This window comes from Rhinoraja longicauda, chromosome 7 (assembly GCF_053455715.1).
Source record: "Rhinoraja longicauda isolate Sanriku21f chromosome 7, sRhiLon1.1, whole genome shotgun sequence".
NCBI classification, from domain to species: domain Eukaryota; kingdom Metazoa; phylum Chordata; class Chondrichthyes; order Rajiformes; family Arhynchobatidae; genus Rhinoraja; species Rhinoraja longicauda.
In genome coordinates this window covers 34,215,626-34,287,714 of record NC_135959.1, presented here as the reverse complement: position 1 = coordinate 34,287,714, position 72,089 = coordinate 34,215,626, and the positions used below count along the sequence as shown (strand labels likewise).

At 42.6% G+C, this 72,089-nt stretch overlaps 1 protein-coding gene across 1 annotated transcript; it reads left to right on the top strand.

Annotated features, from left to right (window-relative positions):
- The first annotated feature begins 17,219 nt into the window (after positions 1–17,219).
- Positions 17,220–55,498, top strand: slitrk6 (SLIT and NTRK-like family, member 6). Its single transcript, XM_078403029.1, has 2 exons — positions 17,220–17,701; positions 51,892–55,498. Exon 2 carries the CDS (start codon positions 51,921–51,923, stop codon positions 54,471–54,473), a length of 2,553 nt encoding a protein of 850 aa, XP_078259155.1. The 5' UTR covers positions 17,220–17,701; positions 51,892–51,920; the 3' UTR covers positions 54,474–55,498.
- Positions 55,499–72,089: the final 16,591 nt, after the last annotated feature.

Here is a 72,089-nt window from a genome sequence, read left to right as displayed (position 1 = left end):
CGTAGCTTCGGGTTGATAGCAGCCCTAATCCGGTTGAGAATCAAGCGGTTATAGACCTTGGCCAAGACACACGTCAGGCTGATGCCACGATAGTTGTCAGTCTTGTTTAGGCTTCCAGATTTGGGGACAGGGAAGATGTTGGATTGTGACCATTGTGTTGGCTTGTCATTCGTCGTTAGCACTCTGTTGCAGAACTTGAGCATGATGTCGTCGAGTTCACAGTTTTTCAACACCTCTGGAGGGATGTTATCAGGGCCTGGACTCTTCCCTTGCTTCAGCGAGGTCTTCACTTTTCGCAGCTCCTCCAAAGTAAAGGGGCCGTCGTGAATCTGTACATCCATGAGGACAGTCTCAATTTCCTCATCTTCCTCAGTGACAGTTGGAGGCGAACCAAGTAGGTTCTTGATGTTGGTGAACCACGTGTTGACTCGGTCCTCTGGAGAGTTCCTGTTGACTTGACCTGACTTGGCCTTCCTCCTCCTACTGATCTCATTCACAACCCTCTATGCCTCGCTATACTGCTTGCCATCATTGGTAGCCTCTACTCCCTCTATCATTCTTGCAACCTCCTCCTCCTTCAGTTTGTCATACCAACTCAAAGAGTTGGGATTTGGCTGCCTTCAGGTCCTCCTTGAGCTGCTAATTCCTGCTCCTAGTGTAGGCCTCTTGGCATTCAACAACTTATTTCCATACTGCAACAACTTCCGGGTGCTCAGAGTTGTGACTTCTCTTCACACGCTTCACTTTGGGTAGACACTTCATTGCTTCAGAGTTGACCTCTATCAACCATTCGTAGCGAGACATAGCATTTTCCCTTGCCTCAGCTCCTCCCCTCTCCTCTTTTGCCTCCTCTACTTCTCATTTCTCTTCCTCCAGCATCTGGAAGCGGTTCACCATCTCTACTGTGTATTGGGCCTGTAGATCGGGTCGAGAGGAAAATAACTTCCAGTCCACTTTTTCCTTGGGGCCTGTAGATTTAGGCTGTCTCAGGCTAAGCATCACTCGCATTGTTACCACTCGGTGATCCGAGCTCATGGTCTCAAAAGTGCTGTACGCTTCAGCGTCCATGACACTGTTGCGCCATTTGCGCCGTGCCGTGATGTAATCTAGCTGGTGCTTTTCTTCTGTGCACCGGTCCTGACGTGTCCACAGCTTTCCTCGTCGCTTCTTGAACAAGGTGTTGACTGCTAGGAGACTATACTCCAGGAGAAAGCTGGCTAGGTGTTGACCATTCCGGTTAGTGTCACCAGTGTGATAGGTGTAACAGACATCCTCCAGTCCAAAACGGGCATTGAAGTCCTCAAGCACAGCCAGAAAATTGTGTGCAGGTACTTGCTCCATCGCAACTTGGAGGACAGAGTAGAATTGTTCCACTTCGGCCTCAGGGCTGCTGTTGTGAGGGGTGTTGCAAACCATGACAGTGGTGACAGGGTTACCACTGAACTCAGCAATAAGGACTCGAGGACTGACAGAGCGGACACCCTGTAGCAGGTTCCTTGCCCTCCGACTCAATATCAGACCCACTCCTCCCTGAGCAGAATGGGTCTCCACGCTGACCATATGATGAGGTCCATGCCATCCGCTTTGTCAAACTTGATCTCCACATCTCAGTGGACACGACGATGCTCTTGAATGCCCAGGAAGTCAGCCCTGCATCTCCGACTACACGCTGCCATCTCGGTAGACCTTGACTCTTCACGAATAGTTAAAGCCTTGAAAGTTGAGATCATTCAAAACTTCTTGCACTTTAGGAGGGGTGCAGCCGCCTTAGTCCTAAAGTCGGACTGATCCCTCCCCGGGGAGTCCCCACAGTTTAAAGACCCGTCGACATGATGCCCAGATGGGCCAGAACCTCGACCAGCTGCTAAGTTCCTGCGGACTTCCGCCGCTGGAAGTATAGGATTTTGGTGTGTGTGCTTTATCATCGTTCCTTATAATGCTATGTACTACAGTGATCGCAACTTCTACTGACGTGTGGATGGCCGTTGACTCGATAGGAGCTAATCTACCCTTTGACAGGTCTTGTTTTTGGTCCTGCTGTGGGCCCACAGCCCCCTCCTCACCAGGCAAACCAGGTAGGGAGATGGTTCAGTCGCCGGATATCCGACCATGGAGCAGGTGGCACGTGATTACACGGTACCCGCGGCAGGGAGAATTCCTGACCTCCCTGTGTTTGTCTGCCTCGAGTAACCTTCGGCTCGGCCGAGGGTAATAGGTGTAACAGACATCCTCTGGTACAAGGTGGGCAATGAAATCCCCAAGCACAGACTTGCGTCCTGAACTCAAGTTAGACTCCAGATGTTTAAGTTTGGCAGCCAGCTCCTTGTTGCTGCCATTCTTGTGAGTGAGACAATGTAGTAATATGCATGCATACTGAGTAGTTCTGAAAATCTTGTCCCTTCCTTGGCTGAGGGAGGCAAGTTTTACATTGGAATCCATGGAGGTTTGGGAGGCAGCAGAGACTAGTGGAGCTCTTTAGGAGCAGCGCGCTGACCCCCTCTACATCCGCACTCTCCCCGGCCCGCGCACCCCGACCCCGCTCACCGTCTCTCCAGCTCCACTCTCCCCGGCTAATTGACCGCTTCTGCGGCCCCGCTCTCCCCAGCCTACACCCCGCCTCTACGGCCCTGCTCTCCCCGGCCCCGCTCTCCCCAACCCCGTTCTCTCCAACCCCACACTCACCGCCTATAGGCCCCGCTCTCCCCGTCCCACTACCTGCTTTCCGCGGCCCACTCATCGCCTCTACAGCCCCGCACTCCCCGGCCCCGCTCTCCCAGACCCTGCTCTCCCCGACCCCGCTCTCCCTGGCCCTGATATGCCATAAAGATTGGTGTTGGGTGCCATTTCAGGGGGAGAACCTCAGCCTTGGTCCATGTCGTGAACGGTGCCAGGCGATCTTGAACATAACACCATGCAGCATGCTCTGCTGTGTACTCAGGGTTTGCGAGTGCGTTCGTGGATATTCGAGGGTACGTGAGTGGATGTGCCATATTTAGTAGTGTAATAAATTACTGAGTGAATCAAAACTGTTATCTGAATCCAGTGATTTATTGAACACAACATTTGGTGTAGTCGGCAGGATTCGAACCTGCGTGGAGAAGGTAGGGACTCTGATCCATTGCCTGTTTCCCGCTGTGGTTATCATACCAGATGTCCCCATCCAAGGAAGTAAGACCATGCTCGTTTAATGTAAAACCTATCTTAATTTTTCTGTTATTTACATTCAAGAATGAGGCAATAATTTGTTCCTTGAATGGTTGCCTGTTAGTTGATCTTGGGTGGAAATTTCTTGATATATAGTGGCAGCTCCAAACATCAGAACCTTTCTCCAGATTATCAATCTCCAATTGCATGGCATCGCCCGCCATCCATAGATAAGTCACCGCAAATTTTAAGACAGCAGTTTCCATTTGAAAGTTTATCAGCCCTCCAAACCACCCAGAACAATCCAAAACAACCATCCAGAATGGCCTGACCCATTGAGTTACTCCAGCACTTAGTGCCCTTTTATGTAGAGCAATTTCTAAACTCTGTTCTGACATGTAATCAAATTAATTGTTCATTTGGTATCTTAACTTTTTCTGGATGATTATCATGCATTTTTTGTAAATTAAACCATATGAGCAGATATGATGATTGGTGAAATGTAATGGTCATATGTGGTCTGAGGGGGAAAGTAAACAGAGAGGTTTTAGGTCTGAATTGCATTGATTGTTTAGAACATAAATCTCTGAAGATGAGGTCAATAACCATAGAATGATTTAATTTAAAGGACATACTCATTAGCCCAGAATTAAGGGATTGCATAAATCTCAGATAGTTGTTGGTCTGAAGCAGATTACAAACAGATGAGATGTAGAAGCAGTGGAGTGAGTTTAAAACAGATCAAGGCCAGACCAGAAGCCATTGTTACTCTCCAAACATAGGGCAATGGGTGAAGAGAACGATGTAAGTGAAGGCAAGGGCAACAGAATTTTATTGGAGTTAAAATTGATAGAGGGTAATAGATGATGTTTTGGAATAATAGAGTTGAGGTATGTTTGAGGATTTCAGCAGTCTAATATTGGGATGGAGCTCAACAATAATATAGTCATAGAAATAAATTGTCCAGATGGACACTAAGATTTAATTTAAAAAACATGTCAAGGTTGCAGTTGAAAGGAATATACATTTTGACATGGTAATCACAACGAGAAAAAAACCCAGAGGTGCGGGCTTTGTTTTAATGGTGTGATTTTCCTTTTTTAATAATTTGACATAATGTATTTTGCCAGTTGAACACAATGATACAAAAAAAAACAAATGTCCTGCTTTTCTTTCTTTCTGAAGTTTACACTTGAGCTACTTGGAAGATCAGGTAATGCTCAATGATTTGTATCATCCAAACACATGGAAATAAGTAAAATGCACTCCTGCAAAACTAACTTGGTTATGTGTGGTCACGTAACTCTGACCAGATTTGAGCAATTTTGTCGCACACACAATCCAAATGCTTTACAATGTGGAAATAAATTGAAAAGAAAATCTTTATTTATTTCACAGATTATAAACATTTGGAATGAATGGATGGATGGACACAATGTAAACAGTAAAAAACTGCGCCATTAGATGTGCTCAAAATGAAGCTGGTTAATGTCACAGGAAAATTAGAATAAAATAAGAAAGAAACTAAATATTTTTTTGTACAAGTAAATTTCAGTTCATTGGAATTTACTATGGACATCAAGACCAAACTAAATAAGTCTTTCCTCATGTCTCACTAATTATTTATTAGAGGCTTCCTTCACTTTCCCTGTGCCCTCTTGTCATTGCAGGAGCATGCAGTCCCCACAGATGCCACATGATGGAGGCAGACTCTTTATTTTGTTCTACATTATCAAGATTTGATCTTTCATAATGTATTTATTTGGGCTATTTTGAATACCTTCGTGTGGTTATCAGATAAAACATTTATTTATCATTTTCAATCAATGGAATCTAGTTTTACGAAAGGAACTCCAAGGTTCCAAGGCACAATCCAATAGTTGAAACTAAACATTATAAACATCAAATATTAACATTGTTACACTCACAATACACTACAATGTCAATGTACACATAACATCCCTCTGCTACTATTTGAACGCAGCATTAAAACAAACTGGGAAATCGCTGGTGGAGCTCACTTAGTAAATTGGGAACATCCGCACTTTTTCCAAGAGTTTTCCAGTTGCCAGCACTTACACTGATAAATGATGGTAGTTGCTTTGAAAACTATTGGCAGAACCCAATAGTAGCTGGGCTGATATAGAGTCAGTGGATCCATCAGGGAATCAAAAGATAAGGAGGATTTTATGGGGAGGAGATTATAACACATTTATGAACAATAAAAAGTAGAACAATCTGTAGTAGTTATAAAGTTGTAGGAAGGAACAGCAGAAGCTGGTTAAAACTGAAGATAGACACAAAATGCTGGAGTAACTCAGCAGGACAGGCAGCATCTCTCAAGAGAAGGAATGGGTGACGTTTCGGGATGAGATCCTTCTTCAGACTGAAAGTCATGGGAAAGCAAAACTAACGATATAGGCGATGATGTAGAGAGATATAGAACAAATGAATGAATGATGCAAAAAAGTAACAATGATAAAGGAAACAAGCCATTGTTAGCCAGCATCATCACCTAGCAAACAGCTGGATCTGGCAACATCACCACCTACAGATTTATTTCTAAGTCATGCATCACATTCTCATGGAAATATATTGCCATTTCTCCATCATATATGTCAAAATTCCGCATAACATGCAGAAATGGTGAGCCGAATGGCCTAATTCTGCTCCTATCACTTATGACCTTTTGACCTGACCGAACTTTGACAGTACCTTCACAACAACGGCGACGTTCATGAACCTAACTTACCAGACCCGTCACGAGGACAAATATGAATAGTATTAACGAGCATCATGAGCCTGCTCTGTCCATCACTCATGTATGCAATAAAAAATCAACTTCAGATATGCTCTTAAATAGTTTCATTGTTTTGTTAATCATGTAATTGTATCAATATTGGCAATTAGCAATCAGGTGTATTATCTGGTGGGTAACTAATCTCCTGTAATTTGGCTCCAATTAGAACTGAATGTTTGAAGCTGGTGCAATTATTGAACTGTGCACGCACATCCATTTCACATTCATGATCAATGGCAAATTTGTCCCATTGTTTTCTATTTCCACCACCTTTTGTGAATGACAGATTGCTGCACTAGAAATAAATAATCAACATTGATATTTTTCATTAAATTACTTAAAATATCGTTTTGCAAAGCAAAATGCTAGACAGCATCATTCACTTACAAGCAGAGCACAACAGAAAATTTCTATCACATTGCTTTGAGTATTGCCTTTGTATTGAAGGGAACCGGGTAAAACTTGGGCCAAATCTTCATCATCAGGCCTACCAACTGTGTTACCTTAGGATTCTTGCCGGGCTCTGCAAATGTCCACACACTGGTTTTATGAAAAATAGTTTATTTTTTCATGTTTATAAGTGTGTGTATGTTAGCATATGTGCACATGATCCTTACTCTTTTAATTTTGGGGGATAATTTTTTCACCTTATTTTCTATTATTTTTAACATTCACTGGCATGTAATAATGACAGCTGTGAAAGCCTGTGAACATGAGGACATATACCCACTGGTTGTAAAATCTGTTCTCCCGATACAGGTGGCAGTTTAAGCTGAGGCAGCCCCTTCTCTTTATTCTGCCAAGACCATGTGTTGGGTGCCAGCTCCCAGCGGAAAACACACTAGGCCATGCCGGCAGAACAATGTGTGTCCCCAAGGCTGTTGCCGGTAACTTTGATTAAGTAAAAAATCTCTTCTGAGATATTTGATGGTAAAAACCCCATACAGAGTTGGTATTGCTTATAATCCAAACAGTTTAGCCTCGAGAAAACAACTCACTGAAGCCACTTAAACACTTGCATAAGAATAAATTATTTTCTATCAGACAGTTCCTTTCATAAGTACACAAGGGCTAATTCAACGATAGTGCACAGTTTGGGGACAATGTTAACCATGGAAAGAAAAAGTACAATTTGCGAAGATAAATGAGCAGCCTGTTTTACACATCAACCAAATGTTATTTCTAATGGTGACCTCAGGTAAAATTAACCTTGTCAAAATCATTGCCAGTGATTTTTTAAGCTTTTATCCAAAACGGTTCTTTTTTGTTTGGGAATCTTTTTTTGAAAAATGAAGCCTTCTTTTGGAGAGCTGTATCTGTTTTGCATGTGGTACATCACAAACAACTGGAGTGTGCAGTTTAGTTTCCAAAGCAATAAAAATATTCCACAAGCAAACATGTTTTATATTCCGATAGTCCTACATTTGACGTTTGTGTAAAAAAGCAAATCAGATTCTTACCTGATCAGAACTGCACATAGCAATCTGTGCATGTCTGAAGAGGTTTTCCTTTGTCACCTTCACAAGATTAACTGTCATCATGATGCACCTTCCTTACAAACAGCATCCTGACAAGTCCAGCTCAAAGAGAACTCAGCTCATGGGTAGCAAATAGCTTCCAAGCAAATGTATTCTGCCAAGCTATTACTGGAAACATTTACAATATCAGTCAGTGGTCTAGGCATGGTCCAAGGCTCCTGTCATTCACGTCAGGCAAATAACAGGAGGCTGACTGCAAAGATATCATAGCTTGAACATGGAAAGTTGGCAGCATGGGTAGGCTTAATACTTTTACTAACTGTCAGAGTTTCACTTTGCAGGATACAAAATGCTACCATTATTTGATGGAGCAGCAGAATAGACTGCTGGCTGTTGAGATATGGGGAGGAAGGAAGGATGGGGAATAGGTTCGTTCAGAATCCCTTAACAATCTTCCCTTGCTAAACTGACAGATATGTGCAACAAATATTACATAGCTGCTTTGTGGAGATGTTGGCAGCTAAAGATCTCCTGCCCTCTCAATATTTTATCATATCGCTGTAGCAACAACATATACATTAATTGTCAGGTTATGGTGACTGGTGATCCAATATCAAGATCGGTGAAAATACCGCACTTCCCCTCACACAGCCTTTACACGCCGCAGTTTCAGTCAAATAAATTCACAAAAACTGGAACTGGGAATGATTGGGTTAAGATTGAAAACCTAAGCAGTGTTCCTTTGTCCTGACTCCTTGCCAGTTACCCGCTGGATTGTGAGCAAGTATAGATGTCGATGAGAACAGATCACTTGGCTGTGATTCCCCCTGAAGCTGCATAGACTCACACACTGAATAGCCATTTGGCATGAAGTACCAGAGTGTCATCTGTATTTCGAAAACACCATTCAAGTGATAATTCAAAGATGTTAGTGTAGGAGCAAATACGTCCATTAATAAGCAGCTCCTCTCTTATTCCCAGCCAAATTTGGAGACAGGTAGGGAAGCATCCAAGTAGGTAAATTTGATATTGACCTTGGACACCACCATACCCAATCAACGTCACTCAGTGGAGCTAGATATTAAGTAGTTTACTGAATAATCTACACCAGTAAGGTGAGCCCCGAAGGAATCGCAGGTCCCTGCAGTGACAATAAAACATTAATAGAGTAATTATGTATTCTTGTTTTAGTTAGTTTATCCTTTCAATTTTTCATATTATGTGGATAACAGAGTTCTTTAATGTCGAAAGTGCTCTCTGTAGATTACTTGATGCTTTAAAAGAACATAAGAGCTTCCTTTTGTTCCAGGTCTGCTCTTAACAGCTGCCAAGAACACCCCATGAGTATTGTAATGATCTTCACTTCAGAAATGGATTAAGTACAAAATCTATGAAAGTGACAAGTTTGTTCATATCTTTTGTAAACATATTAAACCGGTGGCACATCACAGAGATTTGAAAAATATAGTTAACAGGGTTTCTCTGCTTTTGGTGAGGTTACCTCTACACATGTGACTTTAGCAGCTGATATTAGCTGAGCACTGATTCACTTATCTGCAGCAATACAAAACATAAGCACATTAGTGCAAAATTTTCTGTTTTAGTTTTAGTGATACAGCGCGGAAATAAGCCCGTCCATCCATAGAGTCCGCACCAATTAGCGATCCCAGTAAATTAACGCTACCCTAAATACACTAGGGACAATTTTACATTTATCCCAAGCCAGTTAACGTCTTTAGAATGTTGGAGGAAACCAAAGATTTCATAGAAAACCCACGCAGGTCATGGGGAGAACATACAAACTACATACAGACAGCACCCGTAGTCAGAATCAAACCTGGGTCTCTGTAAGACAGTAGCTCTACTGCTACGGCATCATGCCGCCCATCACCACTGCTTCACATTATTAATATCAATGCATTCTAGGTAGGATTTGCTGTAAACAGCAATGAAGATTGTGGAGTCATAAGTCTGGGGTCTGAAGAAGGCTCCCAAACCAAAATGTCATCTGTCCATACCCTCCAAAGATGCTGCCCGACCTGCTGACTACCAGCACTTTGTTGTTTTCCTTAAGACTATTCAGGCTCAAATTTCTGTGATCTTTTAAGCAAATTCAAATTTAATTTAATTTAATCTGACCCCATCCTGAAAAGTGGTCAAACCTCCACTTGAATACAGTACTCGAATACTTAGCCATTCCTCACTCCACTTGCCCAACTGATCACAATCCTGCAGTAATTTGTGATAGCCATCTTCACTGTCTACAATACCATCTGCTGTAGTGTCATCGGCAAATTTACTAATCATACCTTGTACATTCTCATCCAAATTATTGATATTGATGACAAGCAGCAATGAACCCACGCTAATCTCCAAGGCACAATGCAGACCTTTAGTTCAATAAACAACTTTTCACCACCACCCTTTGCTTCCTTCCACAAAGCCAATTCTGTATCTAGTTTGCTAGCTCTCCATGGATCCTGCCTGATCTAACCTTCTCGAGCAGCCAACCATGCGGAACTTGATCAAAGTCCTTCCTGAAGTCCATATAGACATGTGCAGCCTTACCCTCATCAAACACCTTGATTACTTCTTGAAAAAAACTCAATCAAATTCGTAATACACAATATCCCATGTACAAAATGATGCTGACTATCCCTCATTAAACCCTGTCTATTCAAATGCATATATAATCTTATCTATCAGAATCCTCTCCAGTAATCTCCCTATCACAGATATTAGGCTCACTGGTCTACAGTTCCCAACCTTTTTCTTTTTAAATAGAGACACAACATTAGCCATTCTCCAATCACTCTGCACCTCACCTGTGCCTAATGATAAATCATATATCACTGCTATGGCTCCTGCAATTTCTGCTCTACCTTCCCACAGTGTCCTTGGATATATTTGGTCAGGCCCTGGAGATTTATCTAACTTTGAACCTTTCAACATAACCTTTGAACCCTTACTAATCAAGAACCTGTAAATCTCCACTTTAAAAATGCTCAATGACTTGGCCTCCGCAATCATCTAAGGCAATTAATTCCACAGATTCACCACCCTTAGGCTAACACCATTCCTCCTCATCTCAATTCTAAAGGTACATTATTTTATTCTGAAGCTGTGCCCTCTGGTCTTGCACCCTCCCACAGGTGGAAACATCCTCTCCGCATCCACTCTTTCCTGATCTTTCACTATTCGGTAAGTTTTTATGTGATCCCCTCTCATCCTTCTAAACTCCAGCGAGTACTGACCTAGAGCTATCAAATACTCATCATATGTTAACCCAATATCCCTGATAAAACCCCTCTGGACCCTCTCCAATGCAATTCATATGTCCTCAGATGAGGCCAGAATGCTCAAAATACTCCAAAAGCAGACTGATTAGCACCTTATAAAACCTTAGCATTACATCCCTGTGATTATATTCTTGTCCTCTTGGCCGCGGGACTTGGCAGCGCCTGGGGCTGCTCGGCCACGGGGCCTTCCATTGCCCGTCGCGGCTCGGCCGCTGGACTTAACATCGCCGGCGCGGCTCGGCCGCGGGATGTTTCAGTGTCCGGTGCGGCTCGGCCGCGGGGCCTTCCATCCCCTTGCGGGGGCTGTGCGGGTCGGTCGCCTCGGTAGGGGTCGAGCTGCCTGTCCGTGGGCGTGGGGGGAAGAGAGTGGAAGTTTTGTTGCCTTCCATCACAGTGAGGGGGTGTTTGGACTCACTGTGATGGATGTTTGTCTTGGGGTCGTGTGTCCTGTGTACTTTTTTTTTGTTGTTTTTTTGTTGTGTTTTGTGACTGCTGTAATTTTGTTCGGTACTTGTACCGAATGACAATAAATTTCTATACTATACTATACTATCTTCGTGTAATCTGCAAATTTGGCCACAATGTATTTCTCCATGTCTCCTCCTCTATGGAGAAAGAAATAAAGGAGAATTACTCATTGAGGTCCTTGCCCATCTCCTACTGCTCCACATATAGATTTCCAAGGAGTTTTTGATAGTTTTTCAAAACTCATTTTATAAAATGCATCAGACTATCACTTTTTTTCATGTAAAATATAATAAAGTTCCTTTGCGCAGCTTTATAATCTCTATTTTAAGTTTGCAAAGTTATTTCATTGGCAAAATGAACAGTATGTAAAGTGAACCGAGACAACTTTGTTGATATTTCGAGATCAAATTTAAAATAGAAGTGGTCCACAATTGATCCTAAATTTCCACTGAGATGTTGGTACCTCTGCATGGAAACACTGGAGAGGAGGGCTGTGCTCATGATGGATTGAGCTGAGTAAACCATTCTTTGCAGCCATTTGTATTCCTCTGCATTGTAATTACCATACCAGGCCATGATGCAACCAGTTAGGATACTTTCAACCGTACATCTTTGAAGATTTTGAGAATATTTGGTGACATCCTGAATCTCTTTAAACTTCTAAGAAAGTAGAGGTGTTGGCGAGCCTTCTTCATGATTATATCTAATTGTTGGCTCAGGACATGTCATCTGAGATGCTAAGGCCCAGGAGTTTGAAATTCTCCCCACTGCAACCCGACAATGAAAACTGGTGAAAACTCCTCCAATTTACCCTTTCCGCGGTCAATGATTAATTCCTTGGTTTTGCTGACATTGAGCGAGAAGTTGTTGTTGCAGCTCTGCTCAATCACGTGTTCTGTCTCTCTCCTGTACACACCAACTCATCATCACCTGCGATTTGGCCGACAACAGTGGTGTTGTCTGCAAATTTGTAGGTGGCAGTCATGGATGTAAAGAAATTAAAACAGGGGACCAAGCATACACTTAATTTAGGCGAATTTAATTATTTTACTGACGTCATTATTTTTAAGCAAATGCAATTATTTTTAATTAGATTTGTATGTTCAGAGCTCACGATTCTTTTACATGTTGATGCTGTTTCATTTTTAACATTTCTTATACTTTATGTTTTTTTAATGTTACTGATTATCAGGGAACTTCACATGAACTTAAGATCTTTGATAACTGTAGCAATTGGTTCAAACTGGGGGCCCTCAGTTTTCATCTGCTTGCGAAAAGCACTTCAGTAGTGTTAACACCAGGTGGAGCCCTGCTCTTGTTGATCAGCTTTGAGCCAGCTTCTTTGTGAAAGTTTAATGACAGAGATCTGCTCAAGCAAAGAATGAATGGAATAAGTCAGTGCTCAGCTACCTGGCAGTGAGCAAGTTGGCTGAACCTTTAGGCCAAAGTTTCCAGTTACAGTTTCTGAGGCTCAAATATATTCTCACAGCCAGCTTGTGATTAAATGCATCTTGTTTCTTACAGCCAATGTAACTTAAAAGTTTTCATATCAGTTAGCATTTATATCTTCGGTAATAGATGTTGACTCATTTTCCATGTCAATCTTCTCTGACGTTTGATGTTGGAACAATTGCTTTGTCCCTGCCTCTTACACTTTGACCTAACTCTGAAAACCGAGGGATAAAATGGGAAAACCTATGTTTGTATATTCGCCTGGATATGTCTTGGCATGAGTATGCTATTCATACAGTGCAATGTTGCAAAAATAGCTAAAAACAATAATTCAAAAGACTTAAAATCTGTGAAAGCTGCACTCTGCCATTCGTTGTGTAATTCTAGAAAGGGGCTGCCTATTTTATTATTACTATTTTCAGGAAATGAATCCAATTCTGCCTCAGGAATAATTATTCTGTGAGCTAAATACACATACACAGGTTTCTAGTATCCAACTTTATTGTAAAGACATTAGAACACCAGTTTACAACCTAAATGATGCTATATATTCCTTCAAGCTCCACATATACAATTGATTATGAGATTCATCCCAACCTTCAGAATGGTAGGGAAGCTCAAATTAACTCCTTGAATATCAAAACCATAAAAGCTCATGGTTTACTGGACAGCAGTAATCGCTGCCTTCCTACATACTTCCAACTTTTAGACTACCTCCATAAGATCCTCAAAATACTGGTGAGGTATCGTTGACTATGTTAGCAAAATCTTCCAAAACTAACTGCATCAATGTTAATGCCTCTCCCAGGTTAACAGCCTCAACATTGAACTGAGTCACTCCAATGTTCAGGCCACATTGTTCCTTTATCCGACACTGGACTGATGGAGAAGGCGCTCTATTCCAACCTTGGTTCTGGCAAGAAATTTCTAGGTGGACAGAAGAAATAATTTCATGGTATACTGAAAACTTATTTGAATAAGTGTAACATTCCCAATGACTCATGGAAACCCCAGTCTGTGATTACTCAAAATAGATAATGAACATTTGGGTAGAAAAGAAACTGCAGATGCTGGTTTAAACTGAACATAGACACAAAATGCTGGAGTAACTCAGTGGGACAGGCAGCATCTCTGGGGAGAAGGAATGGGTGACATTTCAGGTTGAGACCCTTCTTCAGACTGAAAGTCATGGGAAAGAGGAACAAGCGATATAGATGTTGACGGAGAGAGATATAGAACAAATGAATGAAAGATTTTCAAACAAGTAACAATGATAAAGAAACAATTTGTTGTTAGCTGTAGCTAGGTGAGAACGAAAGACTTGGGTGGGGGAGTGATGGAGAGAGAAGGAATGCAGTGGTTACTTCAAGTTAGAGAAATCATAAATCATACCCTTGGGTTGTAAGCTGCCCAAGTGAAATATGAGATGCTGTTCCTCCAATTTGCATTTATCCTCACTCTGACAACGGAGGAGGCCTAAGACAGAAAAGTCAGTGTGAGAATGGGAAGGGGAATTAATGTGTTTAGCATCCAGGAGATCAGGTCGGTCTAGGTGGACTGAGTGAAGGTATTCAGCGAAAGGATTGTTCAGTCTACGTTTGATCTTGCTGATGTATAAGAGTCCACATCTTGAACAACGGATAAAGGAGGTGATGGAGGAGGTGCAAGTGAACCTCTGCCTAACCTGAAAGGACTGTCCGGGTCCCTGGACAGAGTCTAGGGAGGAGGTATAGGGACAGGTGTTGCATCCCCTGTGGTTGCAGAAGGTACCTGGGGAGGTGGTGGTTTGGGTGGGGGTGAGTTAACCAGGGAGTTGCGATGGGAACAGTCTCTGTGGAAGGCGGAAAGGGGTGGAGATGGAAAGATATGACTAGTGGTGGGGTCCCGTTGGAGGTGGCAAAAATGATGGAGGATTATGCTTTATATGCGATGGCTAATTGGATAAAAGGTAAGGACTAGGGGGACTGTCCCGATTGTGGGTAGGAGGAAGGCGAGCAAAGGCGGTGCTGCAGGGGGCTGAGGAGACACATGTGAGGGCTTCATCTATGATGGAAGAGGGGAACCCCTGTTCCCTAAAGATTGAGGACATCTCGGATGTCCTGGTATGATACACCTAATCTTGGACGCAGATGCAGTGGAGACGAAGGAATTGGGAGTCAGAGATAGAGTCTTTGCAAGGAGCAGGGTGGGAAGAAGTGTAGCCGAGATAATTGTGGGAGTCAGTGGGTATGTAGTAGATATCAGTTGATAGTCTATCTCCTGTAATGGAGACGGTGAGACCAAGAAAGCGGAGGGAGTTGTCGGAGATGTACAGGTGAGACCGCACCTGGAGTATTGTGTGCAATTTTGGCCTTCTAATTTGAGGAAGGGCATTGTTGCTATTGGGGGAATGCAGCGTAGCTTCACCAGGTTAATTCCCAGGATGGTGGGACCGACATATAATGAAGGAATGGGTCGACTGGGCTTGTATTCACTGGAATTTAGAAGGATGAGAGGGGATCTTAGAGAACCATATAAAATACTTAAAGGATTGGACAGGCTAGATGCAGGAAAACTGTTCCCGAATTTAGCTGACCAGCCATGATCATATTGAATGGCAGTGCAGGCTCGAAGGGCCTAGTCCTGCACCTATTCTTCCTACACCTATTTTTCTATTTTCTATGGTCAAAGTGAATTTGAGTGCAGGATGGAAATTGGTGGTGAAGGAACATTAGGGTGGTTTTTAAAAGATCAAGTGCTTGTTCAAAGCCCAGCACAAATGTCAGGAGAATTATTCACAAAATGCTGGAGTAACTCAGCAGGTCAGGCAGCATCTCGGGAGAGAAGGAATGGGTGACGTTTCGGGTCGAGACCCTTTTTCAGACCCATTCCTTCTCTCCCGAGATGCTGCCTGACCTGCTGAGTTACTCCAGCATTTTGTGAATAAATCGATTTGTACCAGCATCTGCAGTTATTTTCTTATACTAATGTCAGGAGAATATTGCTTCTCTAACCATCAAACATTTGTTTGTGACAGAGTATGTAGATTCTACATTGGTGGCACGACACATAAGACTGGAGTGGAAGCAAGTTATTCCAGACCCTAGAGGACTGGCTGAGAGAGAGAGACTTAAATAATGCAACCAAATTCATATGCCATGATTCCCTTTTTATCCTTCGCTTCTGTCAGAAGGGGGCGATGTTGAATTGCAGTTGAAACTCGAATCGCTAGCTGGAATTCACTTGAGCAATGTGGTTGTTAACACGACTTGCAATTAGCTTGGCATTCCAAAACAATCAGACTACGGTGAGATGGTTAAATCAATAACTTCACGAACGCTCTCCCAAAAATATTCCACTTTGTTTCAAAACTGGAGTGTCGAACACTAAACTTCTATTCCTATTAATATTGATTTTATAGGCAAAGTAACTCGGTGAAATTTGATGCCAGAAAGACCGTGGTACATTTACCAGGGGAGTTTAATTGTGCGGCTCTGCGGTATCTTCATTTGAAATCAGGCGCTCAGCCCAATTCAATTGTATTTTGAGAGACTGAGTGGCTTTGAAAGAGGGCATTAGTGTGTGTACCGGGTTCATCTGTAATGGTTCGTCGACTTGCGAGGAAAATGTATACCTCAGAAGATCTTTGTTCATTCTAATTTAACATTGGAGAGGCTGTTATTTATTATCACAGTTATAGTCCGCAACATTTTTAAATATAATTCTGTGTTTTTAAAGTTTGGCGTTTATCTGATTTTCTCCAAAGCGTTGACAGGACAAAAGAGAACAAACAAATGAGGATATGGTGTGAATGACGAGATTAAAGATTTGGCACATGAAGCCAACGAACTTGCAACGGGAGTAAGACAATGCAAAAGTTTAAATGTGTGTGTTATTTTCGCACAATGTATAAATCTTGTTCGTGTGCTGTTAGCTTCAAGTTCAGGAGTTCCTGTCGTGTTTTATTTTATGCTTGTGATTAGATTACCTGAAATTGCAAATAATGAAAGATAAGCCTGCCATCGTGCTGAGAAAGTAATGAAGTAGAAACTCGCAAGGCTCGGCAATCTATTCTTACATTCCCATTATTTCCCCCCATAACTTCAACCAATCCATTACAGTACTGGACGTAAGAGTGAGTGTGACATTTTCATTCATGCACTGCTCCTCGGTAAAGCCGCAATTCTATTAATTTCATTCGCATAAACCACTCTTTTTGCCAGGCGTTTTTGTCATCGGCATACAATAATTCTATCGTATAGAAACATGTTTTTGTGATCTAAGCTCGGACAGGAGAACTGCGAGTTAACTAGCGATGGTAGAATTCGTCATCAAGCCCTTCGTTACAATTTCTTATCGTTTCTATATCAAGATAGCGGCTGGAAATCAGCTGATAAAGTAGGGCTATTGTAGTTAAGATGCAGGTTTCAGAACGAATGCCGACACCGACACGAAATTCCGGGTGTCGAGGCGGTATCTTGTGACGGCGGGGAAAGGATACGACGTTGTACAAATAGTCTTGTCCCAGGGTGGAGCTCGCAAGCTTTCTGACGAGAGGAACTAAATGGGGGGAGGAGCTTCCGAGCTGATTCAGAAGTCAAGAAGTCTCCAAGTGAGAACCCTCTGGCAATCTGATTACTTGGAGAACACCAGGAAAGACCAGCTCGCAGCCCCGGTGTGGATTTGGACTATGTTGTTGTTGTAGATGATTGTTCTTGCGCTTTTTATATAACAACCCCTTCTCGCCTTCAGCGGACAGGATAGCTCTGGGGGAACCCTGTATGTTCCGAGTCTGTCGGCCAGGAGAGTGATCATCAAGCAGGAACTGTCCCTTGTAGTTTGACAGACGCTTTCAATCATTTTTTTTGTTGTTAAACTGATATCCGCATATTTTCTTGATTTCCGCACTGTGCGCTTCCACCGCGGATCTGTTGGGAAACTGACAGTCGAGGTCACGATCAGTGCATTTTGTTCTCCGAGGGGGAAAACCCGAATTGACTGAAACTTGACTGGCGTTACTGGTTTTAGCCCTCTGCATTGCCGATAAACTAGACGGTCCGGGAGTTGACTGCACTGTGTCGGTAAGTCAACCTTGCGCTGCACTTAAATCCTCCACTTGGCGTTTCGGCTTGCTCTCGCTACTGCATGTCAGATCTAACTTCTGTTTTGTGGGACAGTCCCGCTGGACCGCAGGTAAAGGACCCCTTCTCACCGCTGCTCCACACCAAGGTGAAAACAGATGGTACAACCAGCACCGATTCGCGGAACCGAAAAACACGTTTCTTTTCTGCTATCATTTAAATGTTTAGTATACAAGATGCAGATCATGTTGCCATTCGTGCACTGGGGTATGATTTATAATGCTTGTGTGTTAATTAACTGGCGGTTGAAGAATCTTTTTCAACACAGTTATCAAGGAGGACCCCACAGTAACTGACTTTGGTGGGGTTGGGGTTTGGGGTATTCTTTATACGTCTTATTCAGGTTTTCAGGTTGGGAATCCAAGCACCTCAAAGGTAAACAGTAGCAGATATTTGTTGTTAAGATCTATCATACAACCCTCACACGGAAATAAGTTTGTCTTTAAAGCATCAAACATTCAGCTGTTGTACGGATACTGAAAAGAAGAAACCCGTTTGTGTATTGTTCAATTGGTACATTGGTTCTTGAAAGCTTGTTATTGCATTGGATGTTGATGGTCAGCGTTCATGAGTGGAGCACAGTGCAGATGACGAAGTCTCCACTGCGCTCCAGGAACATAGATGTGGTTGGGGATGGGTGTTCCTCGCAGTCAACGTTTGCTTCGGAATTGGTTGCATCAACGTTCTTCTTTTTCACAATTTATCTTGACGGGTCACTTTAAATAATCCCCCAATTCGTTTTTTAAAAGTATCTACTTCTGGATAGAGAAAATCTTGTCTTTGATTTCTAAATAAAACTGCAGAATAGACTCCAACTAATAACATCCGATCAAAGGTGTTCACAGTCAAAAATCTTAAGTAAGAGATGTTTCGGTGCCTCAGATGTGAATATGGACAGATCTGCGTGCATGAGCATAAAATCTTGGCAGATTGCTATGCGGGTGTCTTTCAGTCTTTGGTAACTTGATCAGGGTGAATGAGCATCTGTTGTCGATTTCTTTGCATGCATGTTGATCAACGTTTCAGTTGACTTCTATTTTGTGCAGTAGGTGAATGAAGACGAAAACAAAAACTTGGCAATTAACTAGAGCATTGCACAACTGTCGGGGAAATGTAAAGAATACAAGCCACATTGGTAACTACATATATCTATTGCAACTGGCGCCATCGGGAATTTCGATATCTAATACAGTCTCCCTGCATTTATGCATTCAAACAAATCCTCTGTTGTTTTGTACACCAACATCTGCAATTGGTTGTTTCAAAATGCATGTTTATGCTTTTTAAAATTTGGGGGTGAAAATTCAGTGGTAATCTCATATTTCCACCAACTATCATGTTTTATCTTTGAAATAGCCATGAGCATGAACATTGAGGTGGGTCAGGTGCAGGACATCCTGCAGAAGGTTTTTCAAAATATTTTTTTTTTCCTCGCATGCAATAGGACTTTAGGCCTGGGCCGTTCCCCACTTGGAATGGAATACATCATTGTCACATGTGACTCGGCATAGGAAAATTCTTTGCTGCATACCCAATGTATTCAAATAGCAGCCACCTACTGCACTGACAAAGTTACAAAACACACCTTCTCACCCCAAGTGGTTCCCCAGGCCGGCTCCCCATTGTCCTTTGTTCTCTCCACTCCCCAATTGTCCATTGTTCTTCCCCCCCCCCCACCTCCCTCACGGCGGTCCCCCCAAGCCGGGTCCTCCATTGTTCTTCCCCTCGTCCCTCATGGTGGTCCTCTACACTCTCATCGACCGTGGGTTGACCCACGAGGCTTCACCGCCGCCGAGGCCCCATTGTTGCAAAGCTTTACCGCTGCCGCCGCCTCACCGCTGCTGAGGCCACACCGCTGTCAACGCCCCACTTCATGCCTCCTTGGTGCCGACCCACGCCTCAGCCGTGGGCTCCATCAGCTGCTCCACCGTGTATGTAGTCTCGGCAGTCTGCAGCGTGTATTCTCTCCTTTTTGGATCACACCCACTTGCCTTGAAGAATACAGTTCCAACAACATTAGAAAGGCATAACACCATCTTTGTGGAAGCTGTCCATTCTAGAGGCACTCCATTCCACACCAAAACATTCAATGCCTTCATTCTGCTGCAGCATGACTTTTGTAAATTATTTACAAAAGGCACTGTTTCAATTCATCAAGGCATCTTCTACAGTACCTAGTGTAGATCCATGTCTGGTTTTATTGTTGCGCATCCGGTCTGTAATCCAGATCGGGTTTTGTACTGCGTTATCCTAGTACTGGCGCGGCTAGTCACCAGACTATCGTGGGAGTTGGGGGTAACAGTGGCCAGCATGTGTACTCCTGGTGATCTGCTAATAAAGAACGTATACAAAGACTTGAGTGACTCTGAATATATACTCCCACAAACACCTAGTAAAGTATGTAACTACTGCTGCTCAGAGGAATAAGGACACGAGGCACAGCCACACAGACAAACCATTCTGTCCCAATTATGATTTGAATGGGATCTTCAAGTCATGATTACTTTGAGTTGCAAATGTATTGATGTTCTGTTATGAATACCTGGGTGTGAATAGTGGCACTGCCTCACAACTATTTGGGAGAATCATTGTCATTATCAATGCAGAGTTCAGGAGAGGGGCTTACCACGTTCAGAGGTAGTTAACAATGGACCAAATTTGTTGGCCTTTCCAGCAGCTGCAGTATCCTTTGACTGAGTAAGGAACATGTATAATTAGGATATAAACTTTATTTCAAGTAAATCATTTCTAATGTGGAAAGATCAGATGGATAAATATCTTCTATATACTACTAAAACTCTGCGGTCCAACATTCCGTATGTATGTATGTATATGTGTATGTACGGAAGATTCCGAAGAATTTCTGTCCATAACTTACAAACCCTACTCCTCCCTGAAGGTACACCAAAGCGCTACGATTTTTGTACCGCCATATTCACCATTAACGTGGGCAACTATTGTAAGTACTTTCGTTCAAATTGAAGTTACCTTTTTAAAGCTAGAGAGATATTAAAGTTTAAATTTTCATTTCTAACCCTTTTCTTGAAGGGGCTTCAGCGCGTGATGTCACAATGGCACCCGTGCACCAATCAGAGATCAGCTCGGTTTTAAATTTACATCTTCAGCTTGTGACGTCACAATGCTTGTGTGAGATTGTTGCAACATTGTTGCGAAAGGCAACTGCCAGTTTTTTAAAGTTGTGCAAGTCACTTAACATACACAGATCAGCATGGGGCCCCTATTCCCTCCCTCCCCCCCCCTTCTCCCCTCAACCCCTTCCTCCCCACTCCTTCCCACCTCCATCCCCACTCCCTCCCCCCCTCCCTCCCCCCTCAATCCCAACCTCCATCACCACTCAGCCCCTAACTCCCCCCCTCCCTCCTTCCCTCCATCCCACCCTCCCCCACTCCCTCCCCCCTCCCTCCACCATTCCATCCCTCTCCCCCTCCCCCCTCCTTCCACCCTCCCTCCCCCCCTCCCGGTTACAATGGAAACTATACGGGGACGGGCCCAACGGGGAAAGAGGGGTACTGGGAAAAGGGGAGGTCCCACTTCCCCCCTCAACCCCTTCCTCCCCCCTCCTTCCCACCTCAATCCCCACTCCCTCCCCCCTCCCTCCCCCCTCAATCCCAACCTCCATCACCACTCAGCCCCTAACTCCCCCGCTCCCTCCTTCCCTCCATCCCACCCTCCCCCACTCCCTCCCCCCTCCCTCCACCATTCCATCCCTCTCCCCCTCCCCCCTCCTTCCACCCTCCCTCCCCCCTCCCCCCTCCCGGTTACAATGGAAACCCTACGGGGACGGGCCCAACGGGGAAAGAGGGGTACTGGGAAAAGGGGAGGTCCCCCTTCCCCCCTCAACCCCTTCATCCCCCCTCCTTCCCACCTCCATCCCCACTCCCTCCCCCCCTCCTCCCCAACTCCCTCCCCCCTAACTCCCCCCTCCCTCCTTCCCTCCATCCCTCCCTCCCCCAATCCCTCCCCCTCCCTCCACCCTTCCATCCCTCTCCCCCTCCCCCCTCCTTCCACCCTCTCTCCCCCCTCCCGGTTACAATTGAAACCCTACGAGGACGGGCCCAACGGGGAAAGAGGGGTACTGGGAAAAGGGGAGGTCCCCCTCACTACCCCCTTCCCCCTCCCCTCCCCCCTTCCCCTCCCTCCCCCTCCCCCCTCCCTCCCCTCCCCCTCCCTCCCCTCCCCTCCTCCCTCCACCCCTCCCTCCTCCCTCCCTCCCCCTTCCCTCCCTCCCCTCCTCACGGTTACAATGGAAACCCTACGAGGACGGGCCCAACGGGGAAAGAGGGGTACTGGGAAAAGGGGAGATCCCCCTCCCTCCCCCTTCCCCCCTCTCCCCCTTACCTCCCCCCCTCCCTCCCCTCTCCCTCCCTCCTCCCCCCTTCCCCCCTCCCCCCCTCCCCTCCCCCTCCCCTCCTCCCTCCACACCTCCCTCCTCCCTCCCTCCCTCCCCCTTCCCTCCCTCCCCTCCTCCCGGTTACAATGGAAACCCTACGAGGACGGGCCCAATGGTGAAAGAGGGGTACTGGGAAAATGGGAGGTTCCCCTCCCTCCCCCCTCCCTCCCTTCTCCCTCCCCCCCTCCCTCCCCCTCCCCTTCCCCCCTCCCTCCCCTTCCCCCCTCCCCCCTCCCTACCCCTCCCCCCTACCCCCTTCCCTCCCCTCTCCCTCCTCCCTTCCCCCCTCCCCTCCCCCTCCCCTCCCCCTCCCCTCCCCCCTCCACACCTCCCTACTCCCTCCCTCGAAAAGCAACTGACAGAAGCACTAAGTAGCCGCGAATGTTTCAAAACCAGCACTTAACCGCGAATGTTTTTTTAAAAAGCACTTAACCGCGAATGTTTCAAAACAAGCAATTAAAAAGCACTTTTTTTAAAAAAGTATTTTTTTTTATTCCAAGAGAATGGGGGGGGGGTCTGAGAATGGGGACTGGGTAGGCGGACAACAGGGGTCGTTGCGGTGGGGGCTTGGTGGTGGGGGAAAGAGGGGTACTGGGAAAAGGGGAGGTCCCACTTCCCCCTCAACCTCTTCCTCCCCCCTCCTTCCCACCTCCATCCCGACTCTCTCCCCCCTCAATCCCAACCTCCATCACCACTCAGCCCCTAACTCACCCCTCCCTCCTTCCCTCCATCCGACCCTCCCCCACTCCCTCCCCCCCTCCCTCCACCCTTCCACCCCTCTCCCCCTCCTTCCACCCTCCCTCCCCCCCTCCCGGTTACAATGGAAACCCTACGGGGACGGGCCCAACGGTGAAAGAGGGGTACTGGGAAAAGGGGAGTTCCCCCTCCCTCCCCTCCTCCCTCCCCTCCCCCCTACCCCTCTTCCCCCCTCCCCCTCCCCTCCCTCACCCTCCCCTCCTCCCTCCACACCTCCCTCCTCCCTCCCTCCCCCCTCCCGGTTACAATGGAAACCCTACGAGGACGGGCCCAACGGGGAAAGAGGAGTACTGGGAAAAGGGGAGGTCCCCCTCCCTCCCCCCTTCCCGCTCCCCTCCCCCCTCCCCTCTCCCTCCCCCTCCCCCCTACCCCCCTCCCTCCCCTCCCCCCTCCCTCCCCTCCCCTCCTCCCTCCACACCTCCCTCCTCCCTCCCTCCCCCTTCCCGCCCTCCCGTCCTCCCGGTTACAATGGAAACCCTACGAGGACGGGCCCAACGGGGAAAGAGGGGTACTGGGAAAAGGGGAGGTCCCCCTCCCTCCCTCCCCCCTACCCACCTCCCTCCCCTCTCCCTCCCCCCTTCCCTCCTCCCTTCCCCCCTCCCCCCTCCCATCCCCCCCTCTCCCCCCTCCCTCCCCCCTACCCCCCTCCCTCCCCTCTCCCTCCCCCCTTCCCCCCTCCCCCCTCCCCTCCCTCCCCTCCTCCCTCCCCCTTCCCTCCCCTAACCCTCCCCCTTTCCTCCCCTCCCGGTTACAATGGAAACCCTACGAGGACGGGCCCAACGGGCCCACTCGGTCTAGTGACTTTTAAAAATAACGTTCAAGTTCAAGCTGATTATATGGAAGTGCACAGTAAGATACCTCTATAATGAGAAATGTTGCACATGGCAGGATCACAGGCACATATACACAGGCACACATAAAGAAAACAAATAATGCATATATTATATATATATAGGCATAAAACTATAATAAAAAAACAGTTTAGCGAAAGAAACAAGATATAAGTGCAACAACATAATCAGAGAGAAGAAAAAAAAAAAGCATATCCATAGACGTGCAAGTGTTTTGTTGTTGAGGTAGGGTTAAGTTTGTTTAACTTGATTCCAGAACCTGATAGTTGTTGGGAACCAGCTGCTTCTGAACTGATGGTATGAGACTTCAGACTTTTGTACCTATTGCCTGATGATAGCAGTGAGAAGTGGGCATGGCCCAGATGGTGGGAATCCTCGATGATATACACTACCTTCTTGAGGCAGAGCCTCGGGTAGATGCTTTAGATGGAGAGGAGGACTGTCCACATGATGGACTGGGCTGAATCAACAACCTGCTGCAGCTACGTGCATTTATGTGCATTAAAATTGCTATACCAGGCCATGATGCAATTCATGATTCAAGATATCTTCTACAGTATATCTGTAAAAGTTTATTAAGAGTATTCAGAGGCATCCAAATCTCTTTGAATTAAGAAAGTAGAGGCATAGGCGAGTCGTCTTCATGATTGCATCAATGTGCTGGGGCCAGGGCAAATCATCTGAGATGTTAATACCCAAGAATTTGAAGCTGCTAACTCCACGACCAAACATTCAATAAAAACTGGCGAATGGTCTCCCAACTTCCCCTTCTGAAAGTAACAATCGGTTCTTTGGTCGTGTTGAGTTTAAGCAAGAGGTTGTTGTTGCAAGTTCAACCAGGTGTTCCATTTCTCTCATGTACACTGACTCATCACAACTAGAGATTCGGCCAACCATAGTGGTGATGTCAGCGAGTATAATAAATGGGTTTTGAGCTGCGTTTAGCCACACAGTCATGGGTGTAAAGAGAATAGAGCAGAGGGCTAAGCATATAGCCTTGAGGTACACCTGCTTTGATAGTCAAGAGGAGGAGATCCTGTTAACAATGCGCACTGATTGAAGTCTGTCATTTCAAAGGGAGATGCAGAGGTCCAGGGCTTGCACATTATTTTAACAAAGACACTCAGAAAATCAAAGAAACATAGAAAATGTCTTCAATGTATAAATTATTACAAAAATCTAGTCCGAAGATAGGAATTCAAAAATCAAGACTAAGATGGGAAACAGATCTGAATATTAGTATTGATGAACCAAGTTGGGAAAGATTGTGTTTAGACAGTATGAAAAATACTATTAATGTGAGATATAGTTTAGTACAATATAATTTTTTACATCAATTATATTTAACTCCGAAAAATTAAACAATTTAAAACCAAATTTATCTGAAATTTGTTTTAGATGCAACCAAGATGTGGGTACTTTTTTACATTCTACATGGGCATGTCCGAAGGTAACTCCTTTTTGGAAAGACCTAAAAAAAAATTTGGAACAATTGTTGAATAAGACCATACCATTGGATTCAAGGTTGTTTGTATTAGGAGATATTAAAGGAATATTACCAAGGTTAATTTTAGATAAATATCAGGAATGATTTCTCAAAATAGCAATAGCAATAGCAAAAAAATGTGCAGCGGTCGCTTGGAAAGATCACAATGATCTGCTTTCTTAAAAAGTGTAGTTACATTGGCTACCCTCCAGTCCCCAGGAGGCCAATTATTTTCTAGCTCTTTACAGAATAGTAGAGTATAGAAGTTGGGAGGGTCATGTTGCAGTTGTTTAAGACATTGGTGAGGCCATATTTACAGTATTGTGTTCAGTTTTGGGCACCGTGTTATAGGAAAGATGTTGTCAAGCTGGAAAGGGTGCAGAGAAGATTTACAAGAATGTTACCAGGACTAGAGGGTCTGAGCTATAGGCAGAGATTGAGTAGGCTGGGACTCTTTTCCTTGGAGTGCAGGAGGATGAGGGGTGATCTTATAGAGGTGTATAAGATCATGAGAGGAATAGATCGGGTAGATGCTCACTTGTCCAGAGTAGGTGAATCGAAGACCATAGGACATAGGTTTAAGGTGAAGGGGAAAAGATTTAATAGGAATCTGAGAGGTAACTTTTTTACACAAAGGGTGGTAGATGTATGGAACAAGCTGCCAGAAGAGGTAGTTGAGGCAGGGATTATCCCAACATTGAAGAAGCAGTTAAACAGGGACATGGATAGGACAAGTTTGGAGGGAGATGGACCAAATGCTGGCAGGTAGGACATGTAGCTGGGACATATTGGCCGGTGTGGGCAAGTTGGTCCAAAGAGTCTGTTTCACACTGTATCATTCTATGATTTTAATCAAGCATCACAATTGGAATGAAATCTCTGGCACACGCATGACATGAAAAAAATAGCTTCCAAGAGCCAAAACTCTCCACCTGCACAGAGCTCCATTATTTTTAACAGCAGTGTGAGTGATATACCATGGGCAGCTAACTACTGTGAGTCCTACAAATGTTGGTATAAATTTAGGAGCTATGTATAACTACGTGATTATTTTCATTCTCTAGATTGAACATATTTGCATAAAATTCTTGCAAATACATTCAATTTGCTCATGCCGATGCAGAAACCACCTTTCAAGATTTGCAGAACTTAAAAAATGTCATGACTATTTTTAAAGGCATGTAAAATGATAAAATCTGCTCTCCCATATCCTGGTTCAAAATATGAAGTGAAAAAGAGCACATCCTCTTCAACCAACACATCATTATCTGACATTTTTACCACCATCAAAGTGAGTTCTCCACCAGTCGTATCTTCCCATCTACACTCCTTTTTGCATTTTACAGAGACTACTCCCTCTGCAACTCCCTGGTTTATTCATCCCTTCTCATCCAAACCACTCCGTCCCCAAGAACATTTCCCTGTACCCACAGGAGATGTAACACCTGCCTCTGTACATCCTCCCTTACATCCATTCAGGGATCTTAACAGCCCTTCCAGGTAAGGCAGAGGTTCATATCCATATCCTCTTAACCTTATCTCCTGCATTTGGTGCTCCCAATGTGGCCTCCTTTACATGATCAAGATCAAGCATAAAATAGGCGACTGTTTTGTCGAACACTTATGCGTGGTCCACCCAGTCCTGATGGATCTCCCGGCAGCGCACTATTTTAACTCCCCATTCCCATATTGACCCTTCTGTCCTGGTCCTCCTCCACTCCTCGAGTGAAGCCACACACAAACTGGATGAATAGCACCTCCACTTGGGTAGTATACAGCCCAACGGAATTAATAATGAATTCTCCAATTTTAGGTGACTGACGAACAACAACCCTTTCCCCTTCTACCTGTATCCCTTCTGGATTCATATTTTGCACCTCTGTGCTTCTTATATCACAATGTTTTGTCTTCTTCCAATATCTAGCCTTTGTCCACCCATCTATTAATCAACCCTCCTCCCTCACCTGTAACCAACTATCACTTGCCAGGTTTTGACCTGGCCCCACCTCTCTCCCATCTTTCTCCCCACTACTACAGTCAGTGAAGAAAGGTCCTGATGGAAAGCTTAGCCTGTCCATTGTTCTCCAGACATGCTGCCTGACCCACTGAGTTACTCCAGCACTTTGTGTCTTTTTTGTTGTAAACCAGCACCTGCAGTACCTTATGTCTACATCTATTTATTTTAACCTGCTTCTAACAGAGTGGAAAATTAAATGGTATCTATTATATGGAAAATTCTCTTTATCAACAGGAATTAATCATTAACTGTTCTCAAAGGAAAGATCATTAAAAATTTCTGCACAGTGGAGGGAAAATACATTATGTATTCTCTATATGCTGCTCCTGCAAATATAAAACATTGCAATGTCCAATTTAATATGAACAACATTATGGAATTATTTCAATGTGTAAAGATTTTCATGTCATTTGAATAGATTTATTAGTGTATTGGAGCAGTGTACTGTTTGTTTCCATGCCTTAGAAAGGTTTCTTAAAAACGTGCAGCATTTGTTAATCCTGGAGAGAGAGAAATCTCATTATAAGCTGAGGGTTTTGTTTTGCATTCAGAAAAATATAATGCAGCGCTGGGGGAAGATGGAGAAATTGTCATTACTTTATGCTACATTGATTTTCAGGAAAAAACAAAGGTGTCCCTTTATTGGAAGAAAGTAAAAGTAATATGCATCCTCAAAATGTATTGGATATCAGCAAGAGCTAGTGCTTGACAACTGATTAGGGTCATACCTGATAGAAGTGCTGATAAGTTGTTCTGAATGGAGATAGATTGTGTGAACAAAAAACTCGACAGAAAATCAGTCATACCAATGGGAGGTATTCAAGAGGTAGACTGAAGGACCCATTCCCACAAAGTTAAAGGTTGAACAACAACCCTTTCCTTTCTATCTGTATCCCTTCTTCTGGCTCCACATTTTGCATCTCAATGTTCCTTCCCTCCTTATCTCAGTCTTTTCTCGCCTTCCAACATTATGGCTTTGTCCACCCATCTGCCAATCAGCCCTCCCCCCTCATGAATGCCATGCTACAGAGATGGAAGAACTAGATAAAAAAGGAATGCTTCTGTCAGGTCTCAAGAATGCGATACAGCAGGATGCTGAGAAGCGTACAGTGAGTGTGCAGGTTTAATTAAAATGGAATTAAGGGAAGCAAAGAGAGGCCTTAAGAAAATATTGGCTGGTAAAGTAAAAAAAATCCAAAGATATTTTGTTAGACCATAAAGCAGTGGGAAGGATTATGAATGATGATAGCAATCTATTACAGTGATTCCACAGTGGGTTCCACAAGGCTTAGTATTCATCCCTTTGCTTTTCATGATTTGGACTTAAATGTTTGGGGTATGGTATAGACAATTTTGATTGATACAAACTGTCTATGTGATTGATAGAGAGGAGGAAATCTTTGATTTTTGGAACAATGTAGGCTGCCTGGTCAGGAAGACTGATGTTTGGCAAATGGAATTTAGTCTAGAGAACTGTGAAATGATACATTTAGGGAGGACCAACAAGGCAATTTTAAAAAAAACCCAATATATGGGAGGATATTAAGAAAAATGGACGAACAGAAGCACTTTGGTGTATATGTCCAAAGTTCCTGAAAGGCAATGGTAGAACATATGGAAGAGGGAACGTGGTTTCTTTGAGGCCATCACAAAGAATGTAAGAGTACGGAAATTATATGATTGAATTGAGTAAAATGCTTGTTAGGTTTCTCCATGAAAATCATGCACAGTTCTGGCCATTATTTTGGAAGAAATATGTGAGTGTACAGGAGGCAGAGTGAATGTTTGAAGAACCCTTTCCCCGGAACGGAGGGACTCAAACATTTAAAGTAGATTTTGATTTAAGATAATGAGGAGAAGGATTGGAAAGGAGATGAAAGCGGGAAAAATCACCAGCGTGAGATAAAAATTTAGAATTCACTGCCTGAAAGACTTGGAGAGTCATAAATCATCAACACTTGTATAAAGTGGTTGTATGTGTACTTCAGCAGATTACATCTGCAGGGTTACAGATCAAATGCTGGAAAGTGGGAATTGGCTAGGTACTCTTTTTTTGATGGATGATGGATGAAGTAGTTATAATCTCTACTGTAGATTTTCTATGATTCTATATTTGTTACCTTGCCCAATGCAATAGTGATGATAAGATGGGAATGCAAAGAGAAAAAAAAAATATGTATTGAAGAAAAGTCAGAGAAAACAAGCATAACTAAGTAGATATAGGTTATTTACTGCAAATGCTCATTGGAACATTTTCAAATAACTTTTTGGAAGGGTGGGAAATAGTTTCTTGAAAATAAAGACAGTAGCAGGCATTATGAGAACATATATGTGGCTCATTGGAGAAAAATAAATGCAAACACTGACCTGAATTGCCTCTTCCTATATCTTAAAAGTTTATCATTAACCAAGAACTGGCTGGAAAATCCCACATCAGACTTTAAAACACTTTAATATGGTAGCGATTGTTAGGTTTTAAGAAATTAAAAAAACACTTTTTTGTTTAGTATGTAGCATGCCTGGCAATGTTTCAGAGCGCAACCAAGGCAGCATTTGATCAAAGGTTTCACTAGGATGCTTGGTAAAATTGATATCAATAGGCGCTGAGATAAAAAAACATTTCGGTGGTTGGAATTATATTTTGTACAAACAAAGATGGTTGTGGTTTTTGAAGGTCAAGTACCTTAAGAGCAGGTCATTGCTGGAGGAGTTGCTTAGAGTCATGTCCTAGGCTCAGCTATCTTTTGAAACTTCATCAATAAAATTCCTTCCATCCTAGATGAGGTGTTGGATATGGATCACACATGTTTTGTTCCATTTGCAACTTTTTGAAAATGAAGCAATCTTTGCTTTTTACTTTCACATCACAGAAGCACCAATGACAAAATCCAAAAAGAGTCTTCATGACGTCCCTTGACTGGTAGCAGCATTCAACCTTTATATGTTTACATTGTGTGAGCAATAAATCTAAACAATCACTAAACTAACTCAATTAATATTGATTAAAGAGCTAATTTACTGTTACTATGGTATGCATTGTACTAATTAAAGTATATCTTTAGAGACCTGGTTCCTAGGTACATGAATATGCAGAATTGATATACTTCAGAATATCAATGGGATTGAAAATTCATTAACTTTACGTACAAGATTCATAATTTTTTCAGTACCAATTCAATGCCATTAGGATTTGAAATTTTACTGCAGAAGCTTGCTGGTGAATTTAGCAAACTTAATTCATAATAACCTCAAATTAATGACCACCATTTCTGAATTTGTGAATTAGTTCCATACCTACCTCTCCATTTCATGCTCCTCCTAAGAACCATACAATCTGATGTGATCCTTTTATCCTCGAGTATATTTCTGACTGGCCAAATGCTATATCATGTGGGTCTAGAAAGAGGTATAAAGAACACCTATAAATATTATTGTAATGTAAGGGTGGTGCAGCGGTAGAGTTGCTGCCTTACAGCGAATGCAGCGTCGGAGACTCGGGTTAGATCCTGACTACGGGTGCCTTCTGTACGGAGTTTGTCCGTTCTCTCCGTGACCTGCGTGGGGTTTCTCCGTGATCTTCGGTTTCCCCCCACACTCCAAAGACGTACAGGTATGTAGGTTAATTGACTGGGTAAATGTTTAAAAAAATTGTCCCTAGTGTGTGTAGGATAGTGTTAATGTGCGGGGATCGCTGGGCGGCGCGGACTTGGTGGGCCGAAAAGGCCTGTTTCTGCGCTGTATCTGAAATATGAAAAATATGAAATATGAAATACTAGTGTATGTTGTGTGAAATATTTCATGAAGTTCATTGTCAATTGGTTGGATAGAACTACACATTGAGTATTAAATAGCTTAACTAAGGTACATTTAGTTGATTATTTTAAAATAAAGCAAGAGTTTAAGAAGACATGAAAACAAAGGTGAAACTGCTAATCTGTTCTAGAGGGCAGAAGAGAAGCACACATTGGTGTTCTGAGAACAGTTACATCGAGAATAAGGAGTTAATTGCATGGCATAATACTGTGCTGGAACTGTGGCTTGAGTTCTGAGACTCATGCTAATGGTATTACAATCTCTTCACTGCCACAAATTTGTACAATTATCTTATTAGGGTAGAGAGATGTGCTCTGGTCAGCTACGGAACCTTTTTTAGTCATTTGAAAATAAAGATCTACGATAAGCCCAAAAGACATAGCATCTGAGTGAATAAGGGATCTAAAGATGGACAAAGCAAATATTTTGATTCTTTAAACATCTACACATTTAACAAAAATAAGCAAGGCCACACCTTTTTTGTGAATTTATTTGTGTAAACATATACCCCGCATGAAAAATTACTTCTCATAAGGTAAAGCTAAAATGCACTCAAAATATTTAATTGATATCCTTATTGTTAATTGATTCTACAGTGGGAAGAGGTACATTGTATGCTTCTAGTGCCCAAAGAAAAGGAAAAAATGCCAATTGTAATGTATGTTTTGTCCACTTGGGATCAAAACAAAAATACACAACACATTGAAAAGACAGGTACATCAGATGCTGGGAATAAGGATAAACATGCAATCAAATAGAATTCAAAAGTTAACTTGGGTTAAGAAAACAAATCAAAATAAGTTCATAAATATTTCTTTGCAGGAATTTGGGTTCCAATTGTTGTTTCAAAGAAAGGTCTTTTGACCTGAAACGTTACTTCTACTTCTCTTTCCACAGGTTCTCCCTAAATTACTGAATATTTCCTAACATATTCTATTTTTATTTCAGATTTCCACTATTTGCAGTTTCTCAATTTTATTTTCCAGATACCTTTTTTGGGGGATTCATTCCTCCGAGATAATAGCAAATTCTTTCACTCTGGAAATAACATACTGGCAAAAAACATGGCAGTGAGGTGGAGACTTGGGAAAATTCACCCCCTCTCACCCTCTCAAAACCTGATTATATTTGCATTTCCTTTGATTGTTCATTTAATATTTATGCAATGCACTGAGATCTAAATAAACTGTTGACATGCACCTTGATGAGAGCTGTGTTTACATTTCATGGGAAATTTTAATAGCACGTCCATGATTTTATGTGAATAGTGCAATAGGGTCAATTAGCTGAATGGCCTACACTGTTTTTAATCACATTTTTCTGATTATTTTGGTGATCCATATGCCTGAAATTGATCCATTAATCCCTGCTGTACTTCACGAGCAAATTCTTAATTAAGGCAGGTATTCTCAAATAGGGACAAAAAGTATTGGGAATCATGCTTTGGCATTTCCTAAATTCATTTGTGAGAAAGTTTGCAGAGATTTCAACATAGACTTTCTAAGCCCTCTCCTTTTTGATTGATGGGAAGAACTGCGCTGAAGCTAAGAGAGGAAGAAAAATACCAGCATGCCATTCAAACAAAATCTAATATAGTGCTCAAATCCCCAACAAACATTTAATTTCTGTTGCTATAAAGCCTCCAAAGTCCTTGAGCCTTTATTGGTGCTGTTATTTGAGGGACCAGCAGTCCAGGAGCACTTTCTAGGGCTCAAGAGGCATTGATTCAGTCGCCACTCTTGGACCATTCACTCTGGCAGCTCATATTTGTAAACGCTTCCTCCCTCAATGTATTGGACAATAAGTGACATTGATATTACTGTAAAACTGTCAAAAAGCGAACAATGCTTTTTTTTTTTAAGAACCCGTTCAACTTATGGATATTCACTAAAACAATCATTTTAACTGAGAAAAACAGAGCGCTGGCATAACTCAGCGGGCCAGGTAGCGGAGAGAATGAACAGACAGTGTTTCAGGTCAGAATTGATAATACTAATTGAAATGCTGATTGAGATGAAGTTGTTGAAAATAAACCATTTAGCTTCACCTAGCAGTTCCACAAAGGTTGCCCAATGATTTCAAATGATTGGGAACGCACAAGTTGTGTCAACTATGGTTGTTGTTAAGCTGAGAGGACAGATATGAAGTGGATCCAGCCCTCCAGTTAAATACCTTACAGAATCGCTCCTTCTTATCAGTTTAGGGGTCCATTTGCATCTGGTACTTCATATACTTCTGTATCTCTGCATGTGCTGCCACTCTTCCTGAAGCTAGCTGAACAGGGCTGTTGGCTGGGCATTAAGTACAGGACTACTGTCCAGGCACCACGACATTCATCATGGGTTGTCAAATTCAAAGGCTGCATACAGAAAAAAAAAAAGTATGACACTTTATTTTCAAACCCAATTCATGGGTGCACATGATATAATCAATGCAGATTAAATATGTTTTTCAGGCTTGGTGGAAGTCTATAAATTATAATCAATAATGATCAGAATAAAGTGTGGTCATTGATTTAAAGATTGTTGATTGCAGCTAACGTATTAGAAAGAAAAAAATCTTATATTTTAGGTATTATTGAAGCAATTCTGTCAGTTTATATCAGTAGGCACTATAATTTTGCCCTCGGTTACAATTTAATGTGACATGGGAATGTATTAAACTAAGTAGAAGGCTCAGATAATGTTCTGTGTGACAGCTCAATATTGATAATGCTAAATGGCCTCATGTCAATTTTCAGAACTTTTGACTTTTACTTTAGACTTTAGCGATACAGTGTGGAAACAGGCCCTTTGACCCACCGAGTCCACGCCGACCAGCGATCACTCCATACACTAGCAGTATCGTACACATAAAGGAAAATTAGCATTTACAGAAGCCAATTAACCTACAAACCTGCACGTCTTTGGAATGTGGGAGGAAACCGAAACACCCGGAGAAAACCCACGTGGTTACAGGGAGAAGTACAAACTCCGCGTCCATAGTCAGGATCGAACCCAAGTCTCTGGTGCTGTTAGGCAGCAACTCTACCTCTGCGCCACCGTGCCACCCTTTGATATATGAGAAATCTGTATAACCTGTATGTGTTAAATAAAACCTGCTGGACTATGTGATACTTTCATATATAATACTATGATGAGTTCCTTGCTGTGTGTGGAAGGTTGCCCCTCCTGACTCTCAGTCTGGTTTCTATGGAGGAGCGGGTGATGGTTTCATTTCTAAGCCAGGATCCAGATCCTGTTGGCATGTGGAGGCCTGGAGCTTCCAGTCGATGAGGGACATGCTGGGCCACAGGTGCCGTTAATACTGTTCACATTTCAGAATGAGATCCTTCACAGAAGTATTGCTTCGGATACATTGCCGGACAGAGCTGCTATTTTCTGTTCGCGTGTCCCCAGGATGGGAGCACAGCTGAAGAATTTGCATCACCCAGCATCCATGTATGTTGCTGGGAGCCTTGGTGATCAATTGCAGATTTTCTTTTTTTTAATCCAGATGCTGCAAATCTTACATAGAAAAAGAACATGCTGGAAACATTCAGCAGGTCAGGCAGCATCTGTGGGAAAAGACACAGTTGACATTTCAGTCCCAGGCCCTTTCATCAAAACCAATTCCTGTAACTTAATAAACGGCTAGAATATTTCTATTCGACCCATGTAACTCCAATTGAATTTTTAGGGTATGCAATCTCTTGGTTTACATTATCTCATATGTTTTCTTAGTTCTTACATTGCAACAATTAATACACTTCTAAAATACTTCATTGGATTAACACACATTGATACTTCCTGAAAGAGTTGTGAAATATTCTGTATATTTTAGTCCTTAAATTTATTTAGTTAATAAGCTAATTTATAAACTGTTTCAATTGAATCCAAGCTCAACCTGGTGAATAAATAACAGCAGCACTAGAATTTCTTAAACAGCAAGTTTAATTTTTTTTGCTTGGACTTTTTTTGTTGATTGTCTTTATTATCGGCTCTAATTTTGCTCTTCCTCACAAATGGAAACAATTCCTCCAACGTCACTTCAGTAAGACTACGCCACGTTGCACAAACCTCTTTTCAGTCACTTATCTTTTCTCATGAAATGACACCTTGCCAATTAGTCTCTTTCAGGTTAATACGACCTAACTCTCTGATATCAACCTTGTAAATTTATTTTTGTAGTCTTTCTGGTTCATTTATAATGTAAATACATGAACTGTACATGTTATATCAATTGCAGTCTGTAGTCTATAACTAAGTTTCATTGAAGCTACACCATAAACTGTCTGCTTTTCATTTCCAACACCAAAAAAATGAATCCCTAGGATGTTGTCAAATTATGGCCATATGTATTTAGTTGGATTTGTACTCTGAAATCACCACATTTCTTTATGCTGTCTTTGCAAGTAAAAGGGAATTCACTTATTTTCTTCCCAAACTTAATACCTCTTTGCTGCATCTACTTTGCAATTAAGGTATTAAAATGATTGGTGTAGGAAAAGTGTGCAGGAAAATAACTGCAGATGCTGGTACAAATTGAAGGTATCACAAAATGCCGAAGTAACTCAGCAGGTCAGGCAGCATCTTGGAGAGAAGGAATGGGTGACGTTTCGGGTCGAGACCCTTCTTCAGACTGATGTCGGGGGACGACGACAAAGAAAGGATTTAGGTGGGTACAGGAAGAGAGTAGGAGGGCAGGAGGAATCACAGAGGGGAAGCAGTGAGAGAGCATGTTGCTAAACTCGTCGAAGAGAGGAGGGGAACCTCTTCAAAGTAGACATACCTTGAGGAAAAATTGCAGTGGAGTGGCAAGTTGTGTAGCAAAATAACTGCAGATGCTGGTACAAATCGCAGGTATCACAAAATGCTGGAGTAACTCAGCAGGTCAAAAGAGTAATTATTGCCAAATAATTATATGTTTTTTATTTCACATTAAAGGAGTAAATATATGTGATATTAGAGTGGAAACAAAATGATTCCTTAAATCTTCAAATGAACTTTGCTCCCCTTTTCTTGAAGTAAGTTTTCTTTTTTACTATAAATATTTATTCTAACAAACACAAAGATGACAATATCATTTTGTTTCCTAAACGTTATCCAGGAAAGTCATTATTCTTTGCTAAATCTGCTCTGTAGTGCAGATATATGTTAGTATAAATTTCACATGTTCTTTGAGAGTGAAAGGTGTAAATTTCGAATACTGTATGTCACCACCAGTATATGTAGCTTTACACATGAGTGAAAGTGTGCCTATCATCTCTGCGAAAGATAAAACAAAGATCTTGTCTGATTTTAGCATAAATTTTTAACTTTTGTTATGTCTTTGTGCTGTAATCGGACTATGAATAAAACTCGGAACACGCAAGTATTTAAACGTGCCTTGTTCATGTTATCGCCATCTTGAGTCTCTCCGCGCATGCGTACAATCGCGCAAGTCATTTCATATTAAATCATTCTCATACACAACACTCCTCCCCCTTTATCTTGGAGGCAGGTAGCACAATTTAAATCAACTACACACATACCCATGTCTAAAGTCACATAATATCAAACAATAGACTTGCATATCATAACTAAAATGTATGGCAAACAAAATACATAAATTTGCTAGTATATCTGTAAGTTCACTTATAAAGAACAAAATCCGCAAATCTTTTAGGTGTTCTTGTAGTTCTATTAGACATGCGTCCATCTGTCTGTGTTGGATTTTTCATGTGTTCTGAAATATCCGGCTCTGGCTGTGATGTTGTTTTATCACTGTGGATCAACTTTTCTCCTCCTTCTAGTTCCTGCAGTAGATCCTCCAAAGTTGGAAGGGGATACCGTTCAACTTTCAGCACCTTATTTGCTGTGAGCTTGTAGTTGCCGCAGACTCTCATTTTCCCATCTGGTTTCGGAACAGCTATGATCGGGCATGCAAAATCTGCTGTCTTCACAGGCTTGATAATGCCATCCTGCAGCAAGTCATCCAATGCGGCATCAATCTGCTTTCTAGCAGCATATGAAACAGGAGCTGCCTTGTAAAACTTTGCTCCACTGTTTTTGTCTTGTGGATATACCTTGGCTATACAAGACCTTCTACGCCCGCACCTCCAGACTCAGGAACAGCTTCATCCCCAGGGCCATAGCTGCTGTGAACCGGTCCTGCTGAGCCGGATGGCCACAATGCATAGATCAACTTGCACTTTACCCTGTCTAAAACTGTTACAATTGTTTTGTTTCGTTGGGTTGCTGTTGTCGAAATTACTTAAATTATTGCATCGTATGGGAGGCGCATTCCCAATCTCGTTGTACCCCTGGGTACAATGACAATAAAGATATATATTGTATTGTATTGTATTGTATTGGTATCCCTTCAGTACTCCATGGTTGCTGATATCAAACAGTTTAGCGTGTTTGTTGAGTACTGTGCCAATGGCATCTTGCAAACTGTGCATACTACTCGGTGGACTTAATCTTGTCTCTGGTGTGTTCTGGCTGGCTAGATTTGACAACAATCCAGGGTACTTCCTTAACCAGTCTCTTCCCATTAGGCTTGCACCTTTCTTTACTACCACTAGGGTCAGCGTTTCTGGCTTACTGTGAGGTTCGAGCTGTACCTGTACCGCTGCTTGGCCATAAATGTCAACCTTCTCGCCAGTGTAGGATTTCAGCTTGATGCTACTGGGATCTAGTCTAGGGTCTTGACCGAGTTTGCTGAAGACTTCTTCTGGTACGATAGTCCATGGACTTCCAATGCCAACTTCTTGTTGTACCTCCTTGCCATTCACTATCAATTCACTATCAATTTTACTTGCCATTTTACTTGCGGGCTTAGCTGTCTGCAACAATGCTCGTAGGGTGTGGTATCCCTTGCTTCCTAAACCTGTAAGGAGCAATGCTCTTTTCTTCTCTTCTGACGTGATATCGTTTGAAGTGAACCAAGCCTCTAAGACTTCAGTCCATTCCTGAAAAGTATAACCAGATTCTAACTGGGGCCCATTCCCAACAATTGGATTAGCCATGGTTACACTATTAATACTCGGTTTCACAACACTATTTAAACGTTATCTCCGTCGCTGGTCTGTTTTCGGATACTCAGATACTTGGCTTCTCGTCGTCGGTGGCGGTTGCTGGGGACAAAATGGTGGCGGCTGGACTGGGGCCTTGGGCCGCACGACACCTACGTCTGGTGGCTTAGCTATTACTGGCAAGTGAACACGATTGATGTTCTGCTGGCTATAGCTGCCTCTATGAGCTGCGCTGCACGGCTACAGCACTGCTTGTACAGTAGGTTGCATCGAGGGGTTGACGTGCACTCGGCGATCATGCGTTCCTTGCTTTCCAATTACATACTGCGTCATTAACTTCATGTTCGGTCGTGTGAAAACTTCAAAGTGACCGCAATCTGTTCCTGTTAGAGGAATCTCATCCTTATCACCAAATTGTTATGTCTTTGTGCTGTAATCGGACTATGAATAAAACTCGGATCACACAAGTATTTAAACGTGTCATGTTCATGTTATCACCATCTTGAGTCTCTCCGTGCATGCGTACAATTGCGCAAGTCATTTCATATTAAATCGTTCTCATACAGAACAGCTATATAATACTATGTTTATGTGATAACTGATGTGCATGGAACAGTTTTTGTTTTATTGGTGCAATTGGCCACTGTGGTGATAAGGAGATACTAGTTTTGTACTGTCTATTACTGTCTATTGCTGTCTATTAATAAAATGAATTATCTGATACAAAGTTCTGTTGCTAATTTATTACAATATTCTATGCAGTCCAACAGGTTGTTTTATTCCAAAGGTGCTTTGGAAGAAACACCTTTCTCAGGTGTCCAAAGGCTCAGGCTAGCTAGAACAAGATTGCATAGGAGATTCATATCAGTGACCTAAAGAACCAAAGTAAAAAAAATGTTAGAATCAACAATAGAAACCTGTAAACAACAAAGTAAATAGCCTTACTTTGTTGCACACCTCAATTTTCAAGCAATGCTTCGGATGAAAAAGATAACACAACCTCAAAATGGAAGCCTACAATTGGTCAGAATATTTGTACAAACACCATTTACAGTTTATTTTTGAATAAAGTAATTTTACCCTCACTTTAAAAAAAGTAATTGGTCTCAATGAGGTAAACATGTGTTTGTGTTGTAATGCTACAATGTCCAAACTGGAGATCAGTGGGTAGGTTTTCACAAAGAGAATGGTGAATGGTGGGCAATGGGTTGCAAGAGGAGGTACAGGGCCAGACACTGTTATAATGTTTAAAAGGCTTTTGGACAGGTATTGGGATAGGAAAAGAATAGAGGGATACAGGCCTAATGTTGGAAAATGGGATCAGTGTATGTAGATATCACGGATAATAAGGAAAGGTGGTGTACATTTCTATGATTGTATGATTCTATGACCATCTTCAATATTACTTGCCTTCTAAATATCTAACCTATATCTAGAGTTTGAGTATGACTTTTTTCCATGGGTGTTCTGTTTTCATTCAGATTGACTAAATCAAACTCAAATTCAACTGTTATCCATAACGGTATGAATGCACTGGGTCTGTGAATTAATTAGGCACAAGGAAGTCATGGTTCATTGTCTGACAAACAGCCACTCCATATCTTCACAGGCAATGCCTCTGGAGTATAGTACAAGAACAATACAAGTCACGTGTCAACTGGTTTCCCTAACCACCGCATCTGAATCTGCCCTAATTACTTACAATACTCATGCCAATTTCCAATTGCACATTACAGTCACCTTGCAAACTCCAAGGGAATTGGACTTGGCCAAATCCATTTGCTTATTGTACTATAGTCGGCATTGTTGTTTCAACACAGTGCTAAGATATGACCATTACATTTTCACTGAGTTTCCTGAATGACTTTCAATGGAGAATTATGGTGAGGAGTTCAGATATCGACTGACACAGGTGGCTCCAATGCCTTCCTTGGAGGGAGGTGGGGGTGGAGTAGAAATTTCCATTGACAGGGGATTCAATGTTTTGCAGTGCCCATGGTTTGGTCTGTCTCTGAACAAAATTATGCTTTAAAAATACATAAGTAGATAAGAATGTTGAGAATATTATGGCTTTATTATTATTAATTGTGTCTTCAACTATTATTCATATTGCTGTTACTGGATTACATATGTTTGTTCTATCTCTAATTTAACTTGAAATATCAATACATTTCTTATATTTTGAATGTTTGAGGGCAAATAATATAGTTTTCTTTCTAATTTTAGTTTTCAGTCTCCATTATCAGCTTGTCAAATTGCTATTTCATATGTTGACTTGAACTCCTCAAGCAGTTTATTGTCAACATTCACGCAATCACAGCAGGGCCTTGGAGTGTTTAGGTCATTATTTTAATCCCTACTCCAATGTTCTTGTGTTAAATTAAGGCTGACACCCTGGTACAATTTTAAAGGGACTTTCCATTGCCTGGGATAATTTCTCTTAAATTATCCTTTAAGCTCCAGCTCTGCCTGTCACCTCAGGTAAACAGCTATATACTAAAACTCTTGTTTGTTTGTTTGTTCCTGAACTACAGGGGAGGAGGGGGAGGGGGCTGGATGGAGGGGGAGGGGATGAAGGGTAAAGGGGAGGGAGAGGGGGAGGGGGCTGGATGGAGGGGGAGGGAGAGGGGGAGGGGGCTGGATGGAGGGGGAGGGGATGAAGGATAGAGGGAGGGGGAGGAGGAGGGGAAGGGAGGAGGAGGAGGCAGAAGGAGAAGGGAGGGTGGGGGAGAGGGAGGGAGGGAGGAGAGGGTGCTGCACCAATGCAGGAGAGGTTTGGGGCCAACGGGTCCACTTGGTCTAGTAGAATATAAAGAGCATAAGAACAAAGAGCATAAGCACCATTAGATGTAGGGCATGCGGTTTTGTAAGCCTGTTCCATCATTCAATTAGATCACGACTCATCTGAACTGATATTTGGGCTCAAATTCTCTGTCCTGCCTAATAATCATTGCTCTTAGTCCACTTGAATAATACGAACAATTATCTGTCCTAGTCTTGAATAGCTCGCTGTACACTGCTCTTTGAGATAGAGAGTTCTTAAGATTATTGTTTTCTGAGAGAGATTTTCTCCTATCCCGAGACTACTCCCTTTGGTCATTATTGCTTTCCCCTGGATCATGTAGAGCTTCTTGCGATCTGTTTGAGTTGTGCTCATCAGACAAGTGGAGGATAGTTCATCAACCTCATGACTTGTCCCTTGTAAATGGTACTGGCACCTCTTTAACTCAAAAGTTAAGGATAATAATGATCTGCTGCAAACTGCTCTTCAGGTCCCAGTATTTATTTGGCAGTTGCGGTTAGGTTTGTGGTCACTGATGACCCCAAGAATGTTGATGATGGGAGACTCTTAAATGGAAATCCCATTGAGTAACAAGTGTAGGTTGGTTGGACTTTCTCCTATTGGAAGTAGTCATTGCCTGTCACGTTTGTGGTGTAAGTACATACATTATGCATGAATGTATATTTGTCGACACATTTGAACTGGTCTCCTCATAAAGCTACACAAAAGTGATGAATTTGGCATTGTCCTAAAGATTGCCATGTGCCCAAATAGAAGAATGAGAATGGTACAGAAGTGCACAAATGTGAGAGGAATGAATTAAAGTGATAGGTAACTGATGGCTCAGGATCCCCCATGGACTGAGGAGCTGCAGAAAGTGGTCGTACAATTTTCATTCAGCTTCTTCAACGTGGAAGAGATTGCGAGCACAGAATGCAATGCACTAGATTGGAATAAGTGCAACAGAATTGCTGTTTCACCTGAAAGTACATTTTGAAAATATGTTAATATAGAATGTAATTTCTAAGGCCCCATCATTGCTCCCCGAGGCAAACTACATTACTGCTTGCCAGCTTGAAAATTATCTATTTACACTTACTGCCTGCTTTCTGTCAACCTACGAATACTTATGTAGTAACCTGTTGTGTGATACACCAGTAGAAAATGCCCCCAAAAACTCAGCATGTCACACATCATCTCAAGAAAGAGAAACAAAGGCAGAATGCAGAATGGCCACAATGTTAAGTGTTGATGAAACCATCCAGTTGATAGATTGATGAGAACTGGTAGAAAGAGGGAGGAATAAAGGGCAATGCAAATTCTGTGAAACATAGGTACAAGCAGTCCAAAATCCCTCGCATGTCAGCCAGTGTAATGGAGAGAGTCCGACTGTGTTAGTAATACCAAAGGATGAGCAACTGCAAAACTGGTCATTCTTCTGATGCATGCAGTGAAAATATACTATCTAAAATTGTTGATTTCTCTATTGAAACCTAAAGATTGTAAAGTATGCAAATGCAAGATGAAGAACAGTAGAGAAAGCCACTTCCAGATACACCCAAATGGGAGAGGAATTAAGAGACAAGTAACTGGGAGCTAAGAGTTCCTTCAAAGACTAAACTAAGGAACTCCAGGAAGTGCTGATCCAATTTGTATTTTGTTTCCTCAGTGTGGAGGAAACTGCACAGTGAGCACAGAATGCAGTACCCCAGGCTGGAAGAAGTGTAAGTGAATTACTGCTGCATTTGAAAGTACGGTTGGGTTCCAGGATTGTAGCAGGGATTAAGACATCAGATAAGGTGTTGAATCTCCTGTGGTTGCTTGGAAAAGTCCAAAACAAGTGGAATATTTTGTAGAAATGATAAAGCAGACAAAAGAGTCACAAAATGGACAATCCTTTCTGAATGCTGAAAGAGACCATTGGAAGATGTGTTAGACGGTGGAACCTCATTAAGGTAGTGATGGTTTTGAAGGTTGGATCGTGGAACCTGGTGGCAGCGAATGGGGAGACCCATTGGAACTCTACCCTAACTCTATCCAGGAGGGATGGGTTAGAACAGAGATGTGGGAAATTGGTGAAATGCAGTCAGGATCTGTGTCCATGAGAGCAGAGGAGAAGTCACAGTTAAGGAATGCCCACATTTTATATGGTGTCTTATTGAGAGCTTGTCAGAAATCCAAATTTGTTATATTCACTGGCTCCTTTTTTATCTGCCCCAATTGCTTCAATCTCAAAGAAATCAAAGAAAAATAGGTCAGCACGATTTCCTTGTCATAAGACGATATTGTGACTGTTTAATCGTGCTGCACTTTTCTAAGTACCCTGTTATCTCTTCATTAATAATTAATTCCAACAAATATTTTTCCCCGCTCGAGGTATTGAGATTCAATTTGTACAGTTTAATCAGATTCAACTGACATTAAAAAAAGAGACTTCACAACCTGATTCCTGTATGTAGGTCATTGGTCTATGTACACAAGTTACTACAGATCTCTAATTGCCAAAAGTGGCATTGTTTTATAAGTAGATTATCGTTTTGCAAACTGCTGTACACTATCCTGAGTTTGTAAAGGCTATGAGATAAATGCAGGTGTCAAGAAATTCACCATTGGTTCGTACTCTTAAGTGTGCTAGATAATTGTATCAGAACATTGTGTTCTATCTCTGAAATTCTTGCCATTGAATACATTTAGCATCGTTGCCTTGAACCGAACTTTTAAATATACTCCTACTCTTACATAAAATGACACTTGCAGATTTTGAAATGGCTCAAAATGGCGGCGCTGCGCAGCAGCTGCGGCTCACCTGCAGTTCATTTGTCCTTGGTGTTTTTTGTTGTTTTTTGTCTTAATTGTAGTGTTTAGATGGTTTTTTTGTGGTTGTGTACTATGTGTGGGGGGGTGGGACTGTAAAATGGTCTCTTCCGAACGGAGACCCAACCTTTTTTTTCTGGGTCGTGTCTCCGATCACGCTGCGGCCGACCATCGGCCAAGCACCTGGAGCTGGCGGCCTCCACCTGGGACCACCTGGGCACAGGTTTGTAGAGCCCGCGGACCGGACTTACCATCTGCAGAGCTGGCAGCCTTCGGAGGCTGTGGTGGCGCTGCGAATTGCCTTCAGAGGCTTCGGCAGCGGGTCGCGTGGATATCGGAAGCTCGCAGGCCCTGCCCTGGATGGGGGCCGACATCGAGAGCTCCGGCAGTGGTAGAGTCTTCGCCCGCCCCGAATCGCGGGGCTTGGGTCGGCCCGCTGCGGACCTTTCACCGTCCGGCATGGCCTGGAACAGGGCGCGGGATTTTCTCCGCCCGGCGGGGGCTTCAATGTCGGGAAGCCCAACCGCCCCGATGTGGCAACTTCAACAGCCTGATTGCGGGAGACGACGGCAGGGGAAGAGAAAAGACATTCTGGCCTTCTATCACAGTGAGGAGGTGACTGGAGGAGACTCACTGTGATGAATGTTTCTTTTTTTTTGTTTTTTGTTGGTTTGTGATTGTGTGTGTTATTGCTTATTTTTATTGCTCTTATTGTTGGACTGTGGGTAACGGAATTTCGTCCAAAAGACTTATTTTTTTGGATGACAATAAAGGTTATTCTGATTCTGATTCTTATCTTATTGTGTGCTTTCAGCTAATCATAATAAGCTCACACGTGTCTTGCAGATGCAAAAGAGGTTTTAACTTATTTTAATGAAGTATTGTATCCATACATATGTGCAATATGTTAATTTATGATAATACACGTGCAAATGCAGTGTAGGACTATCCATTTCATATGTTACAATATTCAACGATTCACAGATGTAAGTAGGGAATCAGAACATTAAGAGATTTGAACAGGAGCAAGAGGTACTTATTTCCCACTGGCCCCACTGACATTTCAGAAATTAGCTTTATTCATGCATTTCTTCTTCCTTCCTTCCAAATATTCTGCATATCAGTTCTACAACCTTATATTGTCATATTATGAATATAAAACACAGGAAGAGACATCCCTTTTTGTTATAAATGCTGATTTTTTAATAATCTTCTGTAAAAAACATCAAAACAAAATCTTTGTTGTACAATCTTTTTTGTGTTTGCTCTTCTTTATGGCAGTGATGCAGTGCATGGGTACTTTGCTATGACAGTTCAGCGGACTGTTTCCAGATTGGTTTGTCTGCGTTCTGTCAAATAACTCCTGCCCTATGTTGATGATTTGCTTTAGATTTAACCTTCCTGGTGCACTGAATACAAGGAATCTGAAGAAAGATCCTGACCTGAAACGTCACCTATCCATTTTCTCCAGTGATGTTGCCTGACTCGGTGAGGTGCTCCAGCACCCCGTGTCTTACACTGAATACAAACATCATTTTAGGATGATGTTGTCAGGAAGTAGACATCATCTGCCATAAACAAAAAGCTTTCCAGGTTAAAAATTTAGATAGTCCTCAATTTGATATTGTTGTATAAGGAGAATCTTATATAATGATGGGCCAAACTCCTTTGCCACCAAGACCATTACAGTCTGAAGATGATTTTAAAAAGTGCTGCATTTCCCCCATGCATCTTCCTAATAATAATTTATAAGATAGCAATAGTCACACTGCAAGAAATATTGTAGACTTATTTTATGAAAGCTGATGTACACCTGATGCAATAATGTCAAAAACAAAATAAAGATTTATTATGAATAGGGGCTGCAATATAAGGCTGTGCCCACAGTTTGACAAAACATGGGAAAAAAATCCTTCATAAATGAACATTTGGATGTGGCATAAAATGTTTTAATATTTCTGCATTGCTACTTTGACATGGAATATGTGAATTGTTGTGAAGGGAATGATCAATTGAACAATTCACAATGGAAAAGGTCACAGAGGATTTATCCATGATATTTACACTCTTGAGGATGGAAGAATACATCTAGAAAGTGGCAGACATGGTGGTTTAGTTGAAGAATGCAAACCATTGATGCAGAAAGCAGTGTTTGCTTTCAACAAAATGAATGCATTTGTACTGAAGCACGTACTCATGCTCACATTTACATACACATTTATTCTCTGGATACATTTAGAACATTTTAGTATATTACTAAACTTCTCAGCAAAAGCAATCTTAAACCAAGCAGAACATGTTTTGGCAACCCAGCTATACTTTTTTAAAAGATTTAAAACCAAAAATAAAACATGAACCAGATGGACAACCCTTACTCACCCTGATATAAAACAAAAATTGTCCTCTTCCACATCTCTCCACTCATACTTTCCCCTATAAATACATTTTTAAAAATAGTTGCAGATATCCCAAATGTTTCATCATATATATACTGTAGTTTCTTGCTCTCGTTGTAATCATCATTTGTATCAAATCTGTTGACACTTGAATATAAATGTTAGCAATGCGTTGAACATGTGAAGTGTAAATTTCACATGGAGCATAATTAGTTCAATCGTTTCCTCTCCAATTAAAATATTCATTGAAACATTCTTGTATATTCATTAACATGGCAATACCTGGTGATCAACATGAATAACCCTTGAAAGAAGATTAACAAATCCTAATGTTCAAGCAAATATTCCAAGTTATTTTATTAAAGGAATCAAAGAATTTCTTCATTGCTTTAAATATATGAAATCCTCTTGAGCTCATTTTAATTTTTAGCTCTGTAGAATGAGTGGGGGAGAGAGGAGGATCTTTTTGTGTAATATTTTCCCAGAAATGGGGGAGCCATGACACACTCCGGCTTATTATTCTTCAGATACCATGAATTGCTATTATCAGGGAGCCATGGTGGATTGGAATATAGAGACTACTAGACCAAGTGGACCCGTTGTCCCCAAACCTGTCCTGCATTGGTGCAGCACCTTCTCCTCCCCCCTTCCCCTCTCCCCCTTGCCATTTCCCCTCTCCCCCTTCCCCTCTACCCTCCTCCCCTTCCCCCCTTCCCCTCCCCCTCCCCTCCCTCCCCCCTCTCCCTCCCCCTCCTCTCTCCCTCCTCTCCTCCCCTTCCCCTCCCCTCCCCTTCCCCTCCCCACACTCCATCCCCCTCAACCCCCCTTATCCTCGTCCTCCCTCCCCCCCTCCCACCTCACTCCCTAGGTGATAGGTTTAAACTTTGAAATGTGAATAACTTTAAGAATATAACACCAAATTTCAATGAAACTTCTTCCATTAGCACCAAAGGGACGATGGTGAGTAAGTTGGGCTTAAAATTGTCACGCTATCATGTACCGTTTTGGCTGTAGTTCTGGAACAAACAAATAAACAAACAGGAGTTTTAGTATATAGATGCTTTGATTAAAGCTAACGACACAATAATTGACAAAGATATGGGTGCCGAACAAATTCTAATTTCAGCCCCGAATTCACATGTATAAGCCTGGATACTACTCTTAGCTTTGACTCCCTAAGCATTTCTTGGTAGGACTTCAGCAGGAAGACTCTTTGGCTATGTACTTGGAGCAGAACTGAGTATTGAAAAGTATGTATCAACTCAGAAACATGCACGGGAAACTAAATGGACAGAGGTTGTAAAATTTGGGAAGACAGGGAGACATTTGAGAGAGCCAACTGATTTACATGAAGGATCACAAAATTCCTTACTATTCCATATGTGCCATAAAAAAGAGCTATTCTTTCTGGTGAAGTGAGAGGTTCTCATCTTGGACTGTACAGTAGAGGCTTCACCTATTGTAATTTTTAATTGGTAGTTCAAATGTGATGCCTTTAACAGAATTCGTAAAATATATTTCTTCATTTGCACTTTGTTGCAGCTTTATCCAAGACTTGACATATTTTATTTGAAATATAAAGATACTGGATTGGGATCAGTTTGGTTGTCATGCCCAATCCTGATGCATTAACTCCTCTTCTCTTATCCCCCAACCAATGAGAATTAAAATTAAGGTCCATTTATATACAGCAATCATGTTCAGTTGCACACAGAGTCATCAGCCTTTTTAATAGATATCAGAGTGAAGCAGTCCAAATGAAAAATGAACACATTATCTGATTGTAGTAATTTTTAATCACTTGTACCAATCTATAGCTTGACATGCTTATCAGATGGCAGTGTTTTCCAGAATTCAATCAAAGAACATTTGTTGAGAAGGATGGTGAAAATATCTGAATATTTCAAAGACCACAGTAGGTCATAAATACTGGCTATTGATAGTTGCTAAAAAGAACTTTGAAAATGCATATGACATCCAGTCTTCACTGATGGAACTTTAAGTATTTACAATAATACAGAAGTAGTTTACGTGTGGTTTTAGATACGGAATCAAGAATACTAAATGATCATGTGCTAACTTACTACCTAGAAATTCTTTTTAAAAACTAAGTACGAATATCACACAGGTAACTTATGGAAACTATATTGAATAATGTTAAAAGTATATACTGAAAACATAGTCTAATGAATTACAAACATTCAAGTAACAATTTACAAGAATTTTGCAATGAAATGGAGTCATGATTTGGGAGTTATTCTTCTACAGAGCATATCATGGGAAATTGTAGCTTTCAGGCTGTGATTTTCCACTTATTCTTCTTAATGGATGAAAGATCCTGCATAGATTCTGCATATTCTCTACTGGTACAACTTCACACACACTTCAACACAGGTGTTGCTTTAAAGGGGGTAAGAATAGTAGATTGGATATTTAGTGATGTTGGATCGTTTTTTTTTCTTTCCTTTACAAACTGAATTGCAGGACATATGGTGTAGCTGTGCATTTCATGACACATTACAATTCTTTGCATTATCACTTTCCACCTATCCCCATTGGTTCATCTGATTGGGAGGGTGGGGGGGGATCAAATTATCACTATTGCAACCCTGACATCACCATCACATAAACACCTGTATTTTGTTCATCCTCTCATCCTTCACTTTTCTGCAACCTAATACTAACTTGTTTTCTCTCCCATTACTAATGAAAATATCCGACATGAAGCTTCCCTCTGTTTGTCTTCCTACCAATGCTACTTGACCTGTGTTGTTTGTTTTTATTTCAGATTTCTGTATTTGAGTTTTTTTAATTGCAAATGTAAATATCTAAATGGGCTTTCCAGAGAACACAACACCATGGGAAGTTGTGTTTATCAAACAAAATACTGAAAGGGCTGTTTTAGCTCTGTCATTTAGATGTTTGTGGGTCTAAAATACCCTCAGACATTATTTTAAAGAAAAGGAAATGTGTTATCCTTGATGAACTGATCATTATATATCTCTCATTCAATTTCAGGGTTGATTCCATCTATCTCTCACACAATGCCTATGGATGCAGCACATTTTCCAGAGCTTCTGCCCATTGCCTTGCTTTTCCATGAGATAAAGTGGCGACAGGGCTGTAGGCAGTCATCATCTATTGCTGGCAAAATATCTCTTCTACTATTTCCGAATGTCTCCAATCATCAGAATTAAAAATATGAAAACATAAACCTAAAAAAAATCCAGTTGAAACCATTTTCAATTTATGTGACTTAATTAATATATTAATAACAATTAAGCTAAATTAAATAATGCAAGCCACTTATCCTAGCAAAGATACTCATACGATATGTCAGATGCATCATTTATGCCTGGCATAAACATGAAGAACGGCATACTAAGTGTGACTCATGCTGCTATCTGATGACCCTCACATCTCATACTTCCATGCTGCTATTCACAGGCAAAAAAAGTCTGTGAAGTCTCCTGCAACTAGCCACTGCTTCTTTACTGCACAAATGTCAAGCCATCAGTGTGATCCAATCTGTATTTGAATAGGCATTGATATTTATGGGAGCTTCCCATGTGCTATTGGCTTCTGATTTTACGACATGACATGACATTGCCTTTGAGGGGTGTTGCGATGCACACAATGGAATGTAGAAGGTGAGCAAAAAACAAAGTACTAGAGGAACTCAATGATTCAGGCAGCATCTGTGGAAGGAAATGGACAGACAACATTGGGGTCAGGACCCTTCCTCAGATTGATTGGAATATGAAGAAAAAGATGGGGCAGGATGAAGCCAGGTGGATACAGGTGCAGGATGGTGAGGATGGTTGCTTAGCAAATGGCTGGAGTAAGTGACAAAGAGTAGAGGTGAAATGAAGAGTAAAGGGTGTCCAATAAGAAGAGGAGTGACTTGTAAAAGACGAGGGATGGTTTGAAACATAGAAAACATAGAAAAATAGGTGCAGGAGTAGGCCATTCGGCCTTTCAAGCCAGCACCGCTATTCAATATGATCATGGCTGATCATCTAGAATCAGTATCCTGTTCCTGATTTCCCCCCATATCCCTTGATATGGGAAAATGACCGTATGGAATGGGAAGGGAAGTTAAAATGGTTAGCAATGAAAAGATTGAACCAGGGGTAAAATGTGGTAAAATTTTCATGTGGCTAAGTCAGGATCTGATGTTCACTGCCTTAAATAATGGTGAAACAGATTTAAATGTTATTTGGGTAGTTTCATAAGGAAGGCAAAAATATATTGGGTTTCAGAGAAAAAGCTGGGGAATAGGTTTCCAGATTGCTCTCACAGGGAGCTGATCTCCTTCAGTAGGCTGAATAGCCTCTTGTCATTCTCTAACAAATCTACAATACTATTATTTTACTTCTGTTGATATGCAAAGTTCTAAAAGATAAACAAATTTTTTTAAATGACTTTCAGCGACGTAAGTGATTTAAAATGTGATTTAAAAAATGATCTCACAGTATGCAACTTTAGGCAGAGCATTGGAGGAAACATTTCATCCTTAGTTCTTCACAGTGTGGAGCTTTGCAATCTGACAGAAGACATGAAGGGGAATGACCAACATCATTGTAATTTTTCATCATTAGGCTCATGTAGATCAAAGAAGCATTCAAACTACTTTCCCCTGCTATGATTACCATCTGTTAAAAGTTAATGGTTGGAAGTTGATAGGATCACATTTGAATGAATGTGAAAGATGAAAATTCACCTTTAGATATTTTATTTCAAGTGGAGGATATTGGAGATTGTAGGTTTATTGTAGCACTTGTTCCTTTGTTCAGGTCTATTTTGACTACTACCTGGAGTCTGAGACCAGCAGTATCTTTTCACTGACTGATTGACATGAAGGTTACTACACCCATCTACTTGCACACTTACTAAAATGAAATTTAGTGGGAGAATGGGAATCCTCTGTGAAGTGGCAGAGATCACACAGAGAGTCATTGAGTCATGCAGCACAGAAACAGGCCCTTCGACCAAATGAGGCTGCACTGACCATTTAGCACCAATTTTCACCAATTATGTGGTTATCTTGTTCCCTTTCCCCCTCCTTCTCATCAATTTCTCCAGGATTCTATCATTCACTTATGTATCAGGAGCAATTTACAGTGACCAAATTTTGAGGAGAATGGCACACAGCTTATTGCATGGCTTGCTTGTCCACTTGAGGGTTTTGGCATTGGTTTATTATTGTCACATGCACTAGGATACAGTGAAATAATTTGTTTACAGGCTATCCAGGCAAATCATACAGTACAGTCAAGCCAGACAGAAGTACAACAGATAGCGCAAAGAAATAAAATAAGCAGTGTGCTGAATAGAGTGTTACAGTGTTGTGCAACAGATAAAGTGCAGATATAAAAATAAGTGCAAGGGCTGCAATAAGGTAAGGTGGGAGATTGGGACTACATCCTCGCTCATGAGAGATCCAATCAGTCGTCTGATAACAGAGGGGAAGGAGTTATTCCTGAATCTGGTGGTATGTGCTTTCAAGCTTTTGGAACATCTGCCTGATGGAAGACAGGAAGAAAGGAGGGAATGACCAAGGGTGTAAATGGTCCTTGATTATGTTGGCTACTTTCCTGAGGCAGCGTGAATTGTAGATGGAGTTACTGGGGGTTCCAGGGATGGGAGGGGGTGGGGGGTGGCTGGTTTTTGTGATGGACCCGCTATTCGTTTCCTAATCCTTCATGCCTCTGGTTAAGGTTGGGATTTTAGATTTGAATTAGATATCTGGTTGTCTTTCCTTATTGTACAGTGTTTATTAAATAATATGCATTTTGTTTCAACAGGTACTTATCCACTGTGAAATTCTGACAAAATGTTGACCTGGCCTCTTCGACTAAGTGTGGTTTTAGTTATAATCACTTCGCACAAGGCAGATCCTTCTAATGCTTCAGATAAGGAAGTGTGTGAACGGCTGTGCTCCTGTGAAGAAAGAGATGGTTTGCTGCACATAAATTGTCAAAACAAAGACATCACTGAAATATCTCAAATAAAACCGCCACAGATGTACAGGTACAATCTTAACCTACAAGATAACTTTGTGAGTGTAATATATCGCAATGACTTCATCAGCTTCAGAAATGCTTTGTCACTACATCTCGGCAAGAATCATTTGCAAAACCTGGAGGCTGGGACTTTCACTGGCCTTAGTTCTTTGAAACGCTTGCATATAAACAGTAACTTTTTGGAAGTTCTGCGTGAGGGCACATTTAGAGGATTGGACAATTTGGAATTCCTTCAAGCAGATAATAATTTCATCCAGATTATTGAGCCTGGCGCTTTCAGTAAACTTCACCGGCTGAAAGTGCTCATCCTGAATGATAATGCAATCTCCTTTCTCCCCACCAACATCTTTCGTTTTGTACCCCTGACGCACCTGGATCTTCGAGGAAATCACTTAAATTCGCTTCTGTATGTCGGCTTTTTGGAGCATATTGGCAGAATAATGGAGCTACAGCTGGAGGATAACCAATGGAAGTGTGATTGTGATTTATTACCACTCAGATCCTGGCTGGAAAACATGCCACCCCAGTCTAATATTGACGATGTTGTTTGTTTGCAACCATTTAGACTGAAGGGTAAAATTCTAACTAAAATCCCAGTTACGGAGATTTGTGCATCCGGTTCTGGGACTGACTTTGAAGAACCAATAAATTCGATTCATTTGGTAGTGACTCCAGCTGGTGATAACATTCATATCAACATCCAGAATGCCAATAAGTCGGTTATTAATGAACCTAAAAAGGATCCATACTTTTTACAACCTGATGGACAGGATAATGGTAAAATTGTTACAACAAGACCTATGATCTATCCAAAATCACCCTGTGTAACAACTTGTCAATGCAGCACACAACCAAATGTTGGGCAGATAATGAAATGTCAAGAAAGAAACATTAAAAGTTTGTCAGACCTTCTGCCCAGCCCACCAAATCCAATAAAGCTTTATTTGACAGATAATGTCATCCAGTCAGTGGCAAAATCTGATCTACTGGGTTATGGCAGCCTAGACTTACTTCATTTCGGGAATAATCGAATAACAACGATTGAAGATGGTGCTTTTGCAAACCTCACCAATCTTTACAAGATGTATTTGAATGGTAACAGTATTGTAAGATTAAGAAAAGAAATGTTCATTGGTCTCAATTGCCTTCAGTACTTGTATCTGGAGCACAATATAATCAAAGAGGTACTACCAGGTACATTTAGTGCCCTTCCACAGCTCAAGGTCTTGTATTTGAACAACAATCTTCTTCATAGTTTGCCTCCACATATATTTGCTGGTGTTCCACTTCTACGCTTAAACCTTAAAAGCAACCATTTAATGCATCTTCCTGTGAGCAATGTAATAGACCAACTTGAGTTTCTGGTTCAGATTGATTTAGAAGATAATCCTTGGGATTGTACTTGTGATTTGGTAAGCTTGAAACAATGGATGGAAAAACTCCATAAAAATGTTACTGTCAGCGAGATTATGTGCGAGTCCCCAGAAAAGTTTGCCAAGAAAGATTTGAAAATGTTAAAGAATGATTTGATATGCCCGGGATTAATAAGCAACCTGGGCCCACCAACAGAGGCCAGTAATATTCATTCAATCACGGCTGCTTCTGGCACTGACTCAAGCTTCCTGGATTCCATCATGGACACAGTCCCACTTTCTGTTTTGATCCTTAGCTTGTTAGTGGTATTCTTGCTAATTGTGTTCAGTGCAGCTGGGATGGTGGTCCTTATGCTTCACCGTCGAAGATCAAAGAAAAAACATAAAATGACTCCCATACAGAATTGCAGTCCTTTGCAGGTCCAATACAGTGTGTACGGGCACAAGAGAACCCATCATACTGAAGAAAGACCAGATGGAAATATATATGAGCATCACACAATCAATGCAATTGGTCCAGTGTGCAGAAGCCGTTCTTATAATATGAGGGATATGGAGTTTGACAATGAGAGCAAAGATGGGAATGAGGCAAAAATGATCTATCGGAGTCACATGATGAGAGAAAATGACCCTCTGCTCACAAGTCCCAACATTAAATTCAGTGCTATAGAGCAGGCCCCAGAGTTTATGACCCTCCATGATCCTACTTCAATGTACAGAAATATTCTTGAAAAGGAAAGGGAACTCCAGCAAATTGGAATCACGGAATATCTGAAGAAAAATATCTGTCCTTTAGAATCAGATCTCAATGTTCGCTACCCTTCCCGGCATGAAGAGCTGAAACTGATGGAAGCAATCATATATTCAAGACCTAAAAAAGTTGTGGTTGAAGAGACAAAAAATGAATATTTTGAGCTGAAAGCAAAATTACAAACTGAGCCTGACTACTTAGAGGTTTTGGAACAGCAGACAGCATTGAACCAACCATAACTCTTTCAAGGGCATTGGTATTTTTAACTTGCCTGTTACATTGTGATAAATAAGCTTATTTGCTGTACTAAGAAATTAGTGCCTTTACAGATGATTCTCTTTATCCTGTAAACAATACAGCAGTAATCCTTATTTAACTCAGGGATCGATAGACAAATCACTGGGAATAGCCAATAGAGAATGTAGGTGCAGGTACAGTAAAAGCCCACAGGATTTATTTCGCAGTGTAGAGACTGTGCATTGCCAAGCACAAAGCTTTATTAAGCGTCAGGGCTATCATTTTATAATTGTTGAGACAATCCTATTAAAATAACCTAATGATGCTGTCAGGTGAACCAATGATGACCGAAAGAGGGTTCCTGAAGTGGTGATTGCTGCCTGTATGCACATTTACTGGGAAGCCTTATTTTCAAGGCCACAGGTTTGCGGTTTTCGTGGAACAGCGGATGAAATCATGGAGCGTGATCCCTAAAACAACAGTGACAATTCCCTATGACAAAACAGAATCTGATCCATTCAATTGATGTAAACCAATGACTTTGCTTATTGACTATGTTTTCATTTTAGTTAACACGTATACTATTATGGTCTTCTATAATGATTTTTGACAATTCAATCTGTTGCTGCTGGATTTTAAATTATAGACAATAGTTTGAACTTGCAAAAGTGCAAGTCTTGAAATAACTACTGTAAGAAGCAGACTCAAGTGTGGCGGCACACTGTATTTAGACTGAGTCATATTCTTTTGGTGACATTTCTTCCACGTCAATTAATTCCTAATTCCTTTACATCTGGAACTGCATTCAAGGCTTTTATTTTAAAGAAAATTTGAAACTGTGATTTGTTTTAGTAAATCTTCCTTTTACAGAAGATTTTTAAACACACATACGGAGAAGAACAAAGACCAAAATGTTGAAGAATATGATTTGTTTCAAATGCAACATAGAAGTCTGCAAGTTATATTTTCATTTACAAAATTGTAAGATATTCCTGTAAACTATTTATTCTGTACAGTTTTTAAATAAAGCAGGTGTGCCTTTCTTGTAAAAAAAAAATGAAATATGCGCACTGAACTTTTAGTTGAAATAAAGTCAGGATACAAAAATTTGTTTGCTCATTGTGCTTTTCTATCCTAGTCCATTTCTGTCATTTTACAAGGGTTATTCATAGTTCATTTCTGCAGAACATTCTTTTCTGGGTATTTCCTCAAGCTTGCACCCCCATTCCACCAACATTACCTTGGTTTATTAGGATGTCTAAGACTAGAGGTCATAGCCTCAGAATAAAAGGACCCTTTGGGAAGGAGATAAGGAGAAATGTCTTTAGTCAGAGAGTGGTGAATTGGTGGAATTCTTTGCAACAGAAGGCTGTGGAGGTCAATTCAATGGATAAGTTTAAGGCAGAGATAGAAAGATTCTTGATTAGTATGGGTGTCAGGGGATATGGGGGGAAGGCAGGAGAATGGGGTTAGGAGAGAGAGTTAGATTAACCATGATTGAATGGTGGAGCAGACTTGATGGGGCGAATGGCCTATTTCTGCTGCTATCACTTATGACCTTTTAGATACCATACATGTGTTGAAAAGTAGGGTATTCTGCAATTATGGTCAGTTACAACGGCTAATGTGGAAAGAGCTCTTTACAATCAGCAGCACATCTTTAGTTTATAATCCCCATCACCTACACTCATTCATATTCATCACTGGTGAGGCACGTAAAACAAACCATGCACCAATTATTACAGTGAATGTATTAAACATGTCAATCAATTTGTGCCCATTAGTACCCATTCTGCTAATTCTATACAAGCTTTGTCAGATATTTGCATTGTTGTTAATTAAAGGAAAATCTTAAAATGAAATCATCAATCTGACCAATAACACTATTTATTGACACTGAATATCAATGACAGTATGAATGTCAAATGATTAGAAATCAGTTTTACCAAACATCTGACAAATCATGTCAGCAGAGGTAGCTTGCGATATATTCTGTGCACAGAGTTCAAGTTATATTGCATGCAAAATATATTTGTGAGAAGGAAGAATTCAGATAAAAGAACCTAATGATCAAATCAGTTGCAATCAGACTTTCCCATACAGATCTTGTTATCATATTTGTAATGTAATTCTGTTCAACATTTGACAAGACAATGATCCAGTAGAGATTATTTTAAGGTCATTTTAATAAGATTATTTTAAGAACAAAAGACTGAAAAGATGGTCACAAGCAAACTGACATTTTGAGAGGATTTTTTAATAAATAAAATCCAGATACATAAATGTATCAAAACAACCATTGTACTAATGAAGATTTTTTTTTTCAAGCATTACTGAAATAGAAGGCCATCCCAATATGGGCACAGTCAAAGATGAACGCATAGTTATAGATAATTATTAATTAAAGATGAAAGCATAATTATCTATCTATCTATCTATATACTACTAAAACTCAGATCTTGAAGCGGAGTTTGTATGTATATTCCACTGATGAGGCTGAAGGCAATTCCGGCAAAACGGTGAACCGTAGCGCCACGATTTTTGAACCGCCTTAATCAGCATGCGGTTCGCTGCTGGAAAATGATATTTTTATTTAATTCGGACGCATATTTTTGAAGTTACAGAGGTTTAAAAGTGCTGCCCCCCCTGATTTATCGAAGTTTTGACAGAAGGGGGGCGCTGCGGTGCGGATTTATTCTTCATTGTGATGTCACAATGCCCCTGTGAGATGAACTCGAGCAGACCCCCCTTCCCCCCCCGTGGTATTCATCGTGTGACGTCCCCCTCCCCCCTCCCCCTTCCCCCCTCCCTCCCACCCCCTCCCCCCTCCCCTCCCCTCCCCTCTCCCTCCCCTTCCCCCCACCTCTGCCCCCTTCCTCCCCCCCTCCTCTCCCCCACCCTCTCCTCTCCCCCCTCCCCCTTCCCCCCTCCCTCCCACCCCCTCCCCCCTCCCCTCCCCTCCCCTCTCCCTCCCCTTCCCCCCACCTCTGCCCCCTTCCTCCCCCCTCTCCTCTCCCCCTTCCCTCCCCCCTCCCCCTCCCTTCCCCCCTCCCTTTCCCCTCCCTTCCCCCCCCTTCCCCCCTCCCTTACACCCTCTCCTCCCCTACGAGGAAACCCTACGAGGACGGGCCCAACGGGGAAAGAGGGGTACTGGGAAAAGGGGAGGTCCCCCTCCCCCTTCCCCCCTCCCTCCCACCCCTCCCCCCTCCCCTCCCCCCTCCCCTCCCCTCTCCCTCCCCTTCCCCCCACCTCTGCCCCCTTACTCCCCCCCCTCCTCTCCCCCCCTCCTCTCCCCCCCTCTCCTCTCCCCCCTCTCCTCTCCCCCCCTCTCCTCTCCCCCCCTCTCCTCTCCCCCCTCTCCTCTCCCCCCTCTCCTCTCCCCCCTCTCCTCTCCCCCCTCTCCTCTCCCCCCCTCTCCTCTCCCCCTTCCCTCCCCCCTCCCCCTCCCTTCCCCCCTCCCTTTCCCCTCCCTTCCCCCCCCTTCCCCCCTCCCTTACACCCTCTCCTCCCCTCTCCCCCCTCCCTCCCTCCCCACTCTCCTCTCCTCCCTACCTCATCCCTCCCTCCCTCCCTTCCCCGCAGCGCTGACCGCCGGGAAGTGTAGTCGCCGTCGCCTCTCCCGCTTCTGCTCTATAGATAAGATTAATTTCTTTTTCAACAAAGAATGCTGTTTATTTTAAAGTAAAGTAGACACCTCTCCTCTCTCCCCCCCTCTCCTCTCCTCTCTCCCCCCCTCTCCTCTCCTCTCCCCCTCTCCTCTCCCCCCTCTCCCCTCTCCTCTCCCCCCTCTCCTCTCCCCCTCCACTCTTTCCTCTCCCCCCTCTCCTCTCCCCCTCTCCTCTCCCCCCTCCTCTCCTCCTCCTCTCCCCCCCTCCTCCTCCCCCCTCCCCCCTCCCCCTTCCCCCTTCCCCCCTCCCCCCTCCCACCCCTCCCCCCTTCCCACCCCTCCCCCCTCCCACCCCTCCCCCCCTCCTCTCCTCCCCCCCTCCTCTCCTCCCCCCCTCCTCTCCCCCCCCTCTCCTCTCCCCCCCCCTCCTCTCCCCCCCCTCCCGGTTACAATGGAAACCCTACGAGGACGGGCCCAACGGGGAAAGAGGGGTACTGGGAAAAGGGGAGGTCCACCCTCCCCCTTCCCCCCTCCCTCCCCTCCCCCCTCCCCTCCCCTCCCCTCTCCCTCCCCTTCCCCCCACCTCTGCCCCCTTCCTCCCCCCCTCCTCTCCCCCCCTCCTCTCCCCCCTCCTCTCCCCCCCTCTCCTCTCCCCCCCTCTCCTCTCCCCCCTCTCCTCTCCCCCCTCTCCTCTCCCCCCTCTCCTCTCCCCCCTCTCCTCTCCCCCCTCTCCTCTCCCCCCTCTCCTCTCCCCCCTCTCCTCTCCCCCCTCTCCTCTCCCCCCTCTCCTCTCCCCCCCTCTCCTCTCCCCCCTTCCCTCCCCCCTCCCCCTCCCTTCCCCCCTCCCTTTCCCCTCCCTTCCCCCCCTTCCCCCCTCCCTTACACCCTCCCTCCCCCTCTCCTCCCCTCTCCCCCCTCCCTCCCTCCCCACTCTCCTCTCCTCCCTACCTCATCCCTCCCTCCCTCCCTTCCCCGCAGCGCTGACCGCCGGGAAGTGTAGTCACCGTCGCCTCTCCCGCTTCTGCTCTATAGATAAGATTAATTTCTTTTTCAACAAAGAATGCTGTTTATTTTAAAGTAAAATAGACACCTCTCCTCTCTCCCCCCCCTCTCCTCTCCTCTCCCCCCTCTCCTCTCCCCCCTCTCCCCTCTCCTCTCCCCCCTCTCCTCTCCCCCTCCACTCTTTCCTCTCCCCTCTCCTCTCCCCTCCCCCCCTCTCCTCTCCCCCCTCTCCTCTCCCCCCTCCTCTCCCCCCTCCTCTCCCCCCTCCTCCCCCCCTCCTCCCCCCCCTCCTCCTCTCCCCCCCTCCTCCTCTCCCCCTCCCTCCTCTCCCCCTCCTTCCTCCCCCCTCCCTCCCCTCCCCCCTCCCACCCCTCCCCCCCTCCCACCCCTCCCCCCCTCCCCCCCTCCCACCCCTCCCCCCTCCCACCCCTCCCCCCCTCCCACCCCTCCCCCCCTCCCACCCCTCCCCCCCTCCTCTCCCCCCCCTCCTCTCCCCCCCCCTCCTCTCCCCGAAGCGGAAGTGTAGTCGCCGTCGCCTCTCCCGCTGTTTGATTTCATTTATAACAAAGACATTTATTTAAAATGAGGAATGTGATTTTCATTAAGTTTGATTTTATTTATTTTAAAAAAGCTGCTGCTCTATAGATAAGTTTATTTCCTTTTCAACAAAGAACGCTGTTTATTTTAAAGTAAAAACGCGGTTTTTTTCATTGGGTTTCACCCTCCCTGTTAGCGCCCGATTGGTTGGGTCTTTACGTGGGGTACAGTGATTGGCTCCACCATCCCTGTTAGCACCCGATTGGCTGGGTCTCTACGTGGGGTACAGTGATTGTCTCCACCATCCCTGTTAGCACCCGATTGGCTGGGTCTCTACGTGGGGTGCAGTGATTGGCTCCAACCTCACACTCGATGTGGGTGGAGCAGTTGATTTGAACTGACACCAACTGCCGTAACCAACAGTCCACCGTGCTGCTGCTGGTTGAGGACAGGCTCCAGCATCGCTCAGGAGGGCAGTTTAATCCAAATACAGAAAGAATATTTATAGATAAGTTTCTTATCATTTCCAACAGAAAAATTACTTTTATTTTAAACGGTACGAGATTTCCATTGCATTTAATTTTATTTTAAAAAAAAGATAAAAGACAGAGATTTCATAGATAAGTTTACTTTCTTTTTTAACAAAAGAACATTTATTTCACATAAGTTTAATTTCATTTATAACAAAGACATAAGCTGCTGCTCTATAGATAAGTTTAATTTCTTTTTCAACAAAGGATGCTGTTTATTTTAAAGTAAAATAGGCCCCTCTCCTCTCCCCCCTCTCCTCTCCTCTCTCCCCCCTCTCCTCTCCCCCTCTCCTCTCCCCCTCTCCTCTCCTCTCCCCCCTCTCCTCTCTCCCCCCTCTCCTCTCCCCCCTCTCCTCTCCTCTCCCCCCTCTCCCCTCTCCTCTCCCCCCTCTCCCCTCTCCTCTCCTCTCTCCCCCCTCTCCTCCTCCCCTCTCTCCTCTCCCCTCTCCTCTCCCCCCTCTCCCCTCCCCCCTCTCCTCTCCCCTCCCTCTCCCCTCCCTCTCCCCTCCCTCCCCCCTCCCTCCCCCTCCCTCCCCCCTCCCTCCCCCTCCCTCCCCCTACCCCCCCCTCCCCCTCCCTCCCCCCTCCCCCTCCCTCCCCCCTCCCTCCCTCCCTCCCCCTCACCCCTACCCCCTCACTCCCCCCTTCCCCCCTCCCCTCCCCCTCCCCTCCTCCCTCCACACCTCCCTCCCTCCCCCTTCCCTCCCTCCCCTCCTCCCGGTTACAATGGAAACCCTACGAGGACGGGCCCAACGGGGAAAGAGGAGTACTGGGAAAAGGGGAGGTCCCCCTCCCTCCCCCCTTCCCTCCCCCTCCCCTCTCCCTCCCCTCCCCCCTACCCCCCTCCCTCCCCTCCCCTCCTCCCTCCACACCTCCCTCCTCCCTCCCTCCCCCTTCCCGCCCTCCCCTCCTCCCGGTTACAATGGAAACCCTACGAGGACGGGCCCAACGGGGAAAGAGGGGTACTGGGAAAAGGGGAGGTCCCCCTCCCTCCCTCCCCCCTACCCACCTCCCTCCCCTCTCCCTCCCCCACTTCCCTCCTCCCTTCCCCCCTCCCCTCCCCCCTCCCATCCCCCCCTCTCCCCCCTCCCTCCCCCTACCCCCCTCCCTCCCCTCTCCCTCCCCCCTCCCCCCCCTCCCCTCCCTCCCCTCCTCCCTCCCCCTTCCCTCCCCCAACCCTCCCCCTTTCCTCCCCTCCCGGTTACAATGGAAACCCTACGAGGACGGGCCCAACGGGCCCACTTGGTCTAGTATATTACTAGAACTCTCATCTTGTTAGTTTGTATATATATTTGTCTGTTGTTCCCGATCGGTCCATGATAGCGCAACAATTTTAGACCCACCTTACTCACTATTGCCATGTGGTGTGCAAATAGCAAATAGCAAGTTTTGTTCAAATTGGTGTTGTGTTTTTAAAGTTATTGACATTTTCAACTTTAAGAAAAAACCTTTCCACTTCCCTGGCCATCAGCCATGTTCGACGTCATAATGGGACCAGCCCGAGTGTCGGGAGTGGCGGCCAATGAGGGGGGGGGCATGATGCCTGCCAGGGGCGGTACCCGCCTGAGTGACAGGAGTGGTGGCCGATGAGGGGGGGGGTGCCCATCTTCCCACACAAAGCAACGGCCGTCGTTGTCGAGCTGTCGCTGCTGCTGAGCGTCGAGCTGCCGCTACTACTGTGCCGTTGAGCTGCTGCTGCTGCTGAGCCGTTGACCTGCCGCTGCTACAGGGGCCGTCGAGCTACCGCTACTACTGTGCCGTCGAGCTGCCGCTGCTACTGCGCCGTCGAGCTGCCGCTGCTGCTGAATGAGGGGACAGTCTCGAGAATCTGATGAATAGTACTTCAGCACTTTCTATTGCCTTAAAAACTACCCGTTTTCCTTTTTGATTGTTCTCCTTCTGTACAATTTCCGACAAAACGAGTACTAAAAGATGGAAGGAAAATAAACTGCAGGAAAACAAAACAGAAATAGATCATGGTGAACATTCATGGCATGGAAGAGCAACTTGTAAGCTGCTGCTAGGCATCTCCAGTGAGTTGCAATGCAGATCTCTGGTGCTCTCTGGCATGGAAGGTGTATGGTTTCCCTGTGACCATGTGGACATTCTCCAGCTGCTCTGGTTTCCTTCCACATCCCAAACATATTCAGGTTGGCAGATTAATTGTCACTGTATATTGTCCTGAGTATGTGGGTGGGTTATAGAATATTTTGGAGGAGGTGGGGGTGTGGTCGTTGATGGCAAAATGGGAAGAGTATAATGGGATTGACGTATGATTGGTATAAATGGGTGCTTGATTTTTGGCATGGTGAAATGGACCTAGTGGCCCTTTTCCATTCTGTTTGATTTTATACAACTGGACATTCTCTTCCATGATACAATTACTATATGTACCAAATTGTATTTTATATAAATCAATCAGGATCTTTATGCTCCAGATTTACCACTGATGGATACTAATTCCCATGCCTCTTGTTGATCCTAATCTACACATAAACTGAATTGCAGCTGGGGTTTATTGACAAAATATTCAATATTCAAGTACAGGTTGCATTTTGTGTCACTGCAGTAAGGGGATGTGCAGTGGCCACTGTCGAAGCGATTTATTTTTCCTTTAGAAACACAGAAACATAGAAACATAGAAAAATAGTGCAGGAGTGGGCAATTTGGTCCTTCGAGCCATCATTCAATGTGATCAAGGCTGATCATCTAAAATCACTACTCCATTCCTGCTTTTTTTCTATATCCCTTGATCCCTTTAGCCAAAAGCTAAATCTAACTCTTTCTTGAAAACATCCAGTGAATTGGCCACCACTGCCTTCTGTGGCAGAAAATTCCACAGATTCACAACTCTCTGGGTGAAGAGGTTTTTTCTCATCTCAGTCCTAAATGGCCTACCCCTCATTCTTAAACTATGATCCTTGGTTCTGGACTCCCCCAACATCGGGACCATTTTTCCTGCATCTAGCCTGTCCAGTCCTTTAAGAATTTGTCAAGTCATAACATTCCGCAACTAAATACTTTGTGATATAATATTTTTCCCAAAGTTTTTTCATGCACTATTCCAACCCGCAACAGGGTACATGGTTGCAGAATGTTATAACACTGAATATCAGCAAGTTGTTTTCTTTAACAAGATTACTAATTCATTTTTCTGTTTGCATAAGACATCACGAATATAGGTATGAAGCAAAACAGTTCTAACTGTATTGAAGGTATTTATTCACAAAATGCTGGAGTAACTCAGCAGGTCAGGCAGCATCTCGGGAGAGAAGGAATGGGTGACGTTTTGGGTCGAGACCCTTCCTCAGACCCTTCCAGCATCTGCAGTTATTTTCTTATATTATTCTAACTGTATTGATATAGCCACAAACTTTGTTTTAATAGAAACAACCAATTATTTGATTTATCTGCCTGCCATTGAGAAGATCTTTTAAATACTAAGCGTCTATTATGTTTATCTCTCACGCTGCCAAGTATATATAGCATTGATTGGCTCCTGATTTGCTTCTAGCCTGCACCCCATTGAATTTATTTTCAGCACTGTTTTGTGTCCTCTGCTTGCCAAGCCTTCTGATAAAATGGTCTTGTTATTTTGTGAAGTCTGTTTTTATGACGTGACAGGACTCAAAGATTGTTAATAGCAGTGTTTGTAGACAAAAGGTGGATTTCAATGTCATTGCTGCCGAGCTGTTCTTTCTTATTTTATACATTTCAGTCTTTATTTTTTCATTTGCAGTGCTATATTTCATTCTCTCTGTATTGTACAATTTTATTTTTGCAGACCTTTTAACCTTTCCTAACAAGGAAGTTTTTTTTTTCAAGTAAATAATTTGAATGCAGTGCACTTGGCTCATTTGCGATCCCAGTATTCCAGATGGTTATGGACCAGCAAAACGAGCCAGTTGTAGAAATAAAGTAGTTTTTAATTCATGACCTCTCATTTTCATTGTCAAAGAGATACACAAATCTGATATAATCCACCATTATTATATTTTCTGCATCTTGCTGAGAATGCACATTGTAGGCTTATAGATATGTATGAATATAAAATCTCCAATATTTCAGAAGCAATCATTCATAAAGAAGTATCCCAAGGAATAGTTTGCAGTGCATGTATATTTGGCAGCTATTTGTGTGGTTAATCTCCTTTTGAATGCTCTGAATGGTTTGCCTACCCTGTACAGAATAGAAGAAAATTATGTAGGAAGGAACTGCAGATGCCGGTTTAAACTGAAGATAGACACAAAATGCTGGAGTAAATCAGCAGGGCAGGCAGCATCTCTGGAAAGAAGGAATGGGTGACCTTTCAGGTCGAAACCCTTCTTCAGAAGGGTCCAGTCAGACTGGACCCTTCTTCAGATGGGTCCAGTCTGAAGAAGGGTCTCGACCTGAAACGTTACCAATTCCTTCTCTCCAGAGATGCTGCCTGTCCCGCTGAGTTATTCCAGCATTTTGTATCTATCTTCAGAAGAAAATTATTTTGTTCTACACTATCTTCAAAGAAGTTTGTTGCTGTCTTTCAAAGCTGTATTACAACTGACCAACAATCATTCTGAAGCCAATAGACAAAAGTAACTGTTCAGTAAATCATCAAGGCATCTCACTACCCAAGATTTAAGTCTCAAAAATCAATTTAATATTGAAAATCAATGTGGAAATACCACTGGGGCCATTAACCTTTTTTTGGCAGTGATTATGAAAGTCTGTGAATACTGTGACTAGATAGTCAGTTTGTACCTTTGTGGAGCTGGAAATTGGCCATCAAACGTGTTGGAGAACCCACCATTTTTTTCCCCATGGGTAATTGAAAGGAATATCAGTTAGTCTTCAAAATGGGCATTGGTAGAGAGGTAAATTGATCCTTCCGAACAATTGTCTTATCAATGAGCTACCCAACGAATGGATAGTGTCAGATTGCAAAGAAGTATGGTTACATTCTCCCATCATATGTAAACAAGAAGATAGTGTGTTGGCACATAATATTTTACAGTAAACCATACAATTCATTTATTCTGCCATGAACTTTGCTAAACTATAACTGGATACCAGTTGTGAAGACTTATTTTTCCCTTGAACTGTATTATTTCCTAGTCCATAACACTAAACCTCATACATATTTAATTTTACTTCTAAAATTCAGTTCCATTGAAGGTAAGGAATTAATTTCAGAGAAGTACAATGTTATCATATAACATGTTCCTGGGGAGTATGAGGTTTCCAGTGATGTTACATCAGAAGACAACATCTGAAGAAAGAAATACAAGATGGAATAGCTTTTGCTGTAAATATTGTTGGTAGATGGCCATTTATTGAATAATTTCCAACTCTTAGAACTGCATATATGCCAGGTCAGATAAATCACTGTAACTGGATTTATCTTTAGAAATTGGAGTGGCAGGTTAGAATGCTATATCAACAAATCAACAGATTCATTATCATTAGCATTACAGCGCATACAGTGCATTCAGAAAGTATTCAGACCTGTTCACTTTTTCCACATTTTGCTACATTACAGCCTTATTTTAAAATGGATTAAATTCTTTTTTTTTAATAATCAATCTACACACAATACCCCATAATAAAAAGGTGAAACAGGTATTTTGAAATTTTTGCAAAGTAATTAAACAGAAATAACTGAAATATCACATTTACATAAGTATTCAGACCCTTTGCTATGACACTCAAAATTAAGCTTATGTTCATCCTGTTTCCATTGATTATCCTTGAGATGTTTCTAACAACTTGATTGGAGTCCACCAGTGGTAAATTAAATTGATTGTACATGATTTGGAAAGGCACACACCAGTCTATATAAGGTCCCACAGTTGTCAGTGCATGTCAAAGCAATACCCAAGCCATGAAGATGAAGGAATTGTCCATAGACCTCAGAGACAGGATAGTGTCGAGCCACAGATCTGGGGAAGGGTATAAAACAATTTCTGCAGCATTGCAGGACCCAAAGAGCACAGTGGCCCCATCATTCTTAAATGGAAGAACATTTGAACCACCAGGACTCTTCATAGAGCTGGCCGCCCGGCCAAACTGAGCAATTGGGAGAGAAGGGCCTTGGTCAGGGAGGTGACCAAGAACCCGAAGGTCACTCTGACAGAACTCCAGAGTTCATCTGTGAAGATGGGAGAACCTTCCAGAAGGACAACTATATCTGCAGCACTCCACCAATCAGGCCTTTATGGTAGAGTGGCCAGACGGTAGCACTCGTCAGTGAAAGGCACATGACAGCCTGCTTGGAGTTTGCTAAAAGGCACCTGAAGGACTCTCAGAAAATGAGAAACAAAGTTCTCTGGTCTGATGAAACCAAGATTGAACTCTTTGGCCTGAATGCCAAGTGGCACTGCTCATCACCTGGCCAATACCATACCTATGGTGAAGCATGGTGGTGGCAGCATCATGCTGTGGGGATGTTTTTCAATGGCAGGAACTGGGAGACTCGTCAGGATCGAGGGAAAGATGAATGGATCAAAGTACAGAGATATCCTTGATGAAAACCTGCTCCAGAGCGTTCTGGACCTCATACTGGGGCGGAGGTTCACTTTCCAACAGGACAATGACCCTAAGCATACAACCAAGGCAACGCAGCAGTGGCTTTGTGACAAGTCTGTGAATGTTCTTTGGGGGTCCAGCCAGAGCCCGGACTTGAACCCGATCGAACATTTCTGGAGCGACCTGAAAATAGCTGTGCATCGACGCTCCCCATCCAACCTGACAGAGCTTAGGACCTGCAGAAAAGAATGGGAGAAATTACCCAAATACTGGTGTGCCAAGCTTGTAGCTTAATAGCCAAGAAGACTTGAGGCTGTAATCGCTGCCAAAGGTGCCTCAACTAAGTACTGAGTAAAGGGTCTGAATACTTATGTAAATGTGATATTTCAGTTATTTCTTTTTAATTACTTTGCAAAAATTTCAAAACACCTGTTTTCGCTTTTTTATTATGGGGAATTGTGTGTACATTGATGATAAAAAATGAATTTAATCCATTTTAAAATAAGGCTGTAACATAACAAAATGTGGAAAAAGTGAAGGGGTCTGAATACTTTCTGAATGCACTGTATCAAGATATACTGAATTAAGGTCTTATTTCAATTAGATTTTCTGCTGTATAATTGAGAGTCTTACTTTTAGGTCTTGCTATATCATCGCTCTTTGTGGACATAACCTTCAGTGATTTGATCAAATCTAACATTTGCGATCCAAATTCCAATGGTCTGGTTTGTTGCAGTTGAACTGCAATCAAGAAAACAAACGATGTCAATAGGATGCAATTTACATTTCATAGGATAATGCCAGCAAATACGTATGCAATGATATTTTTGACATGTTTAATGAATGGTAAGCCATCATCTTTTTAAAACCAACCCATCTTATTTCAGCATACTACTGCATAGAACAAATTACATCACAATAAAACTGGACATTTAATATAGAACACAGGCCATTTAGTCAAGACTGATTAGTTATGAAATATTCAATGGATTTCTGGTCAAATAGAACCATGTATTTGGAAAAGTTCAGAAAAAATAAAAGCATTTTCTGAGATTGATATTAATGAAGTAACTTCAAAAATAGACCTTTAATTAATAATGGTCCTTGAACTGTTACTGTTGCAATCAATTTTAACTTGTTATATAATTGTGGATTTGTGCAGAATTATTCCCAAGGAACCTTTTAACTGGTCTCATGATAAGAATCATTTAGCTGTTTGCATGGCTCATTGCCAAGTATTGATTTCTCATCTATACATGACTGACTTACAACAACACGTGTTTTGGATTATAATCAATATCTGGTGGTTACTGAAGTAAAACAGTACAAAGTAAAAGAACATTTGCTGCAATTTTAGCTAAATATATTTTCTTAGGCATTGATTGTTTATTTTTCTCTCTCTGTTCACTTCACTCTAGCCCCATTAAGGAATGTAATCTACTACTTCAGTTTTGAGCCTTGAAAATACACCTTACTTTGTCAAATATTTTTAATACATTGTAAGTTACATCTATTTAGTGCCATTTTCCTATTATTTTACAGATCGATTACCATTAATACATGATTGTGTTGTTGCGACTTTGTGGATCAGACTCAACTTTGAGTCAGAAATGCATACATTTATGCCACATTCCAGAGACAATCACATTATTTGGTTTGATAGACCAATATTGTATTGAGAAAGCAATATGCTGTCAAAAGAACCATATTTTGAATGTGAGGCTAAATTGTGGTCTTTTATATTGGTGAGACCAAGCATAGAATAGGCAACTGTTTCACTAAATACTTACGCTTGGTTTACCAAGGCCTATTCGATCTCCTGTTTGCAAACCATTTTAACTCCCCTTCCCATTCCCCCCATACTGACCTTTCTGTCTTGGGGGCTTTCCTTTGCCAGAGTGAGGCCACACTCAAACTGGAGAAACAGCACTTCATATTCCGCTTAGGCAGTTCCAACCTGATAGTATAAACATTGAATTCTCCAAGTTTAGGTAATGAAGCTGTAAACACACCTCTCTTCCCTTCCCCATTTTTCCCTCTCTTTCCCATGCCCCACCTAAATGCATACCCATTTCTTCCTTTCCCCTTCTTCCCACCCACTCCCACCTACATTCCATCCTCTGGTTCCATGTTTCAGGTGTCTTCTATCCTTATCCCCCACACTTTTGTTATCTCACACTTTTGTTTTTTCATCTCTGGCCTTTGTCCAACCATCTGCCAGTCAAAAACTCTTCTCACCTGTACCCACATTACTTGCCAGACGTTATCCTTCCACCCCCCACCCCTGACTTCAGCTATTCTCCTCCCTTACCACATTCAGTCTGAAGAAGGTACCCAACCTGTAACATTGCCTAATGCATGTTTTCCAGATAAGCTGCCTGACCATCTGAATTGCTCCAGTCTTTTGTGTTATTTATTGTAAATCAGCATCTGTAGTTCCCTGTGTCAAAATTGAGGCCCAGCCTGTCCTTTCAGCTGAACCTGGAGAAATACTGGAGAGGGGGAATGTAAATGGTCCCTGGAGCATTGATCAAGACTTATTCATCAACTGAAGGCACAAGACCAGATAACCTGGTCTTTATCACATTCAACATTGACACATAATTGAGAACAATATGCATTAGATTATCCATTTGATCCTTATTAACTGGAAATATCAACTGGTGTGTTGACCAAACAGGTTCTAAACAAAGATTTAAAAAACAACTTAATCTTTATTAGCACACACGTTATTTAAGCGTGTATGCATACCTTTAACTTCCAACATATCCATTTTTGATTTATCGCTTGGGCTTGGTATTGGTATTTGGTATTGGTTTATTTATTGTCACATGTACTGGGATAAAAAAGTTTCTTGAGTATGTTGGTTGCTTTCGCAAAGTAGTGTAAAGTGTCGATAGAGTTGATCGTGGGAAGATTCATCTATGTGATGGTCTAAGCTATATCCACAACTCTGTAATTTCTTATGGCCTTAGGCAAAGCTGGTGCCAAACTAAGCTGTGATGCATTTTGATTGGATGCTTTCTATGGTACATTTATCGACTTTGGTAAAAGTCATTGGAGATCTGCCAAACTTCCTCAGTATTGTGAGAAAGTGGAGCTGCGGTCTACTTTTTTGACCATAGCTTCAATATGGTTGGTTCAGGACAAATCCATTGTGTGCAGTTTTGGTTTCCTAATTTGAGTAAGGATGTCCTTGCTATTGAGGCAGTACAGCATAGGTTCACGAGGTTAATCCTTGGGATGGTGGGACTGTCATTTGAGGAAAGATTGGAAAGACTGGGCTTGTATTCACTGGAGTTTAAAAGGAAGAGAGGGGATCTTGTAGAGACATATAAAATTATAAAAGGACTGGACAAGCTAGATGCAGGAAAAATGTTCCCAATATTGGGGGAGTCCAGAATCAGGGGCTACAGACCAAGAATAAAGGGGAGGCCATTTAAAACTAAGGTGAGAAGAAACTTTTTCACCCAGAGAGTTGTGAATTTATGGAATTCTCTGCCACAGAAGGCAGTGGAAGCCAATTCACTGGATGAATTTAAAAGAGAGTTAGATAGAACTCTAGGGGCTAGTGGAACCAAGGGATATGGGGAAGGCAGGCACAGGTTACTGATTGTGGATGATCAGCCATTATCACAATGAATGGCGGTGCTGGCTCGAAGGGCCAGATGGCCTGCTCCTGCACCTATATTCTATGTTTCTATGTTTCTATGTAACAAATCCAAGAAAGTTTCTAAATGAATGTTTCAAATTTAAGAGGTGAACTGATTTTATATTGTGTATCGGGATAGCATGTGAGCTATGGGAAATAACAATATGAAAATATATGTGTAAATGTTTTAAAATAAAAAACAAGTCACAATTTGGTCAAATGATCCCTTGCATTTTTACAATGTCACCTTAAGAGGAAAGAATTTTAACATTAATACATCTTTTTTTTGAGCAATGCCATTGATTTTTTAAATTATATATCTGGACATAGTTTTCTAATTAAGCATCACAAATAACATTGTAGGTTGTGTGATTGGAGGGGGGGGGGGGGGAAGATTGATGACAACTCATAATATAGTTTATCCACTTTTTATATATTAACTTATACTAAGTTTAAGAAAAAAAAGCTTTCCTGAAGTAATTCTAAATTGCACCAAATTTGAATGTCCAGTCGTAATGTGTAAACTGTCCAGGAGACCAATGGTTAAACTGTCCAAGAGACCACAATAAGAAAAAGCTCAAAACCAAGATCAGCAGAAGTCTCGAGCATTTTAGGTAGTAATTATCTGAGGAGTTTGTACACCACACAATCGCTCAGAGATGTGAACTGGTGAGGGCAAACAAGGGATGAATTATTTGTCCAAGGACAGGTGATGGCTGAGGTGAAGAGAGAGATATGATCAGGAAAGAGGTGAGAAAAAGACATGAATGGTCAAGTTGGTGGCAAAGACTTTATTTATCGTAATGCGCAAAACTATATGGTGTGACAGGGTGCTTGAATCAGCACAATGTTGAGTGAATAAAACTGTCTGCAGATTTGAAGAGTATACAATAAAATTACCAGCAGAAGTGGAATGTGCAGTAACCAGATAAGTATTCACAGGTGTGGAAGCAGCACAAGTGAAAGAGTTCTGTTAAATTGTATGGAGTGAATGGCCCAGAATAATTAGTTTTTTGATTATAAATAGATACGAGTTAAAAAATATATCACATTGTGTGTTTTGGAGATGTTGTGTGACCTTAAAATGAATACCTCAGCTGACAGCATACTATTACAACTCTGACAACTAATTGGATGCTTAAGGGAAAACAAAGGCATGTAATTCAGGGTTTTATTTAAACCACTGTCATGGAATGGAGGGGGAGGAATGACTTGTGGTTTTCTTTCCTGCTGGAGGTTCATTGTTTGACAAATGAAAACAAATCTGTACTGTATCTACATACATCCTCTGCTCTATTAATGATAGCAGTAATAACATGGCAAATTATGATTTACCATTTTTAAGTGAGTGTAATTATATATAAACAACAATTCACAAGAACAAATATCATCAGATTCTGTATGGAATATCAATCATGTAGATAGAGTCATGGAATCAGAGAGTGATACAGTGTGGAAACAGCCTCTTCCGCCCAACCTGCCCACACCGGCCAGCAGGTCTCAGCGACATTATTCCCACCTGCCCGCGTTTGGTCCATATCCCTGTCCTACCAATATACCTGTCTAACTCTTTCTTAAACGTTGGGATAATCCCTGCCTCAACTACCTCCTCTGGCAGCTTGTTCCTTACATCCACCACCCTGCCCCTCAGATTCCTATTAAATCTTTTCCCCTTCAACTTAAACCTATGTCCTCTGGTCCTCGATTCACCTACTCTTGGCAAGAGAGTCTGTGCATCTACCTGATCTGTGGCATCTGTGACGGATATGTGACATGTGATCATGGA

Bases quoted from the DNA above. Each gene is read 5' to 3' on its own strand.
- slitrk6 (XM_078403029.1), top strand. From the start codon at position 51,921: ATGTTGACCTGGCCTCTTCGACTAAGTGTGGTTTTAGTTATAATCACT.